General features: G+C 32.8%; 1 protein-coding gene across 2 annotated transcripts; it reads right to left on the bottom strand.

Annotated features, from left to right (window-relative positions):
• Window positions 1-28,469: 28,469 nt before the first annotated feature.
• Window positions 28,470-64,776, bottom strand: LOC118182061 (uncharacterized). 2 transcript variants are annotated; one of them, XM_035351341.2, is made up of 3 exons: window positions 64,631-64,751; window positions 63,430-63,531; window positions 28,470-31,480 (listed from the first exon to the last, which is right to left on the bottom strand). In XM_035351341.2, the coding sequence occupies exon 3, from the start codon at window positions 31,457-31,459 to the stop codon at window positions 30,257-30,259; it is 1,203 nt and encodes a 400-aa protein (XP_035207232.1). In that variant the 5' UTR covers window positions 31,460-31,480; window positions 63,430-63,531; window positions 64,631-64,751; the 3' UTR covers window positions 28,470-30,256. The 2 variants fall into 2 exon arrangements, with proteins under 2 accessions (XP_035207232.1, XP_035207231.1); XM_035351340.2 differs by lacking the exon at window positions 63,430-63,531 and having other exon boundaries at window positions 28,471-31,480; window positions 64,631-64,776.
• Between the last annotated feature and the right edge of the window lie 7,313 nt (window positions 64,777-72,089).

Genomic DNA, 72,089 nt, shown 5'->3' with positions numbered 1-72,089 from the left:
CAGAAGTTAGAAATATATAGGTATAGTATATGTAAATAGATAACATTCAGAGTAATCCAGTATTTTCAGTTAATTTAATTTAATTTCAGTTACTCAGAAGTTAGAAACATATATAGATATAGTATATGTAAATAGAGAACATTCAGAGTAATCCAGTATTTTCAGTTAATTTAATTTAATTTCAGTTATTCAGAGGTTAAAAACATATATAGATATAATATAGATATTAAAGTTAGAAACATATATAGATGTAATATAGAAATTAAAGCTTATTTAAATACATATGAAATTCTGCTGCAATATATATAGAGGCTGTTCGCACATTTTTAGACGATTTTGCTTTGTTATAAGAACTAAGCGTCTGCTTGGAAATTCTTTTTTTCACTGAAATGCTACTTCGCAGTTTTCTTTTCACGCAAAATGGCACTTTTAAAGAAACAATGAATGGAAGGCGTTTTTTTTTTTTTTTTTTTGTGTGTGTGTTCTTCCCGAAGAACATTATTCTTATCTAGTTATTAAAAACACCGTGAAAGCCATGGTTTTTCGATATCTAAAACTACAACAGTCAGACAGATTGTTAATAAGAAAGGAAAAAAAAACATCAGATTTTGGTTTCAAGTGAATAATTATTCCAAATACATATCCAAGGAAAGAACAGAATGTTTCGAAAGTTACAAATGTAAGATCCTTAATGCTAAACGAAAATACCCGTAGTCAAAGAATAGTTGCAAAATCATTAAATTGCTGTGTCCACTGTAAGCAGAGTCATTAATACTTGTTTGAATAATTAAACAGCGAAAAAACAGAATGTGCATCATCGTTCTCCACGAGATATCTCCGAACGCAGAACGCGTTGCAAAATTCTTTATGAGAAATATTTATCCCAATAAAAATGGAAAAATGTTGTCATAATAGATTAATCTTGGGTGTATTTAAATGACTGCCATAAAAATAGTTCCATTTATTACCATCAAAGAGGAGGAAAAAAATCTTAGAATCTAGTTCAAAGGGTCTAAAAACATTTTTCAAACGCATTTATGATAGTTGCTGATTTTTCATATACCAGTAAATTAAAAAATAAAGAGTGTAGAACCTAATCAAGACAAGCAGCCACTTCTCAAAATCCAATCTTAATTTCCTAAAACAAAAATGGAACAAGAAACGCGTATCAAGACCATAATCTTCTCTCATATACCGTTGAAATCCAATGTATCCAATGATGTATCATCCATGGATGTTAACTCTTTTGGACGGATAAAGCGGATTGTCCAAACGTTGACTTACAACACTTCTTGTACTTCGGAAAGTTATTGAGGAGAAATGGGATTAAATGCCTCTTCCTGTGCTATAAAAGGCTTTATTGTCTTGGAAATTATGGTGTAAGAAGGTAGTGAAGAATAAAATTTAAAGTTGTCTAACAATTTCAAAATTGTTAGATAAAATAGTTCTGTAAATATAATGCAAAACGTCTAAAATGTACGGACTGCTTCTGTACCTATAAACTCCTACTGTCTATTTTGCCGTAATTGCTTTATTAGTATAAAAATCTAGGAAAACTGAATCAAACTGCAATTGCACGTAAGTCCTGGATTGGAGTTATATAATATCCGACAATGTAAACGTCTTTTATTGGGCATACTAGTTATCTGAACATAAATAATAGTATTATAACTTAATTAGGTTGCTTTTAAACAACTTATAATTTTCAAACAATTACTATTCTAATTTAAAAATAAATTGCATATCTTGTGGGAAGGTGAGACAGAATCTCTTAAAATTGCAGTTTACAAGCCAGTTTAGGAGAGGCGACTTGGTCAGATAAAGTAACACGGAAATTTAAAAAATGGTCTATGTCTGTTTTTGATACAAAAAAAAAAATGTTTTAAATATATCATATATGATTCATAATAGTTGGCAAAAATTTTCAGGGCCATTTAAACTTCGAAACGATAGAATGAACCTATACGTGCATTTTTGCACAATGCATCTGAAAAGAAATATTTGCGCGTAGCCCTATAGGAAAATTAAATGAAAGATTATTTTCACACAATGCTAAAATTTATTAAAGTTATTGTTTTTTTAAAGTAACTTACTAAACCTAAGAAATTGTTTATATATACTTTTAATTGTAACTATCTTTATATATTTCCTCCCTTTAATTTAGAAAATTTCATCTTCTATATTTCATCAAAATAAGTACCAAGAAAGGCACGGTAGTCGAATTGCAGGAATAACAGTAAGAGTTCAATCCCTTTAATGGAACTGACGGATGTTAAATGTTAATGATGGGAATAATGCTATTGATCGATCAATCAGTCATGAAGTTTCGGTGTTTATAGTCCTTTTTCACTTAGTCACAGACACTCATTTTGTGATTGAGTGACAAGCTGGTAGAGAAACACTATCATTAAACTCATGGCCATTAACATGGAAAGAGTTAAAACGGTATTATTAGGTAGAAAATTTTAAAATACATTAAGAGTGAAAATAAAATTTTCTGGAAAAGGTTTTGAAAGCTTGCTACTTGGTACATGTGTAATTTCTCTTGTTACCAGTAAGTGAAGTATCATAGATTCCTTATTTTAGAATTGTGAACAATTTATTTATTTGACATTCATAAATAAAAAAAATAGACAAAATGGATTAAAAAAACATTGATTAAAATATTGCATATACCAGTGAATTAAAATTATTATTAAATTTTTAAATTCTTTAAATTCGTAGAAAGTGAAAATTTTTTAAACTATTTCTCATAAAACTAGCACGTAGATTTTTAATTTCTTTGGATTGGAAGCTTTCTTTTTCTTTTCAAATTTGACGAAGGTCTATTAAACTTATTTCTCAATATTTTATAATAAAATGGTATATGACTTATAAATTAGTATTATGCACTATAATTAAAGAAAAACAATTTTAGAAGCGAATTAATTTATATGAAAGAAAATATAAAATTATGACAAAAGAGCTTCCGGATTTTGTTTTATTAGCTTTATGATATTTTCAGGCTTTATTCCGGCTATGAAAATCGAATTGGTTTCGATGATTGTTATCTATAGTTCCTCTTTTTGATGATTTTTTTCACAAGACTCTGATGTACATATTTCTTATTTTTGCGTCCGTCTGTGCGGCGCCCCCTATTGACGAAGATTTTCACTATTTTTTTTCCTTGACCAAAAAAATCCCCTTTCATGATAACAACTTTTTCGCAAACCGCGTTTAATTCTATCAATTCCATTAATTTGACGAATTTTTAAAGTACTTACAGACTTATGTGTCGCCTTGTATATTAACGTGCTAATTTAGAATTATTTATTTTCGTGCTTATATTATAATTTAAAGTTCTTTAAAGATTCCTAATCAGGATATAAGATATGAATGCACAGGATTATTACAAGACTTCTGTGCACTTTGTATATTTGCGTACATGTTTAGCATACACAAATAAAGCTTACTATACCCTTTATATTTCGTTCTTAGCTCTTTTACTTAATTTTTTTCCGACACTGCATAGTAACATTTTAGAAGATTTTTTTATCCACTTAAAATAACAGAATTTAACAGTCGGTACACAAAGTGCAAGACTGAATATTACGTAAGAAAAAGGTTTCTGAAATAAATTTCTGTTCTAAACCTAAAACCTAGGGCAATTATTCAGTTATATCGTGATATTGACATTTGGAAGCAATATTTAAGGATTCAAGATATTACAGTGTAATATTATAGTGCATTTATTCAAAGATTTTTTATTGTATAATTCAGTTATTTAGAATTTTGTATCAACATAAGGCATGCGCAAAGCAAGGTAAAAAAAAATTAGTTTTAAATGCTATATTTTTGCCAGTCTAGGATTCACATTATGTATGGGTGCGAATCTCGGTATCCCATCACGATTTGATTTTGTTTATTATGTCAAAGCAAACTAAGACTCTCTGGCTTATGGAAGGAATGCCTTCGTGAAGTATTTTCTAAGAGAAACTGGCTCGTGGTAACGTTATATATGGGGCAATTCGCAAAAACGCCCAGGCAGATAGCCCGTTCACCTGGATTCGAACCCATGTCGGAAGTACTAGTGTTCAGTTATTTTGCAGCCGCTGGTGATCATATATCATAATGTAAGTGTGGGTAATAATTTGGAGTTAATTCTGATGTAAATGCGACTATAGAGTAAACTTCCTGTGCTTAAAACTAACAACAATGTTATTAAAAGGTCAGGAATTTAGTGTTAAGTGTTTCATTATTTAATATTCAAATTATTGTTATGGTAAATTAAGCCGAACGTTCATAAAATCATGTTCTCAATATTCTATCACTGAAGCGGTTTTAGTATTTGGTGCTTATAACATAAACTTACATAAATGATTACATTTATTTCAGTGAATATTGTACATTTGAAAAAATTTTGCGTGTATGGATGCCTATATATATATTTAGAAATGTTTATATATATATACGCACATTATATATATGTACATAAATTTAACAAATATTCTCTATTCGTATAAAGTTAATATAAATTTAAAATTTAATTAAGAAATTTTAATTGCAAAAATAAAAAAATAAAAATAAAATTAATTATTGCTGCGAATTAATTTACATTATCATATAAGCTGAGAAATGTGTGATTTAACGGCTTTACTCTTTAGAAGACTTGCTGGCTCAATACGGTTTCTAGAATACGGGCTCAATAGGCTTTCATGTCCATTCCAAATAAAATTCGCCAATTTTTTATGATTTATTTTAAAAATTTGTAATTTTACATAATTTTCATAAATTTTTCAAAAAAAATTGAATTACAATCTATTAAAGTTTTACCATCGTCTTAAAGTAGATGTATTTCTAAGCATATCTGCAAAATATTAGAGTTTTTTATTCAAAATTTCCGAAGATATGCGCGCATTTATATATTGGAGCGGTTTGAAGTGTGGCATATTTGTTGAAAGTGGTAATAACATCAAATGTGATTTAGGCATTTTGCTAAAACTATTTGAACGTAGGAACAATATGAATTTTTTTTCGCTCATGCACAATGTAGAAAAGGAAAGGAAAATAATTTGTCATATATTTAGAAGCCAGCCGAGAGAGTTATTCTTGGAGCAAACTGAAAAAAAATTGCGCCAAGATAAACTTTTGAACTTCTCCGAAAATTTCGCACAAAATTTTACAAAATTTAATATTTGGGCATAATTTGAATCGTAGAATCGAAATATGGGAAAAAATATCATGTCATTTCAGAAAAAGTCCAATTTTTGAGTCAAAATACCTATATTAGAACAAGGCTATATATGAATCTAATATATATCATAAGTCGCGCTTTCGAGACATGAAAAGGCCCACCGGCGGCCGAGCGATAAAGTCCGCTGGTAGCTCGGTCCGAGGTTCGAATCCCGCGAACGGGCTGGCTGCATGGGCGTTTTCGTGGTTTTCCCCATGTGTAACGTGTATACGAGCCAGTTTCCCTTAGAACGTCCTCTATGAGGGCATCCCTCCCCTTAGGCAGATCGCCCTCGAGGCTTTGCCATAATCACACCCACACGAGACATGAAAAACGCAATTTGAATTTCGTCAATCGGGCCAGTAGATCGGGAAATATAGAATTGTCCTTTTTTTTTTCCGCAGTTACACTTCTTTGAGAAACTGATTAAGAGATAAATTACTTTTGAACTAAAAAGTCTATTTCATATGAGTATATTAATTACTTTTATTCTTAAATTGCAAAGTACATTATTTGGCTAAATTATAAAAATTAGGAATATTTTATTTGAATTTACTCTGTTTATAAACGAGTTATTTTAATTCTTTTGTGAATTAAGGTTTTGGGGAAACTGGCTGTTGGTTGGATCTAAAAACTTACTTCAAAGTCTAAAAAATATGCGCTACAGTGTGTAGTGAAGAATCACTTTTGTTAAATATTGTGCTCTGTAAATGAAAGTACAGATTTATGTTTGGGTTCATCGAATATTTTTTAAGTACAGGAAAATAAATGGGTACCTCTATACAAGACATCTGATTAAGATTTTTGATTAATTTCTAAATTGACTTTTATTCTTGGTCATAAATTAAACAGACTCTTCAGATATGTCTACATAAAAAATATATGTGAGTCTAACCAATTTCTACGGGATTTCTTTGCAAAGTATGTTTACATTTTCTCAGATTGTACTAATTTTCATATGTCGTATCTGGTACTAACAGCTTAAAAGCAAGACTAGAAACGTCGTTTGTAAGAACACCAAAACTGCCATGGTAATGCTATACCCTTAGGCACACCCATACGCCATCAATGAACCTCATAAAGTATTAACCATGTCAGTTCACTTGCCCTCCCTGTCATTAAAAAACATCTTTATTTTTTGTTTTCTGCCTGATGTAACAAAGTAACATTTAGGAATATTCATCAGTGTGATTAGTTTGATTATATTTACATATTACATGTATAGTCCATCATGCCGACAATGTTAGTATTTTTAGAATGTTTGTTCTCTGACGCTACGATGTCCCCAGAATATGCATTAATGGTAGTGCTAGTTAATAGAAAAACAACAATGAGTGTTTTTGTTAACAAACACGAATGTGATGGCCTTGGGTTTTAGGAAATCCTTTTCGCTTCTTCATTAAATGTTATAGGTTTTTCCTTCCGCACGTGACTTAGAAGCTAACGTGATACTAGAGCGCATTTCAGCGTTTTTTTTATTTCAATCATTACAACTGTACTTCTGAAATTTAATTTGATTAACTATCATTTTAATTAAATTTCATCAATAATTTATCAGTGACATTTTAGTAGTTTACAAATTTTAACAAAATAGTTTTTAAAATGAAATAAATCGCTATGTATTCAAATATACTGTGTTACTACAGGCAGTTTATGTAAGAACTAATAGTTTTAAATAAATAGCTTTCCGAGAAATGAACTGAGCTTTAAGCAGAGGTTACCTAAAAATTATATTTGTTAAATTAAATTGATGAGTTACCATATTTGGGATACACACCAAAAGTAATTTTGCAAACTTCGCATTGATTCAATATTTTCATGCAAAAAAAGAGTGGTCTTTGATGAATGCTTTGTCGGTCTATTTATATGAATGAAAGCACACTTAATCTGCTTATCTAGAACTCAAAAACGGTATTCCGTGTTAACATTTCCAAATTCAAGTTGAGATCCTTTGTTATTCTGTTTTTCTTAAAAATATATCTCTTTTGCATAAATTTAGACAGGCCATTCTTGCGATATATGTTTTTTCTTTATTCATTGGAAGGATAAATTTAATTAACTAGTAAAGCTATTCAAACTTTCTGTGGACAATTTCTGATTAGTCAGTAGATGAAACAGGAATGCAATTTGCGACAGGCTAGAGAAAATCCTGATCAATCAGATGAGCTGAAGACCATCAAATAGTAAACATAATCATCTTCATGGGGAGTTGAGATCTTAGAAAACATCGGGGAAGATCACTAACCATAGCACTGGTTTTCTCCTACCTCCATGCAAGGTCAGGATTTTTTCATACAACCATTACCTATTAAGAAAAATCCATTTTCTTCCGAAGAACTATCAAAAATCACATTTCAAAACATTAATTTGTTTCTGTGTTATATTTAGGAGATTCTTATCTTCAAGTCTTTAATCAAGTAATCAGAGAAAATGTTGCGGTTCCGAAACATTGTAGTACAAAACATTATCAATGAAAATAAAGCGATTCAAACACTACGCAATTTAATATCGCCATTGAAATTGTGGTAAAAATAAAGCATAAACAAATCATCGCATGATATTAACACTGAAGACATGCGTTTTCAGGCTTTAAAAGATGCAAATACGTATTCACATAATGATTTAAGAAAATAAGAAGGAAGGAGACTTTATTTTTATATTTCACATTTTTGAAGAAAGAAAGAAGGAATGAGACTTTACTTTTATATTTCACATTTTTGAATTATATGCTTTTCGATGAAAAAATAAGCAGCAAACTTCAGCATCAAAACCTGATGAAAATAGTAGAAATGTAAAATTACTTACAGCAGTTAATAGAATTTTGAACATACACAGTTAGACAATAGAAGATATTAATTAATTGATCTTTTCATAAAGTTTTTTTGGTTGTAGAAAGTAAAAATGATTAGAGAAAGGAAGATGAGAGATTACATGTTTTTTATCTCTACTAAAAATTAGTTTCTTTTACTTTCGTTGTTCTGATATTCTCTTAGTGAAAATAACGTTTTGTATTGTTTCATCTTATTCGTTTTCTTAAAGCGTTATTAACATTTTCATGTATAGTAAGTATGCAGTTCATCATGTGGATATAGATTTTTAAGTTGTGATGAAACATCTGAGCTACATTCCTCCTCAAACGCATTCCTTTCCTTAAGCAAATAGGCCAAGTATGCTTTGCCACAACCCAATAAATCCAAATCCTCATCTGAAGTATTATGTAGCTGAGTTGTTTCATCATAAATAACAAACTGACATCCTTGATTCAATTACATTATAAAATTTGCTCTTATGTGACGCTCACTGACTGCTAATATTGCTCAGAAGAAGCTACTCCTTTTGTAGTTTGAGCCCACCAGTAGCCTAGAGGTAAAGTCGTTGGATGCTCGTAGGGTTGGAATCCTGGAGAACGGTCTAGCTGCATGGGTTTTCTCGTGGTTTTTCCCAAGTGTAACGTTCATATCAGCCAGTTTATCTCAGAAAGTCTTTCAGGAAGGTAGCCTTCCCCTTAGGCAGATAGCCCTCGTGTGTTTTCCCGTAATTAGCTAGACCAAACTAAAATTTTTATGCTTTTTTTCTCCCACATGTGTAAGTATGTAATGTTAGTTATGGGAAGAGCCTAACCTTATTGGTCTACTGACCTTGAAATAACCAGAAAACAGGAATTTTCCCTCTCCTCCGTTCTTGGTCAATCTTCAGATAGATATAAAGGATTAAATCCATTACACTCTTAATATTCCAAACCTTCAGCTTGTTGGAATTGTGCTCAAATTCATATCGTCGGTCTGAAGTTCATAACAGCACGATACATCGAATTTAATCCGCAGATTTTTTTAAATTTTTATGATATAAAATAAGTGTGTGGCATAAATTCAAAGGTAATTTAGTAACATAACCTCCTTCTGCTGATATTCCAATCTCCAGTTATCAGGTCTTAAAAAATTAAAGTTTCAGAAGTAAAAAAAAAATACTTTAAAATAGGTATTTTTCAATACTTATTAAAAATTCATTTACAGTTTTAAAATTCTGACAGCGTTAAATTCAGGCAAAGCTATTTTTTATTATTCCCCCCTAATCTTCCACTTTTAAAATCCCACTACGCTTTATATTTGAAGCAATGCGGTGTATGCTTCAGTAGCAACATCATCAGAAATTTTTGGTAAATTTCGAGTTACCTTCGAGTTGCATCGACAACCTTAGTGCTCCGTTTATAAAGAATAAAGAATACCGTTTCACAGTTTGAAGAAACTGCGTTAATAGCAAGATAACGCGAAACTGAAAAGTCGCTGCTTGGGCAAAAAGATATTCATAGTACTCAAAAGTGAAGGCATTAAATATTCTTCTGGAAAGACTGCGTCATGACATAATGATACCTTAGAAAAATCACAAATGATGAGCCAGTGTAAAAATTGTCTTGCAAAAACTTCATTTTTATACTTGCACATTTAACTTACTTTAAATTTCTCTAAGCATCAAAATATGCCTGTTTGTTAAAAACTTGTTTATGGTTCACGATTAATGCTTAGAGTTGATTTAAATGTAGGATGAAACTGCTTATTTTAAAAAATTTATCTGTTTAGCTCGTTACATTGTTTTCAATTTATCATAATAATTTCATATTTCCTAAACTGATTTCTTTCCGTAAAATCCTAATTACTCCTTTTTTAGATACACTAATTATTTCTTGGATCATTAACCGAAATTATATGTTTGAATGTAACAGTTAACTATATTCTTAACTTCAAGTGTAAACAAAGAAAATCCATTAAACGTACACAATATTTTAAGTCTTTAGTTTCCGTTTTTTAATTTTCTTAATGCATACTGCATTAAAGAGACATTAATGACATTGTTTCTGCCAAATGAATAATTGCAATTATTGATTGATATGAACCTCATCTGCAAAATGAGCAATTTTAATACTTAAGTTATTGTAATCTATGTTCTACTAAACAATATTTTTAAAATGCAGTGAGTAACATTTTTTAATTTACAAAGTTGTCATGCAGTAATTTATTAAAACAAACTAAGTTTTTTTAAACTCATTTGATTCTCATAAATCCGCATTAGCTCTACTATAGACATTATTAGCTCGCGTTATTATTACCTCGCAGGACAATGACCTATAGGAAAATTCTGACCGATTTTTTTCATTATAATTTTCAATCAGAAACGTCTTCTTTTGTTGGTATCTAAAGAACGGAATAACGTGTTAATTAAATTCCATTACTTTGCCTGATCATTACTCTTTATTATAAATGCATGACTTTTCTCAATGCTTAACAAAAAAAAAAAAAAAAAAAAAAAAATATTTTCAGCAAAATAGATCTAGTCCAGGCTTATCATCAAATTCCAATACAACAGTCTGATATGGAAAAGACAGCGATAAATACTCCCATTGGATTATATGAGTACATAAACATGGCATTTGGGTACTCATATAATCCAATGCTCATTAATGCAGCTCAAACGTTTCAAATATTTATTGATCAAGTTTTACGAGGTTTAGATTGCTGTTATGCTTACCTCTATGATATACTCATAGCATCTAAAAATGAAAACACACACAAAGCGGATTTAGAAAGGGCGTTTGAACGTTTGTAGAACTATGGACTGTCTAAATGAGTTTTGGGGCAAAAAGAAATCTGATTCCTACGTTTTCTAGTTTCTTCGGATGGTATATCCCCATTACCAGAAAAAATAAAAGCTCTGTCCGAATACCCGCTACCTAAGACTATAAAGGATCTAAGGCTATATCTTGCAATGCTTAACTTCTGCCATCATTTTATACGCAAAGCAGCTGAGACGCAAGCTTGTCTTTATGATTTGGTTAAAGGAAAAATTAAGAAGCACACTCCAGAACTTACATGGGATGTTAAAACAAAAGATGCATTCAACTTATGCAAACAATTATTATCCAATGTTACTATGTTTGCGCATCCGCGAAATGCGAAACTTTCGTTAGTTACCGATACTTCAGAAATAGCTATTGGAGCCGTATTACAACAACATATTGGTAATAAGGTCCAACCCTTAGGATTTTACTCCAGAAAATTAACACCTTCTGAACGTAAGTACAGCACTTACGATAGAGAGCTTTTGGCAATATATTCAGCAGTTAAAATTTTTTCGGCACATGATCGAAGGTCAAGATTTCGTGGTATTCACTGATTACAAACCTTCGATTTATGGTCTACAATAAAAACAAGATAAAGCAACACATCGTCAAATTCGTCATTTAAAATTTATATCACAATTCACTACCGATTTCTGGAAGTAATAACACAATAGCAGATGCTTTTTGGAAAATTTCAGAAATTCAATTGCCTCAAGTTATTTATTATGATGAATTGGCTCGTGCTCAGGAATATGATAGTGAGTTGCAAACCCTTCTCAAATCTGATACTGGTCTTGTTTATAAGCAATTAATTTTTCCTTTAATAAATCTTCCAATTTATTGTGATATATCTTCAGAAAACATTCGAACGTATGTACCTAAAAAGTTCACAGATTTCAAGTCTTCGAAACGTTAAAAACCGTATCTCATCCAGGAACGAAAGCAACTACAAACCTAATAAAAACTTCTATTTGTATGGAAATCACTCAATAGTGATATAAAGAACTAGTGCAAAAACTGTTTAATGTGCCAATAAAATTCATCGGCATACTAAAAGTCGGCAGATAACGAAGATATACCAAGAGGTATATTTTCGTTATCTGATGTTAGGTTCAGCCACAAACATATAGATATAATTGGCCCACTTCCACCATCAAAAAAGACTACAGATATATTTTAACTTGTATTAGATAGATTCACTAGATGGCCGGAAGCTTTTCCAATGCCCAACTAAACTGCTGAAACTGTAGCTGAGACTGTTTACTTTGAATTCATTGCTAGATTTTGAGTACCTGATGCCATAACGACTGATCGGGGTAACAACTTCGAAAGTGAATTGTTTAGATCACTCACAAAATTCCTAGGAACTCACAATAAAGTACTACTGCCCTTCATTCAGTTTGTAACGGTATTGTAGAACGTATGCATCAACTACTAAAAGCATCCATTAAATGTCATGCAACAGTTACATGGAGTGACGTGTTACTACGGTTTTGCATGGAATGAGGTCGTGAATTAAAGAAGATCCAGGAGAATTCTTTCGCAATTCGTTTTCAAATGTGGTTTCTGCCAAAGACTTTGTTGGCAATCTTCGTCAACGGATGCGACTTATTCGACCATCTCCTGCTTCATGGCACTCTTCGAGCAACGCATTCATTCATGATGATTTACTTACAAGCTCGCATGTCTTCTTTAGACGAGACACTGTGCGAAAACCTTTAGAGCAACCATGCCAGGGACCATTCAAAGTATTGGCTAGGACTGAAAAATTTTCTACAATCGGTATAAATGTCAATAAATCTACAGTATACGTAGATCGCTTAAAACTTGCATACTAGTAGACTCTCGAGTAGAAACTCATGTTAACAAGAAAGAGTCTGAATCTGATTCTAGGGTAAATCAAACGTTCCCAACTTTCACTAAGTCTGGCAGACACGTAAAAATTTTTCAACCATACCAAGCTTCTTAGATCGTCCTCTGGACTGGAAGCGGACTACTGTGGCAACAATTAAATTTATCGCATAGTAATGATTTGCTATAGTGACGATAAGCTCATAAGCTTGAAACAACAATTATTATATTTTTGACTTTTGAGTTTGTATAATCACGATAAGTTTTTTTTCCCTGTACTAGATAGATTTAACTGTTAAATAAATATTTAAATAACAGTAGAGTCCAAATTTTGAATGCTTATTTCTACCTCCCAAACCGGGAAACTTTTATCGTCATACGCCTTTTAGGCTTCATTCTCACTGAGACGGCAAAATTACACTTTTGTGCAACAATTCCGACGATATAAGTTGAAGTTATAAAATGAATGAAATGTAACGCTGTTAAGTGAACCTAGTGCCTAGAGTGTCGCTATGGTAAAGGAATATAGTGAAATTTAAAGAGTGCATTTATTCTGTTGTGGCTTATGCGTTATCGACGAAGTAATTTTAATTCAATCCAAAGAGTTTGAATGAAATGCAAGTAAATATGCTTATAAGTTAATATTCCGTACAAGGAAATCATGTGGTGTACACATAAAGAAACTGAGGACATAAACTCTGCCATAATTTGGCACCCATAAGAATGCATTTTGATTTTCCTTAGGTAAATGTTACCGTTTATTATTAATTTCTTTGGCATTAATTTATTTGGCATATTCTGTTGTTAATGACAACTATTTGACATTTTATATTGGTGTCAAATATCCTGTATTCATGTTGTTAGAGCCTCTTTAGCTGTAGTATATTCTAAAAGATTATGCATCGATTAGAAATTATTATTACCTGCTAGGAGGAATTTACATTTCCATTTTGATGCAAGCTCAAATTAGTTTATTGAAAGTGATAGCATTATTTTTCTTCTTTGATAAGTGATTAAAACGGTAATTTAAACTCCTCCAACATGGTAGTTGAATCTTCATTAGGTTTCAGAAGAAAAAAAAATAGTTCATAACTTTGCTAAGAACTATCTCAAATCGCACGGAAAATGTTTTTACTTTGAGTGGAAAGTGTCAGAAAAATTAGATCAGTATCGGGTTTTAAAAATTTTCCCAGTTAAGTTTTTATTGCAGTTTATAGTCAGTCAATGCCACTAAGAAATCAATTAAAAACCTGCCTAAACAAATATTGATTTGGCGTTATTTATGACTCCTTCTATAGTTCCTGGAAACTACATGCGACATAAAAAAAAAAGGTTTATTTTTAGCTCTTTTTTTGACATGCAGCTGAAAAAGAGTAAAAGCAAATGAAAAATGTAAAGCTTGGAGCTGTAATCACTAGTTTTCTTTTCTTATTTTATGTTTATTACAAAATGCATCATATTACCTTTCAGCGGATGCTAAAAGAATTTATGAATTTTTTGTTTAAACAGTCGAATATTATTTTTAAAATTATATAAGAGTGTAAATGATATAAGCCCCTATTGATATAAACCAAAGTTGAATATCTAGTGTTCAATAGTCGATATATGTTAGTAAAAGTATAAACAGTGCAACAATATCTAGTAAACTTTTATTCAAGGCATTCATAATCATTTAAGAGAGTAAAGTTAAAAAAAATACAGTTTCAGTCCAAAAAAACATGTGCACTCTAACTTGGGACAGGAAGGGAGTGTTACTTGTGGATTTTGCCCTCAGTACAGTCCCGATCTAAAGCTAACGACAAACACGCTGAAACAATCAGCAACATCGCCTTCAAGTCATACCGGTGAAGGCAGCTTCACGGCCAAGCACTAAAGTACAGGTACAGACTTGATCGATCGTTGTTAAGCTGATCTCTGACCTCAAGACACACTCAGGCAGGGTATATATAGCTTTAACCTATCTTTGATAATATTCCCGAGAAAACTGCTAAAAATGCGTTTCAGAATGTTCTTTTACCGTCTGTGACAAATCGCCAATTTTGTCGCGAAATATCGCTAAATGGGCGATTTCGGGCTAAATCTGGAAGCTCTGTCTGCCTTTATCAACTCCGCCTTACCCTGTCAACCTAAGTTCGCCATTGACTCACGCTGCTCAGCCGGCAGATTTCTTTCTCCGCTCCATTGAAGTAGCTTCGTTTTCGACCCGCTTTTCGAAGAAGTTATCTCACCGCACAGCCCCTCGTCATTTTGTAACAGTATTAAATACTTTAACAATAATATCGTAGTAGGAGCAGTAATTGCCTGTGCTTGCGATTATGTAGCTTGATGGCACACCGGAAGCTTTGCGGTACTCACCAGAAGGTGAATATTTAAATAATATGAATTTTACTAACAACTATATTTTTCTTATTTTTCACTTATTTTTGAGAGGTACACATTCTCTCTTTGTATATAAATTGTTTGAAGGTCATTTATAATTAGGCGTAATTTTGAAGAAATTGGAGTGATAGCATCTGTACTTTGCCTATCATAAACTAAACTTATTTTTCAGGAATTGCTCATTTTAAGTTATGAATTGTTTTTAAGAATTTATGTTGAAAACAAAACAGCACTTTAAGCTTTGATTTTAACAAGGAAATCAACTTTATAAAGTAAGGTGGTTAATGAAAGGTAATTGCTAGGCCAAAACCAGCAGTGTAGATTTGATTACCGTGAGGATGTAGGGTTTTCCTTATTTTGCATAACAAATTTATATTAAGTTTGATTTCCTCTTCTAAACTTCTCAACTTCCTTTCACATTCTCTCGCCAGGATGTAAATTTAAAGTTAAATGAAGCGCTATTGAAACGTGTGAATATCTCAGCTCATTCAAAGCGTGTTTCGCTAGCCAAGCGCACGTTTCGTTTGTTATTTCGCGGTCCCGCTAGTAAGCCTCTTGACCTTATCGGAATAGTATCACACCGGTTAGATTTCTGTGACTCCACCTCTTAGGCGTAAACTTAAGTGTTCTCTATTTATTTCAGATTTGACTTGTATCATATTCTACGTTTTAGTTCCCACCGCAAGTGGATGGTGTTTTTGTAACGCACTAAGTCCGTGACTTACTGTTAAATTATTTTGAATTAATAAAGGATTATTTTCCCCCCTTCTTTAGTGCAGGTAATTTAGTCACGCCTGTGCGAGAATTCCTCAGGTACACTGTAGGATCTAATTTAGTTTATGTGGAATAATAGAGATAGGTCTTACAAGTGGCGCCTGAACTAAAAGAGTGTTGGATGAGGATTTTCCACACCCAGAATCGGCGATTAAGTCCCTTAAAAACCACAGTCGCCTTTTAAAAACGGGTGTATAGTATATAAGGTATTTATCTCCCTTTCCTAGCGTGCCTTCGTGGTGTAGTGGTTTCTGCGCGCTGGGACGGTATTCCAGAGGTCTGTGGTTTGATTCCCAGCGAAGGCGATTGCTCATATTTCATCTTGCTTGCTTCAAAAAAAATATCTGATGTCTCTACAGTGGCGCCCGAACTAAAAGGGTGTTGGAAGATGATTCTCCACAGCCAGGACTCCCTTTAAAAGGAGGAGTATATGAGGTGTTTCTCCCGCCTTCCTGGCGTGCCTTCGTGGTGTAGTGGTTCTGCACACTGGGGCGGTATTCCAGAGGTCAGTGGTTCGATTCCCGACGAAGGCGTTGCTAATTTTTCATTTTGCCTGCTTCCAAAATACCTAATGTCTCTACAAGTCGCGCCTCAATTTTTCCGAACTCATGGCTAACAACGAAGGTGCAGCTGAGTTAGCTCCATCGACATCGCAAATTCCACTGGCTCCTGGCAATATGATGGAAGGCTTTGGTTACCTCGTGGACACTATGAGGGCTTCCATGAAACCCTCAGTGACATTTGGCGGAAGAACTTAGGTCACTAGCTTCCTAGAAAATTTAGATAATCACTTTTTACGTTATCCTGTTCTTGATGTACAAAAGATCACGATAGCAACTACTGCCTTACGAGAACAGGTATCAATTTGGTTCAAAGAAATTGGAAAATTTCGATTGTGTGAAATTGGAAGCCCAACTTATACTTCGACAATTTTAAAACCGCGCTGATAAAATCGTTTCCCGTGGTGAAGGATAGAGCTAGGCTTGAAGCCGAATAGTACGGTAAGTAGCAATTTAAAATTGAAGAGTTGTCTAACTTCATCTTACGCAAGGTCCAAGTGGCTAATTTATTATATGGTAAAAAGCCCGACGAAGAACTAATCCAAATTAATTTGACTCGACAATTATCGCAAGTTCAGGATTATATTGAAGTAAGAAATCCCAGCACTCTAGAACAATTGTTCGAGCTGGCGTTAAAATTCGAGAGTCGGAGGGTAGCAGAAAATACGCGTACGAGAAGTTTTGGCCAAAGACCAAACGGACCGTTTTCGAGGCCATATGCGAAACAAGCAAAAAAATCTTATAGCGGGAATAATTTCAAGATAAAAAGAAAGGCGATAGCCAAAATAGGCCGCAATATTCAAAAAAGGGGGCAGTTAAGAAGGATTAAACTTGGACGGGTGGCTGCTGAAAAGGGGTTACTTTCACCCCATTCGAATAAAAATCCCTCAAAATTTCAATTGAATACAGTGATAATAAAAATTTTGTCCTTATAAGGTGTCTAAATAAGGTGCCACCAGAGGCCTAAATAAGGTGCCACCAGAGGCCCTGGTCGATACAGGTGCGCAAGAAAATTTTCTGTCCGAATATTTCTTTCGAAATAATTTTAAGAATTATAGGTTATTTAAAACGCAAAATACCAAAGTTATTGCAGCGAAGGGCAAACATTGTTCATGTATAGGTAAAGCGACGTTTAATGTGGGGATCAAGAATGAAGTTTAAAAATCTACATTTTTTGTAGCGCGAAATCTACAAGCTTCGGTAATTTTGGGCACCGACTTTTTAAAAACAGTGGGAGCCCAAATTAATTTTCAGAATGAAACTTTCCAACTACACATGAAGCCCGGGAATTAGAAGCTGTGGAACCTCCGGACCTCAACATGGAACATGTGAAATCTGAAGAGAAGAAAACTACAAGAACTGGTAAGACATTTTACTTATTTACTTTCTGAAACACCTGGCCTACACCTAGATTTTGACAATTTTTCGAGTGGGGCGCAAGACAATGCATGTTTTCTTTTCAGTACTTTTTCCTCAGGTCTAAAGTTAAAGTCTCTTGTTTTATTATGATACAGTGACTGTTTTTCTCTGGCTACATCTGAATTTTTGATTGTATCATTAATTAACTTTTGGATGTAATTTTGTTTAAATTCTGCCTCCCTTTTCTGGGCAAAAAAATAATTTATCTAAAGGGGTAATTATCTTCCTCCCAGAAAGAGTTCACAAGGAGCCTTTCCCGTGGTATCATGCTTGGCCGTTCTGAGAGCATATGCCAATTTATTTACATAGTCATCAAAGCGTCGGTGATACGTTTTTACATAGCTCCGAATGATTTTAACTATGTTCCTCTGGAAAAAATAGAATGCGCATTTTTTCTTAATTTAAACGCGCATTAGATTCTAGGGAAACAATTATTTCCGAGATAAAAAATGATCCAGAGTATATACTCATAGTTGATCATGAAATCAAGTTAAAAAGTGAGGAGCCCGTGAAGGCCAGGCCATACAGATATGATAAAGAAAAAGAATTGAGGAGCACATTAAGCAGATGCTCGAAAATAAGCCAATAAGCAGCCCTTATGCGAATCCTGTCGTGCTGTGTAGAAAGAAACATTATCTGCCTCCTTCAAATTTTAAAATCTGGAGACTAGCTATCGACTACGGGAAGCTAAATAGCTTAACCAAATACCCCGTTTATTCTCTACCTATAGAGGAAGTGATCAGAAACATTAGGTACACCAAGTACATGAACACCATAGACCTTACCTCAGAGTATTTTCAAATAGCAATGAAACCAGAGGATGTGCCGAAAACAACTTTCATCACGAAATTAGAAACTTATGCTTTCCTGAGATTGCCTTTTGGCTTATGAGGAGACTCGACGACTTTCCAATGTACCATTCGCATTATATTAAGACCTGTCCTCGGGAAATCAACGTTTATTTATCTCGACGATAAAATTGTTTCAAGCGAAAATATTGAAGAACAAGTAAAAGATTTAAACGAAGTTTTCACATTATTAAGAGACGCAAGCCTAAAAATAAATGCGAGTAAGTGTAAGTTCGCAGCAGAAGAACTAAAGTACTTACGATATAAAATTTCAAAACGCGAATTAAAACTCAAGACTCGAAAGTAACTGCGATAAAAAATTATCCACAATACTTCAAAAAAGCTGTCGTCTTTCTTAGACATGTGTAGCTGACTATTCTTAGACATGTGTAGCTATTGTAGACTTCTCAGAAAAAACAGCGGAACCCCTCTTACAATTGAGAAGAAAAAAAGCCAGATTTTCGTGGTCAGCTATGGCGTTTGAAAGACTAAAAACTGCGCTAATTCAAGCTGCGGTCTTAAAATTCGCGGAGGGTGATGAAAATCTTGAAATTTAGGCTGATGCTTCGGATTTCTCTATAGGTGCAGTTTTGGCGCAGAATAAGCAGCCCGTAGCGTATTTTTCAAAAACACTGACTCAAGCAAAACGTAATTATACTGCAACAGAAAGAGAAACTTTGGCCGTACTTATAGCGGTGCAGAAGTTCAGAGTTTATTTTGGTAAGGCACCGATAGTCGTGTATTCAGATCACGCCGCCGTGGGACGATTATACTCCGGCAAAAACTTAAGTCTGCGACTCATAAGATGGGCATTAAAAATGAAAGAATTCAACTTAATAGTTAAACACACACCGGGGAAGGAAAATATCGTGGCAGAGGCATTATCTCGAATAAAATTGGACGATGAAGGAAAAAATAGAATGCGCATTTTTTCTTAATTTAAACGCGCATTAGATTCTAGGGAAACAATTATTTCCGAGATAAAAAATGATCCAGAGTATATGCATATTTATGCATACTTGCAAGACCCGGATAACATCCGGATATAGTGGCTATAAGGAATAGAGCTGTAAACTATGAAATAGTGGATAAACTATTATTTTATACTAAAACAACAAATGAGAATAGTGAAATAAGGTCAGTCATTCCAGCCGGGCTGCGACTCAGTATTTTACACGAATTGCTGAACATGGTTACAGCTGGTCACCAAGGTATTCGGAAAACAGTACAAAGAGTGGGTTGCCATACATGCCAGTTAGTTCACGATGTAAATTATAGCCCGGCCAATTATCTAAATAGTATAAGAGCTACTTTTCCTAATGAGTTAATTGGAATTGATCTACTGGGCCCATTTCCAAAAAGTGAAAGTAATAGAAATAGATATTTACTAGTGATAGTAGACCATTTCTCAAAGTGGTTAGAAATAGTTCCCCTTAAAAGAGCCTCAGCGAAAATTGAAGCCGATTCTTTTCTAAATAAATTTTAAAATATGGTGCACCACTTAGGGTAATATCTGATAATGGTCGCCAATTCGTTAGTCAAATTTTTGAGGAGCTATGTGCAGGGCTTGGCATCCGCCACCTTAAGATGATCCCGTACAGACCACAATAAAATTTTGCCGAGGGCGTAAACAGAAACATAGTTAAAATCATTTGGAGCTATGTAAAAACGTATCACCGACACTTTGATGACTATGTAAATAAATTGGCATATGCTCTCAGAACGGCCAAGCATGATACCACGGGAAAGGCTCCTTGTGAACTCTTTCTGGGAGGAAGATAATTACCCCTTTAGATAAATTATTTTTTTGCCCAGAAAAGGGAGGCAGAATTTAAACAAAATTACATCCAAAAGTTAATTAATGATACAATCAAAAATTCAGATGTAGCCAGAGAAAAACAGTCACTGTATCATAATAAAACAAGAGACTTTAACTTTAGACCTGAGGAAAAAGTACTGAAAAGAAAACATGCATTGTCTTGCGCCCCACTCGAAAAATTGTCAAAATCTTTCCCCAGATTTGAAGACTCCTACGTGATTGAACGTATTTGTGGATCAGTTTTATATTTAAAAGGAAGCAAAGAAGGCAATACCATTGCCTTCTTTGCTTCTTTGCGATGTGTATCAAGTGAAAAAATACTATGATCGTAACGAAATGCCTATTTTAAAGATCTTTTTCAGGAAACTTCAAACTTAGGAGAAGGGCTCTCAGCAGCACAAATTGTTCTTCTAGGAACCAAAAGGAAAGAAGACAGAGTCTCGGAACCAGATAGAAAGAAGCTTCGACTTCAAGAGCCTAAATGTATTAACAAGCGGAAAATAGAAACACCCCATAAGAGAAATAAGGTCCTGAGATAAGAAGGGGAAACTAGACGCCGCACAAGATCGACAAGCAGACAAATGGAGAAGAAGAAAACAACTGAGACATCAGAATTCACGATGCCAAACTACTGAAGAAGGAAGGCAAGAATAAGTTAGCAATTCAAGTTCCACATGGGAAACGCCCATTAGACGAAGAGCCGTGGAACAGAAGAAAATATCTAAGAAACTCAGGAGATCTCACGAAGGTCCAACCAAAAATTTCCCGGCCAATCCAAAGAGGTTCTTAGGCCAGTCCAGTGCACGCAAAAGTAGTCCGAGTTAGACACCTGAATCAAGTTATATCGTGGGAAGACTTCGTCAAAAAGAGAATAACAGAGTACGCCAAAAAAAAAAAAAAAAAAGTCAAATACCAAATAGTCAAATAGTCAACCAAATAGTCAAAATTATTCTATTTAAATTTATTTTAAAATATAGTGCGAAGTTGGTTGAAAATATTTACTTCAGTTTTAGGGTAAGAGGACAATATTTGCTTAATTTAGCAAGAAGCTTACAATTTTGTGTTTGGAAAAAAGTTTAGAAGAGTTGTTTTTGCATTATGCAAGTAATTTAAAATTTTTGTATTAAGCAAGTAGCTTTAAATGATTATAAGAAGAAAGACAGTTTAGCAAATAATCTTCGCCTTGTTAGAATTAAATATTAACTTTGGTCGTAGAGACTGTGGTAGGAAAATGTTTGTATGATATCAAGAAAACGAACTTAGTTACTCAAAGTGTTAGAAATTCGTGTATGTAATTAATCTATGCTTATTTTTCAGCGGAGTAAAGTAAGAAATAAATTATGTAAAAATGTTTGAATTCTTAAACTCAAAGATAATTTGATTTAGCAACTGAGAAGGTGTTTTATATTTTAAAATTTAGCACAGCATTTTTTGATATTATTTTATCACAAATTTTAATCAAACAATTTTAATCAAACTCTAGAAAATAGCTTCAAAGCAAGACATCTGTCTCCGAATGTTAGGATTATTATTATTTTTTATGAGGTGCCCAATATTTAATTTTTCAGCTATACGCTTTTATTTTTTTCGCACTATTTGGAATAGGTAGGAGGAAAAGGTTCTAGAATTTCACTTTCAATTTATCAATGTATGTAAAATTATAATGTTTTTTAGAATATGAGTATTATCGTATGGGTTTATAAGTATTAGAGATTTCTAAGCAGCATTTTATAAAATTATAGCAATATTAACCAAATCCCCCCCCAAAAAAAAACAGAAGGAAAACATCCGAAAGTGAAATATGAAATTAGCAAAGCAACAATCTTGTGATTTAATCAAGAACTCAATCGATTCCGAGGGCAAATAGGTATAGCTCTCTGTTTATCAGGAGCAAAGAAGTCTGCAAGACAGTTTTCGCTAATTTTATGATTAAAAAAATGTTCAGTGCTTTTAATTGATTTAACTATCACATTTCTTAATTTAACTAATTGGTTTCGTAGTAATTATGTAACTATTTTAATAACAACGAATTAATTTTAAATTGTATGGTTTCATAGGTGTGTGAATTTCATTTTAAACCAGAGAAACTGAAATGAGAAAATGGAATATATGCTGGTAAAACAGAAAATTCAGTAAAGGTCGTAAAAGTCAGAAAAGTCATCTCCTCTCATTTAACTTCTTCCGTCCACCTATGAATTTCACTCGTGTAGTAAACTCTCCACTAAAATTTCATGTATTTTTATTTAATATCGTGTCTATTTATTTTTATATTAAACTGAACCCATTTGTATCCATTGGGCTACGAAGCTGTACACAAAGTACTGTTGCAAAGGTTAAATAAACAGCCTTATGTAGTTTAAAGACGAATTTAATTCATTTTGCATGAATTCCTAAGAACATTGGTTTCGACTATCAAACTTTAACTGACAAACTCAGCTATTTAATAGCAATAGATGTAGGTCTGAAGAACATTCTTTATTTTTCCATCTGACTGATCGAAATAAAAATGCATTTAATTCATGATATATCTAATTAAAAATATTAAACAATTTCATAGAATTACGCTACATATTGTTGCGTGCGTACGGGTTCGTTATGAATTGAATGCACAAGTCGGATGAAAAATGAACAAAAATTTATTAATAGCTCAACAAATAAAACTAAATGCTTAAATTTCCCTCAGATATTCATACAGTATGTAATATCTTGTGGCCCCAACTTGTCAGTAACTATGGTAGTGACTGTTACTAAGTGTGAATTTACACAGACACGTAAGAAGGGTTTAAAGCCCTTTTTATTCAACTTTTAAAATAACAGCTGCGTCCACTTGACGCTCACAAACTACGCCGACCCGGCAGTTTAACTGAAACAGAATGTAGAAATGAAAAATAATGATCGGATGACTCATGATGATGACCGGATGATCATCATCATGAGATCACTATCCACGAGACTCTGAGATCTTAAACTAACCTAACCGCGTTCTAGCATTACCGCTGAGATTCAGCGGGCTTACTGATTAAGCAGTTGAAAGATCCAGTAAAATCTACCGAGATAGGCACACAGGCCGACACGCGCGGTTCTACCGAGCGACATTCACGTTCGCGATTCAAGAAGCACAGCTACAATCTCGTTTCCTTTCTATTTAAACTCAACTTACGTCCGCTAAATTTGAATAAACTGCGCGCTCTACTACAATTTACATACTCTAGCATTGGCAATTCTAGGAGAAAGTAAAGGCTAGACAGTAAAGATAACTTAAAATAAATGTTAGTTAAAATAAATATAAACCCTACAAGTATTACAATATCTCACAGTAGTTATCTTTTATCTACTTAAACATTCAACGGAACTTAATTGAAAACGGCTAGAGAAAACTAATCCATGAATTCGCTACAGTCAACAAGAGAAATTTTCTTAAAAACATCTCAAAACAACAACTCACTGAATTGAGATGTTTTCCTCCTTCTTATAAGCTTTTTAAATCCCGCTCGAGATTGTTCTAGCATTTTCTCGAAATCAAAAAGAGATATTTATTTATTAAATTTTAAATGCACGTGCTTTTGTATTTTTAATTTTGCGGATTTGCTTTTAATATTCGTCACGCGCCTGCTCTGCAGGGGGAATAAAACAATTTTATTTATAATTCTACTAAATTTAACTATTTAAATACCAAATCCGTATATATATTGTGATGTCAAGAATATGGACATTCACAACATCTTTGCTCAAATCCTGAGCGATGCTGCAAGTGTGGACAGCACTATAGAAGTAAAGAATGCCCTCTAAAGCCAGAAGAAAAACTTAAGTGCATCTTCTAAGTGCGTCAGAGAAAAAAATGTAAGTACATATTTTTCTTTTATTTTATAATTGTATACTTCAGTTTTTGTTAAAAAAATTAATACACTATTTTCAAAAATTGCTGAGATAATTATTGTCACATATGTTTTAATGTTAATTATATTTTATGTAACGTATTTTAAAGTATTTGAATTTAATAATATTCTAATTCTTTTAAATGTTGGTAGGATGGTTTTTAATTCGATATTCAATTTCAGTAATATTTTAATCTAATTAAACGTTGGCATAATGTTTTTATAGCGGTGTTTTTATTCTCTTTTTTTCTATATGAAAATAATAATTGCCTTACTTTAGTACTTTATACTCATAGTAAATGTATTTATTTACACTTGCCTGCCATCTTAAAAAACGACATTTTCAACAAAAAATTAATCCATTACTTTTAACGATATTTATTTATTTATTTATTTATTTATTTTAAGTTTCGAATACTTTACTATGCGTAAAAACAGCGTTTTTCAAGATGGCTGACGATTGTAAAAATCGCGCCAACAATTGCGCCAACGTAAATCACCAAGAATCCGTGCAACCGTCTACCAAAGTAGCACCTCTCAATTTGTAATTTAGCTAAATTATCATTAAAATAGTACAAGTATCGTTAAGCCGTTTATCATTGAAAGCTTAATCATTATTTTATATGAAATCTAGTTTGTAAATAACATTCGGATTTTCATTTAAGGGTTATTCAGCCACTGCTACTGATCATATGCCACGCTCATGTTATAAAGATGACCAACTACATCTGAATTATTACTATTATACATCAATTTCTTTTTGATATTTTACAAGTAGCCAGATGTGGATATGATTCCATTTGCTGCTGCAGTTTTGTATATTACATTTGGTCAGTGTTTCCAGTCTCGTGTATTCTTTGCTGTTACGTATTCTCTAACTGAAATCTTTCATCACTACGTTTCATTGGCTACAAGCATATATAGTTAAAATGAGAAGGCCTGAAATGCTAAGCTTACATTCCTACATTATTACGAGTCATTTTATACAGATTACACACTTTTTTAACTCGATGTCTTAGCTTGAAAATGGTTTCAAACTCATACTGCATGCAGGTCGAATGCTCGACGTGAAAGCAGTTGACGTTACAAAATATTTTTTCTCAAATTTTAGAATATTTTTAACGAAACAAAAATCTACCATAATAATAATGGCAAATTTTAAATTTTTCTGCAGTTGTTGGCATTTATCAAAATATACATAAGAAAAATGAATGAAAAAAATCAAATTTACATTTATTTTCTGCTTGAAGTCTGAATTTTGGTACTTGTGTAATATTTCTATTCGTTATACTTTGTACTTCAAACTCCTTGACAGCTAAATATTAAATCTTAGACTGATATTTGTTTCATAAAATCAGAATATGTTGAATTAACTGCTAAATAACTTACTTTTAATCTTAACCGCAAACTCGGAAAATTCAGAATATTGAAACACCACTAGCTGTCGGGTAGCAAACTAAATTTACTGACTATACCTCATTCTCTCATATTACCCATTCCTGACATACAAGTATACAATGACAAAGCCCCAATTTATTCATTCTATCGTACCCACGAGCGGCCGAGCGGTTAAGTCGCTGAACAGTAGTATCTCAATCGGGAGCTCGAACCCGACGAAAGGGCGTTTTCGCAGTTTTCCCCATGTGTGTGAGAATCATATTGAATAGAACCAACATATCGAAAGTTTTATAATTAAAGTAAATGCTTTTATAAAACAGCATATTAATCTTTATATATGTTTGATACATATTACGAATTTTTTAATTCCTTGTAAAGGAAGTATTGAAGTAATCGCGAAAATTTTCAGATATCATATTTTAAAGAAAATGTCCATTTTGACTGCTATTGAAGACAATTTAAAGATGTTTTTGCGTAACATCTGTATGTATGGACAGAATAAAGGACGCATTTTTCCTAAAACCGATTGTGAAATGGATTTAAAATGGATTCAGAAGATATTTTTTTCGTGGAGTCTGTAGGTACATACCTACGTACATATGTACGTATCTCGCTTAACTCAGAGCGTAGAAATTTTGCATATGGGACTACTATACCATGTAGTTGGTTGCAAACCGGCCGCACCAAAAGTATATATACATATATACACCCATTTTATTCTTATATTTTGGTAAATCGTGCATTTTTTGCTTTATAAAGTGATTGAATTCTGTTGTTCTTAAGTTCTGATTAAGGTTTTTATGCCCTTAGTTAATCTACATGCAATAGTGTAGAATTATCAACAATTTAAAAGCTGTTTAATGGGGACTAAGCCTAACAGAGTAGTTTAGTTCACCGAATTTTGTGTACCGAAAGGTCGGCCTTCTTGCTCGCTGACTAAATTGCCTATTTTTGAGTTGAAACTCTAATTTTAATTGTAAAAACTGTTTTTTAAACCTTTTTAACTGTTTTTGGTGTTTTATGCTTTTCTATATTTTCAATTTATTGAACAAAGACATTTTTTGTTTTTATGTATTTTTGCTTTTCCGCGAAGTGAGAACTGAATGAATTGAATGAGAAATATATTTCTAATGGAATTCGAGGAAATAAGTTTAAATAAAATGCAGCAAAAAATGTGTATAATTTAATAGGCCGTACAAGGAAGTCATGTGGTGTCCACATCAGAAATTTTTAAAATAAAAATATAACTTCGGTTATTTTAAAGAGTAAAGCTTACGAAAAAAACAACTGGGACACTAAATACTAAGACTAAAAGCCATTCATAGTTCGTTTGTTACTCGGTAAGTCTTAATAGTTGCAGAAGAAATTATGTTTTTACTACAAACTTTTACAATAACTGCCCTAAAGATGTCTGGCTATGTTCGGTAATTTTTTTTTTTTTTTTTTTTTGCTATCTACATATTAACTCTAACATTTTTTATAATAGTGAAAAGTAATTTTCTTCTTCATAAAATATAATTTTAAATCTCTTTTTTAACGAAAATTACAGTATATAAATTGATTTAAATCATTCAGTCCAGCGTTTGTATTGTGAATATAGATAATGTCTTTTCATTCTTTCTTACTCATGATTAATACTTTCAACTAAACGCAAAAAACATACTTTATGAAAAATTGTCAACCATTGCATGAGAAACCCAGTTTCGTGTTTTGTGAAAAAGGTCTACTGCGCATGGAGTGTCTTTAATCACTGAAGCATGGACTTGAAGAAACTACACTTTTGTTCATTTTTACGTCACGACAGCTTTTTTATTTATATATTTATTTGTTAGATAGTTCAAGCATTAACTTGGGTTCTGCTCGTGCTGCCATCTTTTTATTTTTATTTAAAACATTCAGTGTTAAATATGTGAGATAATTTCAGGTAAGTTAAATATTAGCAACTGTCAGTAATGAAACTGTGATTGGTGCATGTGCCAAATGAAAAGCCTTAATATATATTAATCATGAAATATTTATGTCAACAAAAATGCTGAGGTTTTGTTACCTAGTAATTTAAAAATGCACTTTGTCCAAAGACCGAACCTCAGCGACCAAATATTTTTTCCTTAAAACTGTGTCTGTTTAGACACAATATTTTTCAAGACATAATACATAATATTTATAAATAATATACATCTATTAGTTTCGAAACAGCATTTTGCGTTGAATCACTCTAAAAGTATGAATCATTTTTCAAAATGTTGCCATCAAATATTATCGCATTGTATTATGTTTGAAGAAATAAAATAATGAGGAGTATGCATGAATGTAATGTATGTTTTACTCATTGTGAAAAAGCGACGGTATCTAGAGCCATCGAATTTTGAATTGCATAATCTTCCACCCGAACATGAGGACCTGTCAGCCCGAATTTTGAATTTCGAAGTTGTTTTATTATGTATTTCATATTTTGTAAAACTTTAACGAATTTTTGATTAACAAACTCAACGATTTAAAAGCGAGCAATGGCTGTACTGTACGGAAAAAAAAAAAAAAAAAAAAAAAAAAAAAAAAACATTTTTATCTCTAACGCGCGAGTCTGTCTATCAGAAATGCTAAGGATATGTTGTTTTTAAATATTGTGTGATATTGCTGTTGAATTGAATTTTATGTGGTTTAAGTACGAAGAACATGATAGTTAATAAGTAAAGGTAACACACAAAAAGTTAAACAAACGCCCCTTTGGGCATAATGCAAAATCTGAAATCTTGCAGTTTTTTATTGACATTGTTATTGTTTTTATTTTGTATTTATAAAAACAATAAAAGCAAAAATATCTCTTTCACCAAAATTAGCTATTTCAAGTTATTCGAATACCTCGACTCACGTAGCCTGCGCCCAAACTAGAAATACATTTTCAAATAGGTTTAATAATGAAAACGCGTAATGATAGGCCGAATAATGAAAATTCAGTGTTTGTAACTTAGAGTATGCAATAGATTTTGTTACCAAAAGGAAAGACCGAAGGCCTAGAATTTCACGTATAACAATATATCAATAACGTAATTAAAATAACTGTAAAAAATGCTAAATCCCATCATAAAGTTTCATAGTTAAAATATAACCTCTCTTTATTCCTTTCTTTTAATTTAGTATAACCCATATTTCATGATGTGAAGCTGCAAAATATTTCAGTCATTTATGCATATTCGCATCAGATTTTAGACGAAATTAATGGTAAGAAATTTCACCTCAGACATATTTAAACTACAAAAAACTGTGAATAATGTCTTAATATCTTCCACGTTTGGAAGGTGTTTCATTCGAAAATTACATTAGAGTAGGTACGCACTTTTTATTTGAAACATTATCTACAGTTACAAATAATTCAGCGTTTATTAAATTATACGTATCGCATAATAAATTTCTCTGAGCTCCTGTATTTTATGTATTGGTTTTAATCATTTATTCGAATTTTAAAATGAATCTGTGCTTGTGTTTTTGAATTTTAAGTTTCATTGCTGATTAATTTTAACCGAATTACGCTTCGTATTTCCATATAACGATTTATTTATTTGGGTTTCGAATACCTCAATACAGCGTCATGAGGAATTACTAATGCCATTCAACTGTCCTTGGTATACAAAACTTAAATAAACATTCGATACATTTTTGGAATATTACTGGCTTAGTTTAATCGTAATAACTAAATGAGCTTTACTTTAGTTCTGAGTAATATTATCTGGGTATAGTTTGTAAGATATTACCTAGTTCCTCATTGCGTACTCTTTTGTAACAAATCAGATCATATCCAGCTGACATTTGAGAAGATCCGTGACTCCAACCTTTGACACAAAACAGCTGTATTTTCCTTGTTTCCTAATTTAAAGTACCTAATAAATTATACCCACTGTTTTGTGGCCTCCGAACTACTTTGCTGTGAATTATAACTCATCACCATTCGGATCTGATCGATTGCATCTCATGACTTTTCAAGTGGGTAAGAATATAAAGGATAATCGCATTTCTCCATATTTACTCGTTATGGATAAATGTCATTTGTGGTCTAAATGGTTAGCATATCTTATTATCTGACAGATAAGTGGAAGAAACGAAGTTCAATTCTGGGCAAGGTCACACTTTAGGTTTCATCTTGTTCCAGAAGCATAATAATTTCGACAAGCTTTCGGTTTTATTATCTACATGCCATGATAGTTTCATGTCTAATTAAAACATTATATCCCTTCCAGATTTTACTAGGCGATGGTTCTAAAACATTATGATATTTCTGAAACATTTTAAAGATTTCAAACCAGAAGCATTACAATAATAGCATGAGTTTTATTACCAAATAATAACAAGCTTCATTCTTTGCGTTTCTTTACTCACATTTTATAAATTAATGATGTAATTCGTCTGACATCCAAGTATGTACCAACCAGATTTTTCAGTTGGATGGAAATTTAAATATTAAATAGTGTGATGAAAGATGAAAAAAATAAAATAAATCTGATTATTCAAAATGTCATGAATATTGGTAGAAATTCCGATTCGTTTTCTTCCTGTATGCATATCTTTTGTCCCTGTATACTCTTCTGTCGTCATCATCATAGTTACTTCCTTCACTCAAATTGTGACCATATCCTCTTCCAGGTTGCCACATATTCTGTTGCACAGTGTCATTCTCTTCAGTTTCTTCTTCGTCACTAACTTCTTCTTCGTCCTCCTCATTTTCGTACGTGTTATTATCTTCAGCTCCTTCCGCGACACCATCCTCTTCAGATGTGTACATTTCTCTCTGATCCGATGGAGCTCTAGATCGAACACGAACTCTTCTTCCACGTGGTCTAGTTCTAGGTCGGCGTAATCTGCGTCCTCGTCCTCTTATTCTTCTTCCTTCATCAGGCGGATATACGACCCTTCTCCAGTAAAACCGTACTAGCCCTTTATGATGCTGATGACATTCTGGTCCGTGGCAAGGTTGTCTCTGTCCCGGTTGAGATATTTTATTCATAACTGGTCTTGGTGGAAATCCTTCTTGTGGACCCATGTTAAGGAATGATGCACTATTCTCATCGTAATCTCCAGGATCAAGTCTTCGTAGTCCAGCACTTGAAGCAGCTGCATATAGATCCCCACCTATTGGTGCTGGAGGTGGTACATATACTGCACGTGATTTAACCCTGCGCACCACATATTTTTTTGCAGAGGGTATGACATATGTTGCCACCTTTGGTGTTCCAGCATACACTGCGCTTATTGACGAATCTGTTTCAGAAGGGTTCAGATATATTGCCTTTGGCGACGAAGCTGTGGCTCTGATAATATAAGGTGAGGAGGATGATGGTGGTGGTGGTGGGGGATTAGAATAAGCTGAGTTGGGAGAATCGTAATCGTAATCAAAATCGGGAAAGGCGAACTTTGCTCTTTCTCTGTAATAGTTGTCTCTGTAGTAAAGAGGCTCACTGGGATCAGTCGTTCGGCGTTTAGAGCTTTCAGAACTTTTACGCCTTTTCTTCTTTTTTATGGTGGTAGGTTTCTTCGCACTCACAGGAGCAGATGTTGGTGCAGCAGTGGAAGACGTTGGAGGACTCATAGTAGCTGTGAAGTGAGTATAAGGTGATTTTGGTAATCCAATCCAGTGATCAGTTATATCTTTCATGGTAAGCATTGTGTTTCTGTGGTTTGGATGATTTCTGCTATCCTCAGCTCGTGTCAAGCAAAACATTCCATACAAAATAGAAAGAGCCTGAAAAAATAAAATAAATTTAAATCATAACTTAAGTTAGTCACTGAATAATATATATAATGTTTTTAACAAGCAAAGATAAGATTGATTTCCCAAGACGTATATTTAATGCAATTTCTTACATTTCAACTGCTTAAATAATTAATTCCTATAAATGATTTGTGTTTAAGTTTTCTTTAAAAAAATTTCTTTGAAAATTTTGTCATTGTGTTGTTCAAGACACCCAGTTTGTCTGACTTAGATACTATTAGTAAGTTGGTGGTCTTTGATATATGTTTACAACAGCAAAATTATTTTGTTATAACGCCAGTTATCTTTCATATGTGAAATTGCAACTCAAAGTAAATAAAAACGGTTTTTCAATCACTTGGAATTTTCGTAATTGTTACTTTTTAGTGGAGGTTAGTTACTTTTTAGCAAAGGAGTGGATTAAAAAGGAGTGGATTAACTAATCCACTCCTTTTGCTCAAAAATATTTAGGAATTTTTAGCAAATCCTCCAGCTTCAGGAATACACAAATATTTATTTTCTTTCTATCTAGTGACTCTGTTTTAAGTAGCATTAGACACCTATAGTTAATACGCCCACTTTTGCATAAGATAAGATCTTATCTACATTTACTTAAACGATTTTCATTCTTTCTGTGATGCTCATATTATCGATTTTTACATTCATTTTGTCAATTCTATCATATTATTAATTTTTATATCCATTTTTCAATTCCATCATATTCTCAATGTGTATTTTAGACAAAGGAACTAAAAATAATTGCTCTCAATTTCAATCCAGTCTTTCCGTGGACACGACAGCAGAGAGAAAAAAAGTACCTATAATGTGAACGCTTTGCTTTGAAAAGAACCTTAATCCATGTAAATTTGAAAATGTATTGTTCATCATTGAATTACGGTAGTTAGCAATTATGGAAAATTTCAATAAACCTCTAAGCAATGATTTGCGTTCATTATTGCGAGAATATTTAATAAAAAATCTGAAAGGTTCCAAGTTTATATTAGGCTTAAATGGATGTTTTTTCATTTACAGCCACATACACGTTTCGAAAGCATTTGGGCTAACTCCACTTTGGACTAAAAGTATTTAAAAACAGTATATCTTTAGAATTTCAGATAGATAGTCTCGCGCACTTGAGATAAAACTGCTTCATTCCCAGCAGTGTTCTCTCTGCTTGCTTTGAAATGGTCGAGTTTTTCAAACAAAAATTCGTTACAGTTTTACAAAGTATGAAATAGAGAATAAAACAAATTCGGGCTTCCAGGTGCCCCTGTTCTAGCGGAGGTCTATGATATTCAAAATTTGATGAATCTAGGTACCGTTGATTCTTCACAATTCGAGAAAAATACGTACATTCATGTAGATTCTTCATTATTTAGTTCTTTAAATATTTGATGGCAACGATTTGACAAGTGATGCAGCCGTTTATAGTAATTCGACACAAAATGCCGTTTTGAGACTAATAACCCATCTAGGCTAACGCCGATTCGGGTTATTAAGTTTCAGAAACAAATAAAATTTACGTACATTAAATACTTCTAGATTTTTATTGAATTATTCTTTGTTGATAGTCAATATATTTCTCTAGCTCTCTGCTTAGTTCTTAAATAGACAGAATTTTAGCAATGGTACGCAGTTATAATTTAGCTCATAATCAACTAAACAATAACGCTAATAATCCATAATAGCTCAGAATGATAATCATGAATCCGTTGAAAGTATTAGCCAATAATAAACAGCTTCCGATAGTAATAGCCGGTCTAATTTAATTATGTTGATGTTGAATAACAGAAAAGGGTGATTTTATATACATGAATGAAAATGTCATTTCCTATCAAGAGGGCTCATATCTCATGCATAATTTTTGAGTATATATTTTGTGAACTTATGCACAAAGCCTTGATATTTATTATTTGAAAAGTTATCGTAGATAAGAATTAATATTTCAGTATTAGTATTTCAGTAGATTTTAATTAAAAAGCCATCGCAAATACCGCATTGAGTGCAAAATGCGTGAAATGCTATTTCCCCCGTCCTTTAAGAAAGTAGAGTAACACGTCTAAATCATTTTCCTCGGCATATAAAAAAGGGTTATTTTTTAAGCTCCGAACTGAAAATTGCTTTTTATATTGATCGTTTGGCACAACATAAAACGACAGTCTCCATGCTATCTAATCTTAGCTAAATCTTCTCTAAAAGTTTAACTATATGCTTATTCAATTCCATTCTTAAAACTGCAGTTCTTTATAACCAGTTATAAGTTATTTTTAGCAAATTCATTTCGAGTGCCTTTCACAAATGAAAATTTGAATTTTGCCCTTTAATTTCCGTTTCCCCAAAAAGAATTAAATTGTTGCATATCTTGCACTAAAAAACTTTCATCTGCAAATACAAAAATTCACATGTGATACACTTGTGAAAATTTACTACCTTTACCTTTCTGATTATTTTAAACTTGCAGTCCCTTTCCCATTTGGATAATTTACTTAACATGTAAAGAACATAAACTACGTATATATTTATCTATCATATATTTTTTAAATGCTGTTTCTAGAGCAATATAATAAGAAATTTAAAATATGAGCTTCTAAAAGAGTTTATGGAGATAAGATGTTAGCAGCTATTCACTTTCGTATGTGAAGTGCTCGTAATGAAATACGTACATGCTACTAATACTCGCGATCAGTGCACTCTGAATTTTATGAGTAAGTACCCATTACTAGAATGTTATTAAGGTAATAATTAAAGTGAATATCCTTTTTTCCGTCTATGCGAGTAAGCCTTAGATTATTTCAAAGCTTTTAATAAGAATCAGGAAAAGTTAATGGACTGAAAGTGATTCAAAATTCAATTACATACGCTTTCTGCGTTAATGGTCCAAGCACTTTCCTCTCAAAATTAATATCTACCGAGTAAATTTTGCTGGAATTGGTTTACGTATGCTGTAAAGTATATCCAGTGCACGACTTCAAATAAAATTCCTTCGCAGCATGCAAAATAGTGTTAAGTGCGTACGAGTTCGTAATAGATTGAGTGCACACAGGCTCGATGATAAGTTGATAAAATAAATTTTATCAAAAGAAACAATTGAGAGTTCTGGAACTTTTCACAGAAATACTCATACAAGTGTTCACAGTATCACCGAGTACAATTAGTAGTTACACTGCAAACTACTAGGAATGTTAAACACAACGCAAAGCAAAGCACATCTAAAAGGTAATGTTTTCTCGGATATCTCAATAATCTGAAGTCGCTCGGACCTAAAAACTCACAACTACAACTGAGAAACTAATGCTCTCCCCTGTCATATATAGTTTTTACCGAGATATTTCTATTATTTTCTGCTTCTCGAAATTACTTGAAGATATTTGAAGGCCGAATACAGTTACACAAAGAATCAGTTACAGTTATTCAATTATATGCATTACAGTTATACAGGGACAAGACCTCGCCAAATATGGCGACTAAAAGTAATTGCCAAAACTGTTGCCAGCTTGGCAATAGCTCGCCGATTTCGCGAGATAGCCATTTACTGAATGTAAATATAGTTGCACCTGTATTCTTATTTTTCTGGCAGAAAATATTTCTCTGTAGATTTTCTTTCTATTATACAGAAAAAGACATCCATTACACATACAACTGCAATAAAATCATTTATCTATACATGCAATTCGTGAGTGTACTTTAAGATAGATTCACTATCAATTTACCTCCTACATCTAAAAATATAATAATATCAATAATACAGTCAAAAGGGTAACATAACATAACATAATTATGGACTTCCTCTTTCCGTCAGCTTAATGACACTAAAGAGTTCCCTCGCCTCGCCGAACAAGGCACAGGGGTTCAACTCCAGCCCTCGCACCTTGGAAAGAGCGACGCATTGCTTTTGTCTACGATTTGCTACCTGACAGTCGCTCGGGCTGCCCGTTGCAGAGGGACATCACCCCAAGAACAACCTGGAACGCCACCCCGGGCTACTATAGCCCTTTGTTGTAGGACCTACCAAACCCACGGGCCGACCGATAAGTTATCTTTCCGGGGTCTCCAGAACCACAACGTTCGTGATTTGTATACCCGCGTGGCCAAATACAGGTACAGATCCTAGGCAGTAGGTTCTCTACGTCGACCCCCGAAGGGGAGTCAATAGGGTAAATAAAATAACTCTCTAACTTTAGCTGAAATATTTATTTTTAGCCCAAAGGAGCCCAGAAGGGTTATTAGTCAAAAAAACGGCATTTTGCGTCGTTTCACTATAGACAGCGTATCACATTTTAAATTGTTGCCACCAAATATTATCGCCCAGTGTTATATTTAAAAAAATAAAATGATGAAGAATCTGCATGAATGTAGGTATGGTTCTTGTACTGTGATAAAGCTACGGTACCTAGAGCCATCAATTTTTAATAACGTAATCCTCCGCCCGAACATGGACACCTGTAAGCCCGCATTTGAATTTAGAATTTGTTTTATTACCTATTTCACATTTTGTAAAACTTTGACGAATTTTTGATTAACAAACTCAAAGATTTCTCTGCGAGCTATGACAGCATTGTACAGATAAAATTATCCCCAACGCGCGTGACTGTCTGTCGGAAATTGTAAAGATATGTTGTTTTTAAATAATTTGTGATATTGCTGTTGAATTGAATTTTATGTGGTTTAAGTGCGAAGAACATCATATTTAAGCAATAAAGGGAGCACATAACACGTTAAAAAAACGCCTCTTTGGGGGCGTATAAAATCTGAAAGCTTTCAATTTGTTTTCTTTTCATTTTTAATCTTTATTATTTTGTATCGCATAATTCTTTTTACAGCTTCGATACATAAATCTTCTTATAACTCTCGGTTAGCCAAGTTTGTAAGATAGCTGAATATTGATAATTCGTCACGAGTTCCGTTCCCTGCGAATGGACTGGCTGTGTGGAGATTTGATGGTGTTCCTCTCGTGTGATACCCTTTATGAAAATTTCTTTTCTGTAACAAGATAGCTCTTTCTGATTTGTTAAAAACCGCCTTCCAGGAAATCTAAATAAATATGTCGGAGCTGGAGCCTGTTCAAGAAAAGTAATTTAGCTATTTAAAAGTAAGTAGTAAATGCGACAAAGCATCATATAATGACAATTTTCTGTTTGTACCCTCATCAGCATCACAACCTATAATAATTTACGTAATCCTCAAGTCTTAGATAATAATGATTCATTTTAAGGATTTTAAGGTTTAAATGTTGCCGCTGTAATATCTGAACTTTAAATATTCGCAGAACCAATAAACTATGAGCAAGGGATCTGGGTATCTGCTTCTGCGTTAAATCAAAGATTAATAATTTGGTCACTGCAAAGCAGACAAATGTTTTGTATTAATCATAAAGAAGCCTGACTAGCTAACAGTTACACTGCGAAGAAGGAGGAATTTGATACAAATATTGTAATATATAATAAGTATCAGTTGAAATGAGAAAGATGACAGAATATATCACGGTTGCACTTAACGCAGCCGGATTTCGAAGATTTTTAGGAAACTCTAATATTTTATGATAGCACACGATTCTGAGGTAAATAATTAAGCTTTGAAACAATGCGTGAAGAAATAAAAATAACAACACTGTCTGTCTTCAGGGATGAGCTTCAGGGATGAGGTAGCAACATCATAGCTGAAGCTTACTGTGCCATCCTTTACACATGAAGCCCACACGCGGCCGAGCGGTAAATTAGATTCCAGGAGAAAGGGCCGGCTACAGTGGAGTTTTCGTGGTTTTCCCGAAGTGTAACATGTATACGAGACAGTTTCCAATAGAAAGTCCTCTACGAAGACATCTCTCAGGCAGATAGGCCTAGTGTGCTTTGCCATAATCAACTAAATTAAACCTTTAACCCCCACTTTTTCATTCTTTCCTCTAAAACCCTAAAACAACAATAAAATCTCACATATTCAAAAACAGCCGCGTATTCTTTTGTTACTCCCTTTTTGTTCGGAAAAATTATATGGAGAACACGGGATGCCATATTACGCGAAAAAATTCAAAATAATAAGCCAATTCCTTCGGCTTCATATCTATAATTCCTTCGGCTCATCTTCAGTCCGTGTCCAAAATAATTTGTTCATATTTAATCGCTAAATTCGAAAACAAGCCATGTACCTGACCGAAAACGATGTGATGAGTTGTGACGAAGAATCTTGAAACTCTCTCGTAAAATATAGAATTATATGTGACGTGTTGTCAAACGATATTGCATAACCCTGTTTAACCAGGATCACAGCGCTATTTTATGATTACAGCTGAATATGTTGCTATACTCCTCTCATTCTAAAACCATCTCCGCTCCAAAATAATCTCCTCTAACGCTTCTCCCTAATTACTACGTAAAAGACTGACATCTATACTAGATCTAGCTAGATCTAATGAGAAACTTAGCTGCAACAGAAATGCTACACTAAAATGATGCTATTCCCAAGGTCTGCTGAATAATTTTTAGCGTAGGAATATTTACAAGGAATATTTACTGCGGTTGAAAGGTGCTCGAGAGCTTTGAATAATCAGGTTGAGCCTATCTTACCTCTATCACTGACCTGATGTAATATGTCCTTAATAACAAAATGAACATATCTAACTTTTCTTGTTTTTTGTCTGCAAATTTTGGGTTTTGCACTGGAAGTTTCAGTGTTATGACTAGGTGCATCGTAAATATGATACGTATTCTATCCTCATTTCCTATTTCTGTATATCGCGAAAGCATATTATCCAATATGTAATTTTCACAGGTTGTAATCGATTTCTCGTATTCTGCGCTTTTGATGTGACTTTTCAGATTATTTTACTTATTATTTACTTTACTATTATATCGAGCGTTTCAAGAAACCGTGTTTCGGGAGGAATGTCTATATACCCGGTGTATACATATGCATACAATCATCTCTCCCTTAACACAATTTCTTTTACACAAAATTTCAAGTTAATGTGGGTTATAAAATGCAACCTGTCTTTTTTGAGGCAGTATGTATTTCATTTAACACATTCAAGAAAAACTAAAAAATACTTTTATGGATGAGAATTAGCGCTCAGATAAAAGGGGTAGTATAAACATAATTTTATTCAAGACACAATAACACGCCGAATAAATACAAATTCAGAAGTCAAACAACAAAAATCAGCGTTAATTTACAAAATTTTCACAGGACTAGTTTCGATGGTTTTACCGAACCATCATCTTCAGCTGCAAAACCGCAAATGAACAAGATAGGAAATAATGTTTAGATAAGATAAGAAAGCCTGGACAAGAATAAGCAAGTGGCGCCATCTGTTGGCGAAACCAGAACTAAAACATAATTTCTCTAAAAGCCGAAGGCAAATTTGGATTGAATTAGGATCGTTAACTAGAACAGAAAGATTTTTATGAATGTGAAATGCCTCTAGAAAATCCAGTTCTCCAATGGAAGATGTTTTTTGAATAATTTTGGCAGCAGAAAAATTGAAAGTGTGATTTTCGGACCAACAATGTTGAGCAACAGACGACTTCTGTGTTTCCTTTTTTCTAACATATGCCCCATGTTCTTTGACGCAAAATTTTAAGGCTCTCTTAGTTTGGCCAATGTAAATTAAACCGCACTGGCAAGGAATCCTATAAATACCCCAGGAATTCATATCCGGAATGGGGTCCTTGAGTATAGAAGTTGGAATTTTATTGATGGGAGAGTAAACAACCCGAAAGTTAAATTTCTGCAAAATATGTGCAACTTTATAGCTAATTGATGGAAAGAAGGGAATGACAACAGAATTTTTATAATCTCCTAAAATAAGAGTGTGGCTTTTAGTGTGTTGAGATGAGAATTTTTTAACTGCTTGATTAATAATGTTGGGTGAAAAGCCCCTGTCAATAGCTATTGCTTTTAAATAATTTACTTCTTCATCAAGGGCTAGTTTGGAGGAGCAAACTTGAAGAGCACGGAAAACATAGGAATAAAATGAAGCTAACTTTTGTTTAGTCGGATGACATGATTTAAAGTGTGGTGGAAGGCAAACCGATGAAGGTTTACGGTAAACTGTAGTACTGAAGTTGGATGTGTTACGTGTGACCAGAATGTCGAGAAACGGAAGAGAATTGCAAGTCTCAAGTTCAAAAGTGAACTGAATAGCAGGATCAATAGAATTCATTGTTGAAAGAACTCTATTTAAATCATCTTTATTACCTTCAAACAGGGTAAAAGTAACGTCTACGTAGCGGAACCATGCCGGGAAGTTTAAAGTTTCAAACAATTTTGATTCATAATAATGCATGTAGATATCAGCCAGGATGGGACTGAGGGGGCTTCCCATGGCTAATCCCTCAGTTTGCTTGTAATATTTATTTTGGAAAACAAAATGTGTTTGTTTCAAACAGAGTTGAGTGAGAGAAATTAGCTCATCAATTTCGATGCAAGAGAAATGAAATTCGCGAAGTCTGGTTTCTAGACATCTTAATGCACCCTCCACTGGGACATTGGTGAATAATGATTTTTCATCAAAAGAAACCATGAGTAAATTACGAGGAGAAATGTTTTTAACCTTTTTTACAAACTCTATTGAATTTTTTATGGTATAAATGTTATTGTCTAATAGAGTGGAAAATCTAGAAACTAAATATTTAGCTAATGGATACGAGGCAGTACCTAAATTTGATACAATAGGGCGGAAAGGAATACCACTTTTATGAATTTTGGGAAGAGCATATAATCTGGCACAATTCGCAACAGATGGGATAAGCGAATGTTTTAAGTTGCTTGAAATGATTTGCGAAGATTTGATCGCAGTTTTTATTTTGGATAAGTCAGAAGGTGAAGGATCTTTAGGGATCGGATTATATGGTCCTTCGTTTAAGAGTTTAGTGACACCATCGATGTAAGTGTTCTTATCCATGACGACTATCTGGCCACCTTTGTCGGCCTTTGAAATGACAATATCCGGGTTAGAATGAATCTCGCGCATTGTAGCTCTTTCTCTCGCAGTTAGATTTGGTTTCAAAGGTTTATTATTGAATTTCACATTATGAGCGATAAGATGCCTAATCATTTCTTTCTGTGAATCTGAAACTTTACTGAACTTGACAATAACATTTACACCATAAAAACATTTACACCATAAAAAACATTTACACCATAAAAAATTCAATAGAGTTTGTAAAAAAGGTTAAAAACATTTCTCCTCGTAATTTACTCATGGTTTCTTTTGATGTAAAATCATTATTCACCAATGTTCCAGTGGAGGGTGCATTAAGATGTCTAGAAACCAAACTTCGCGAATTTCATTTCTCTTGCATCAAAATTGATGAGCTAATTTCTCTCACTCAACTCTGTTTGAAACAAACACATTTTGTTTTCCAAAATAAATATTACAAGCAAACTGAGGGATTAGCCATGCGAAGCCCCCTCAGTCCCATCCTGGCTGATATCTACATTCATTATTATGAATCAAAATTGTTTGAAACTTTAAACTTCCCGGCATGGTTCCGCTACGTAGACGATACTTTTACCCTGTTTGAAGGTAATAAAGATGATTTAAATAGAGTTCTTTCAACAATGAATTCTATTGATCCTGCAATTCAGTTCACTTTTGAACTTGAGACTTGCAATTCTCTTCCGTTTCTCGACATTCTGGTCACACGTAACACATCCAACTTCAGTACTACAGTTTACCGTAAACCTTCATCGGTTTGCCTTCCACCACACTTTAAATCATGTCATCCGACTAAACAAAAGTTAGCTTCATTTTATTCCTATGTTTTCCGTGCTCTTCAAGTTTGCTCCTCCAAACTAGCCCTTGATGAAGAAGTAAATTATTTAAAAGCAATAGCTATTGACAGGGGCTTTTCACCCAACATTATTAATCAAGCAGTTAAAAAATTCTCATCTCAACACACTGAAAGCCACACTCTTATTTTAGGAGATTATAAAAATTCTGTTGTCATTCCCTTCTTTCCATCAATTAGCTATAAAGTTGCACATATTTTGCAGAAATTTAACTTTCGGGTTGTTTACTCTCCCATCAATAAAATTCCAACTTCTATACTCAAGGACCCCATTCCGGATATGAATTCCTGGGGTATTTATAGGATTCCTTGCCAGTGCGGTTTAATTTACATTGGCCAAACTAAGAGAGCCTTAAAATTTCGCGTCAAAGAACATGAGGCATATGTTAGAAAAAAGGAAACATAGAAGTCGTCTGTTGCTCAACATTGTTGGTCCGAAAATCACACTTTCAATTTTTCTGCTGCCAAAATTATTCAAAAAACATCTTCCATTGGAGAACTGGATTTTCTAGAGGCATTTCACATTCATAAAAATCTTTCTGTTCTAGTTAACGATCCTAATTCCAATCCAAATTTGCCTTCGGCTTTTAGAGAAATTATGTTTTAGTTCTGGTTTCACCAACAGATGGCACCACTTGCTTATTCTTGTCCAGGCTTTCTTATCTTATCTAAACATTATTTCCTATCTTGTTCATTTGCGGTTTTGCAGCTGAAGATGATGCTTCGGTAAAACCATCGAAACTAGTCCTGAAAAAAAAAAATTTTGTAAATTAACGCTCATTTTTGTTGTTTGACTTCTGAATTAATAATTTTATTCATTAAGTAAGAAGAATTAAATTGAGAATATACGTATTAAGTTAAGTAAACGCAAATGTTTATTACGTTCGAGTAAAATTTTGAATTAATTAAAAGACACAAACTGTAGAGTTCACGATTAAGTTTTAACCGGCTATTTTTTTGCTAATTAACTTTCCTGTTGCTCTTATTTCCCCGTTCTTGCCAGAATGTAAATTTTTAACTCGCGCAATTTTTAAATAAAGTAGAAAGAACAGACTATTTAAAGGAAGGGTTTAGAGGATAGCATTAGAACGTGTTCTGACTGCTTGAAGGCCACGTTGCTAATTTAATTCCCATACAAACAGTATTCTGCGGCGTTGCGTTAATCTCACCATTAGGCTTGTTTATACAACACGAGGCTTACAGAGGTAAGTTAACTAAAACATTAAAAGCTACATGCATAAATAAAACGAACAAAAGCAGAGAAATGCAGTCTGGACTTCACGAAAACAGATAAGTTCACAGGCCAAGTCACTCCAAACATTTTCAAATCGTTCTGCAAGCACAGTCTAGGACCATCAAATGTAGGGTATGAGAAAATCAAATGTTCCACATCCGGAGGCACTCTTTTTGAACATTCACATAAATTGTTTGATCTTAGATTAAAACGAAACAGGTAACTTGCAAATTTACCGTGACCAAATAAAAATTGACAAACTTAAAAATTTATAGAGAGGAAAAACTTGGAATGAAGTCTATGGTAAATAGAAGGAAAGAACTTTTTGGAGACCTCAGCATTACAAGATAAAATATATTCCTCATTTCACTTAACTAAAAGTTTCTTATAATGACAGGACTTCCAATAGCTCTTTGGAATGGTAGCGCGTTATTCTAAGTCGGCAGCCGATCGGCTAACTTACTTTTCTTAGTTTTAGTTTTTCCATTATATTTGATTTAAGCCGTAGGTGTTGGCTTGTCTAAGCACAAGTTGATGTTGTCTGTAAACTTTATTTGAGTTTTCACTTAAGTCTTTTAGAGATTTTGTCCAGTTTACGCTATCAAAGAAGACTAAACAAAACTGAAGACCCGATACGACACAACAGCTGCTGGCTGTCCACGAAGGAGGCAATGTGCGGTTGTGGAAGACGATTGGACGAAAAGGACTCAGTCCGAAACTACGGTCACCTTGGGATGGTCCTTATACAGTCCTAAACAGACTAACCGACGTCGTAGTTCGAATCCGTAAGTCATTGAACTCTAAACCTAAAGTCATTCATTACGACAGTTTAGCACCTTACTATGGCCATAGTTCGTAGTGTAAATAATTGTAAATTGTGTAAGACCATGGTCCTTTTTGTTTCTAAATGCATATTTGATTTGACTTGTATTTAGTATTTGATCTGTTTTAGATATTGCATTTATTGTTCATTTTGTTAGTTATTGTAATGTAATGTTTATTATATTGCCTTTATGCCTTAGTTGTAAGTTTGGCTTCCTGTCCAGGGATTGTACTGTTCGGGACGTGCAGTCCTTGGAAAGGGGGCAGTGTTACGGTTTTTCTATTGACTTATTGAGTTTGCTATTTTTAATAGAATTGTTATTAAATTGTTTCATTTTCCCGTGCAATGCCACACGCGACGTATTTGAAAATAGCTACCCCGGAAAAATTAAAAATACAGGAGAACGCGTATTTAATAAATGATATCTCGTAATTTTACGCTTTTGCGTTTCGGGAAAGATCGAGAAAATACCGGACTATGCTCGTGCTGATTAAAAAGCTTATAAAAGCCAGAGAAAGAACATCTCCGCTCAGTTGTTTTATGAGTTTTGTTTAGAAATCTGTTGTTGTTTACTGTAGCGAATTCGCGGTGAAGTCGGATTAGCTTTCTATATTTTGAATTAGTTCTGTTGGACATTTTGGTAGATTAAAAGGTAACTACTGTGAGATATTGCAATATTGTACGAATATCTGAGGAAATTTAAGCATTTTGTTTCATTGGTTGTGATAATAATAAGATTTATTCACTTTTCATCGTACTTGTGCATTCAATTTAATACGGAACCGTATGCACGCAACAACATGAACAATTAAACTGATGTTAGGTGCATGCTAATTATAATACAAAAGTAAAAATGGTCATTATAAAACAGAAGTAAAGTTGGGCATTATATGACATAAATCCGTGAACATAAAAAAAAATAAATATTGCATACGTCGCTGATTTAAAAGATATTTTTAAGATATTCTTAAATTCTATTTACATGATAATTTCATTAATACACAGTTTACTAGTATTCAAATGGCAAAAATGAATTAATTTTTTTTCCTCTTTAACGTTTTAAATATAAATACCCCATTTTGGAATTCGTGTTTATATTGCTTTAAAACTCTCATAATTGTAAATACGATGTTGTTCTTAGTTACTATTTCGTTTTTCATCGATTATTCATTATGTGCTCTGAATATAATATAAAAAAATCTGATGTGTACAGCACATGAATTGTACGGAATATTAAATTATACGCATTCTTTCTTGCAGTTCGTTTAAACTTATTGGATTTAATTAAATCTACTTCGCCGACAGAGCATAAACTATAGTAGAATAAATGCATTCTTTAAAATTCACTCTATTTGTTTACCATAGCGACACTACTCTTGCGCTTGGTTCACTTAACAGCATTATATTTCGTTCATATTATAACTCAGAAGGCACAAAATTTATATCATTTAAAGAATTATCTAATAGTTGCCACATGTTCTTTTCAAATACTATAATAAAGCTAGAACTACGTATAAAAGAAATTAAGCAAACAAAACAAAAAAGGAACAGTTTTTCACAGACGATTGAGTACTTCTCATTCAATTAATTCAGTTCTCACTTCGCGGCAAGGCAAAAATACATAAAAACTCAAAATATCTGTATTAAAAATTACTAATTATGAAAAATTAAATTACTATTTTTAATTGCAAAAATTGCTTTTTTTAACTGACCGATTGCACTAAAGAGGTGCACGTGTAGATGTTATACCAGTTCCATATACAAAATTTCAAATTTCTACAGCTAATCTTTTTTGAGTTATAAAAAGTGCATACTTTCGTACGTTCATAGAGACGTCACAAAAAATTCCTTTTTTTAAATCCATTTTACAATCCGTTTTGGCAAAAGTAGGAGTTGTTTATTCTGTCCATACGCACAGATGTCACGATTCAAATCGTCTAAATCGATTCCGAAGCGGTCAAAATGGAACCTTTCGTTGACATATGATGTCCAAAATTTTTCGCTATTACAGTACTTCCTTCACATCATACGACGAAATAGAAAGATGCCAAATATTAAAACGTTTCGACGCTAGAGGGCCTCCTACGTGCCTACTCGTCTTAAAAATTAGGATTAAGCTTAAACTCCTACAACACCTTCCTAATGACTGTAGAAGGAGTCAATCAATATTTTTCTAATAAACAACACATTTGGGTTCATTTGAAATAACCCAAATATGTTGTTAAACAAGGGGAGCACACATCGTATGTTTATAACGTTAAAACTATAATTTTAAAGACTTTTTTCCTATTTCGTATAAATTATTCCTCATTATTTTATAATATTTTATAAGGCATTTTTTCCCTCCTTTCCGCATGCCTTCGTGGTTAATTGGAAACACATTTGACCCCTATTCGAGAGGTCACAGTTCGAGTCATGGCAAGAGTATTGAACATTTTTCAAGTCTACAGCATCAAAATTCATAATGTCGTACTCTACAAGTGGCACCCGAACTATACAGGTGACGGACGATGATTCGGCACCGCCAGGATTTGGCGACTGGGACTCCTAAGTTTTCAAGACTACAGCATCAAAATTCATAATGTCGTACTCTACAAGTGGCACCCGAACTATACAGATGACGGACGATGATTCGGCACCACCAGGATTTGGCGACTGGGTCTCCTAAGACAATGTTCGAATTCCGGTTCTTTATGAGTTGAAATAGGCAGTTGCACAAGAATTGGGAGAGAAACGAATAAAAACACGGAACATATAAAAACATGGAAACGTATAAAAACACGTTAATGGGAATCTCGTTAATAAAAGCGGAGATTAAAGTCTAGCAGTCATTATGCTTTCTTGATAATTCTATAAAACGCTTTATTACTTTTTATGTAAATCGAAAAATATTTTAAGGATAATCAATGACCTCTGAGTCAACTTACCAATATTTTAAGTTAGACTACTAAAATTAAAAGCCTGCAATCAACCACGACTTCTTTTTCATGAAATATTATTTATTTTGCTAGTGAGAATTAACAAAACCATCTTTAAATTAATAACTTTTATTCATTAAAAAAGAATTTCATGTAATTTTTATGCTTTATATTCCAGAAAAGAGGTGATTGGAAAACTAATTTAAACACAGTTAAGCATTCTGTTCATAACTTAAGTATAGATGTTCTTCTGATAATTTGCATTAACTTCGAAAAAATGGTGTTACAGAAACAAAGCATCAACATAAGTTAAGTTAAAATTCAAAGAAGGAATAAAGCTTTAGTAAACAGATTAAAATATTATTGGCTTTTCACGAAGAAAAATAAAAATCAAGCTGTATGCTTGACTGTCTGCAAAGCAGCTGCAGAAAAATTTAAAAATAAACATGTTCAAAGTGTCAGTGAAAGCATCGGACGCTAATTTTTAAATGTTAACATAAATCATAATCTTATGCATTAAGGAAACATTTTTGAGAGAAAATGTTTCAAATTTCATTATTGATAACGTGGAAAAAAGCGGTAATTTATACCTTTTAGAAGTCTAGATATTTTACTATTTTATTCCCATTTTCGTAATTAGAATAGTTTGAGATATATCAAGGGAAAAAACCTTGAATTTACTATTTTTATTTCTTTACTGGCAGGAGAGTAAAAATATTTTCTCTAAAACACACTAGCTGGGCGTGATTTTCAATTAGGCAAATCTTGCACTAGGAAAAGAATTCTGGTGACTTATCTCAAATCCTATTACATGGAAACGGATTTGGTAGCGTGGAGTTATTTTTTTCTGTGCATTGTGACTGTAAACTTAGAAATGTCATTGTTAAAAATAAGACTTTGGTAAAAGTTCTCACTCTTTCTATTTTTACTTATATTGTTTGTATTTCTAAGACTACAGGGAAATCGTGAAATAAATAAATTTTTGATACTTTGTTTTTCTTACTTTGCTCATAGTTATAAAGAATGGAACTGATCAGGAACTAAATGTATCATGTACTGAATGTGTTATTATTTTAAATTTAAAATTGTCCTGTTTTAATTTTCATATTTAAATAATTTCTCATTACAAAAAATTAAACCTAAAAAATCATTTTACGGTTTTTGTAAATGTTTCTGCATTTTTGTCCCCATATTTAACCCAGGTTTGATCGCGCTGGGTATGTCGTACCTATCCCCTCAGTTTTTACGCTGTTTCTCTCCAACCTTTTTTAAAAATGGATGATTTTTCTTGTAGCTACCCTCAAGGTCATAACCTTGGAAAAAATAACGGAAAGAGTTCTAAAAATAGATATCTTGTAATCGCCACTCTAGGGTATGTCACACCCAGCGCGAGCATTACTGTTACAATTCTGAGCACTGGTAGACGCATTGAAATCGCTCTCATTATGGCGCATTTTCGAAATTATGATGAAAAATGCGACACTTAAGAAATTTACTTGATACTGTTTCTTCGGGTAAAGAAAGTCTTGAGGAAGGTAACGCGTTTCCCAATAATGAAGAAATTTACAGTGAACACGAATCTTCGCCTGAAATAGAATCTGATTTAGAGAGCGATCTTTCTCATTCAAATGAAAGTGACTATTTTATAGGAAATGATATAAAAAAATGAAGTAAAATGAAATTCCGTGGAAATGTTAGCATGTCTACTAAAAATATAATTTGCGGATGTTGTGGATGAAATGGCTGCAACGTATTTAACGGCTAAAAAACAAGTCGTTGGCCTACGGCTTTTTTTATTCCATGTTGAATGTTGCTGCAATAAATGCACGCATAGTTTTTGTTATCAACAAAGGGTCTACAGAGCATCGAGCCCGACGCTCATTTCTAAAAACACTGGCATTTCAAGTGATAGAAAATTATAAGAAGATAAGAAGTCAACAAGGGCCTACAACAAAGGGTCTACTAGGCATCGAGCTCGATGTTCATTTAAAAAAATACTGGCATTTCAAGTGATAGAAGATTATAAGAAGTTAACAACGGCCTACAACAAAGAGCCTACTAGGCATCGAGCCCGACGCTCATTTCTAAAAACACAGGCATTTCAAGTGATAGAAGATTATAAGAAGATAAAAAGTCAACAAGAAATGCTCCTACAAAGCCTAAAAGTAAAACTGGGCAACAATGAGGCCGATGGCTCCTCTTGCTATGAAATTAAAGATGACATATAAAAGATGTGCTGAATGCGAGGCCAAAAAAAGATAGAAAAGCTAAATTTGTGAAAAACATGTATACATGGAACATATGGCATGCATTTTCGGAAACGTGCAAATTAAAGGTAAAATTTTTAATATATGCTTAAAACTATATTTTGTCTTCCACGTTTTTGTTCTTTTATATTTTGTGTATGTCATACCCAACGCGAGTAATGCCGGGTTAAATCCTAGAAATTATCAGTAATTCCCGTTACAGTACCATAATGCACAGCTGATGAAACCATAGCTGGAAACAGTCAAGGCTCAAAAATCGTGTATTAGTCATTTAAAATTCAAACTGTACTATTTGTAAATCTGTAAGATAATTAAAGAATTTAATATGTTTCTTTTATATACCGTCCGATTTATTAAAATAGATTCCCATACCTGTCACATTTTCAGCCATATGTCTACTCAAGAAACGGATAACGAATGAGATTTTCCCATAACGAATATGTTACTTTCAAAAATTTCATATCTTTTAAGTTAAAAAATAACAAATAATGGGATATAGAGATGACAGAAAGAGAGAAAAATGTATTATACATACAATCTCAGAAGATAACATAAAGCGCATTTTTCCCTTCATAAAATAATAGAAACAAATTTGAACATATCCATAGAACACCAGAAACAGATTTCATATCATCAATGAAGTTTTGATGTTTTTAATCGGAAGATATTTAAAGACACCTTGTTTTTTAAATCAGTATCTTTAGATAATAACCCAGAATACTGTCTGTTGCTTAGATAAACAGCTCAGCACAAACCGTCGTCATTATTTTATTTTAAATGATAATACTAAATATGCAGCTAATAATAAAAATAAATGCAATTAATACCAAAAAATAGTTCTTTTGATGGTATCACAAAAATATGACCTACAGATGAATAAATTTAACGCAAAATCACGCCTAAACGTGGACTTATAATAATAAATTATTGCATTGTGAATGAAATCTTAGTGACATTAATCCGTACCTTTCTGTAAATGATTTGAATTTCTACTTGACGTAAAATAGGCAACTACCGTAGATCACAAAATCATCAGGTAAAGGTAAACAGATACTGCAAAATAAATAATGCACAAAATAACGCAGATACCTGACATTTTGAAAGGCAAACAGCTTGAGATTCTTTTATAGAAGGTAAAAAGCAGCGTTTTTTTCATTTAAAGGTAGAAAGTGTAGAAATTGTTTTCCAAACACATGGTTTTCCTAGATACTGGAATTCTGGATTAGGGCATAATGCTTTAAAACTCTAGATGTTATTTTAAGTTGCTTATGTTCACCAGGCCTCTCAACTTCTGGTGATTTCGAGAAGCTATTTGTACGGCGATATGTCACTAAGTATTGCTATATTTGTAGGTTAGGCTAGCAAATTGCAGGAATAATTTTTATTTGTTTCATCAGAATGATCTGCATACTGCAATCGGCAATATAAATTAAATATTCTATATTACAACGTACTGTAACAAGTAAAATTTCAAACAATCAAAGCAAGCTTAAACCAATTCATTACAGGTATTTATAACTCTTCCGTGGATAAGCTTTTTCGATCTTTCCAGGATAGTATAATAATGAGGATAATAATTTACGCTGCTGACAAAACAATTGACCCAATGAATACGAATATATTGGGTACAAGTAGAAGTTGACAAGATACTAGAATTCCACAATAGGTTGTACAGTCATAGTCTCCCGCGCTGAATGTGCATCTCTATCCCAATTTTAAACAAGAACAACACGGAAAACTGTCCGAAGGTATCTTACGCGACTCTCTCTACTATCAAACGAGTCGAGAATACTTTTAAGTTCACCAATAATTTAGGTGCTCTATGTACTATATATTTACAAACATCCATGCCTTAGGGATTTGAACCCGGGCCGATTAGCCCGGCAGTCATCGTCTCTAACCTTCATACCTTTTAGGGCGGCATTACAGGAGCAATAACTGCAGCAGTCACAACGAAAATAAAAATATGGAATAACAATAATAATAAAAGTTACTATTCATCTCTCTCCCTGAATCTCCTTTTGTTATTTAGCCTTTTGAAGTTAAAATGCATAAAATCAATGTGTCTTAAGTGATTTTAATTAATATCCTTCCTCTTAAGAAATCGCAAACAACTGAAGTCTAATATTGATTAGTCAACTGAAGATTTTAATATTCCAAGTAGTCATTGTAAGACTGATGATAAGTAAATTAAATTGGTTGGACTTTTACTCGCAGACAGAGAGCTTAAGTGAACAAAGCTGATGGATTTCGCTTGAAGAAACAGAGCAAATTGATTAAATGCATTTTGTCTGAAGAATTCCACCTCTAGTAAGGAGAGAGAAGTATAAACTAGCTTATCTTTGTCGGCATATGCACATTCACACTATTTAACCTTCGAACATAAAACAACTCCGTCTTTCCCTTTTTCCGTGCAGGATTCAAGATATCCTCATGAATGCAATTCTGATAATTTTAGGCTTCATTAACTAAAACAAAATCTGGTCTTGGCTGATATGGGGAGTGAAACAAATGCTATAATTTCCTCTTTGTGTGTAAGATTTTTTGACTTTCTACTCCACAACTCCACTTAACACACCAATGTTTTCTTTCCGATTATTGATATTTTATAATAAAACTTTTCCTCAGTAAAATATGGCTTATTAATAGCAGAATTAAAATTTTCTCTAAGTTTTATTTACAAAGGCGAAATTTTTTTCTTCAGCTCTAATGAAGACTTTAAATGTTATTATGCAGTTTAATCTTAAATAAAAAAAGGGATTTCTTTAAACTGTACTCTTCTCTCGAAGCAGATGTATGGCGTATCATATAAATCCGTATTATGTGATTGTATTATTTTTTAATTTACAAAACAAATTTTCATAACTCGATAGTGGGAGAGTGAACAAGATCTTTAAACAGTAGTAGATTACTCCGATATTTTTTCTCGCCGAGTGAAAGGGCTGGCAAATCAAAGTTTTTATCACGTGTTAGTGCTTCAGAGCCAGTTTCTCTTAAAACTATCAAGAAGACATTCATTCATAAAACAGATGGCACTCAGTTTCTTTAGATTAAAAAATAACGTAATCTAACTTTGAGTTTCATTTCTCTGTTTTTAACACTTCCATATAAACTTGATATACCATTTTATTTATTCATTCTATTGCGTTTTTCACTAGTTTCTTAGTTGTTTTTGTTAATTCCAAGTCAGCCTACTTTCATCTAAAATACTTTGTTTTATTCAGAACATGTACCGCATGGCTCATGCTCACATAATTCGCCCAAATGCGGATCTGGTAGAAATAAGTCAATTCGTGCGTTCCAAAGCGACCGCTTAACCAATATAGATAGAAAGCAATTACGTAGTCAGTGGTTGTTATTATTATTTTCCCTCACACTATTGGTAAAATTTGGGATAACCCATAACTGAAAGTTTTGGAAATCTATCATAAGATACAAGGTTTAAATTGATGAATTGCCCACATTTGCTAAAGAATGGCTTATGCTCAACGCTTCAAATTTGACACCATGAGATATTATTCTGTACGGTATGTATCAGAGAAGATATATACTAAAAACATAAACGCAAAAAATAAAATATGTATTGGATAGATTGAGAATAACGGTCCCCAATATAGGATCGGATGCAAAATAAGCATAAAAGCTTTTAATTACTCATAGTTTCAGTAAACGTTATTTTCCTTTCGTTTATTACATTTCATAGTAGTGAATGATGTTCAATAAAGCGTGTTACAGTCGACAGCAGTAAATGTATCACTCTGTTTAGAAAATGCATCCAAAATGCCAAAATATATGTTGATATTTAAAATTATGTAAAAAACGAAAACCCTCAAGAAAATCAATATTTTTCTAATTTTTAGTGTATCTCTAGTTAAGAAAAGTTGGCTTAATAGCTTAAGTAGAAGACAGTGATGAATTATCAGCCACAGATACTCAACAAGTAGTGTTTTCTGTACAGTTTACATAAGAGCTCTATCTCGATTTGCTCCGAAGAATTTTACCCCTGCAGCTTCGAAGACAGTCATTTCTTGAATACTTTTCCAGTAAAACCTGATATAATTCTCTTACAATTGTTACGCATTTAACGGAAAATTATTAAGAAGAAAATCATGTCTGTAATAGCATAGGAGTTTTCAGGGCTCGTGAACAAGAACAATAAAGTGCAATATTTATGTGGTCAAATTTTTCTTTTGCGTGAGCATAGTTTATTTTCCACGGTAACCAAGGCCGAAGTCTCTCGACTTGCGAGCAATAGGAGTGTATTATCTAAATCAGGGTTCTCAACCGGCGGTACGCTTACCACTCGTGGTACGCAAGAGAAAAATAGGTGGTACGCAAAGAAGCAATGTATTTTTAACTATTAAATTCAAAAATTAAAATTCCAACATCCTGACTGAGTATTTTCTCTAACATTCGTAAATTTATGCGATCTGAGCTTTGCTCAAGAGTGGTGATTGGTAGTACCACTTTGTAGTTGTGGTACTAAAGGTTTTCAATTTTTGTTTAGATGGTACGCTTTAGTCAAAAGGTTGAGAACCGCTAATCTAAATATTGTTGATATTTAATTTTTAGATTGTTTTTAAATGCAATGCATAGGCTTATCTAGAAATCTCCCGAATTTTCAATCGTTCGAGTCAAGTTCATATACCTATCTGGCAGATTTAGAAATTCTAAAATTATCAATTTGACTTTATTTTTACAAATTAATGTTATAATGATTTTGGATAGATCATTGATCTCTATCAATGATTTTGGATAGATCTTGTTTAATAAAACTTTTTCATCTTATAAAACAGCTGTAAATTTAAAACAGAAATTCAGAAAGCATAAAAGAAAATATTTTAGCGTGAGTTTGCTTGATTTCATCAATAATTTATTCACAAAATTCTATTATTTTACTTTTACATTTTAGCTCATTTTATGTAATAAAAATAAAAAAGAAAAATGGAATTGTTTAGACAGAATTGTTATACTTTTGTTTTTGCATGTAAACTTTTAAAATTAGTTCTAGTTCCTACTTAAGCACATGTTATTAATTCGTAGCTTGCGTGTATTTTTCATGCACTTGTTCATATATTTTTCCATTGATGGATTTATTTTTAGAAATTTCAGATTTGAAAGGGGACCATTCCTGTTAAAATTCCAATACAGTAAAAAATTAAGAATGTCAACAAACGAAAATAAAGAATGCCAATAAAGAAAACTAAGAATTACAGTTTGAAGATTACATAAATTCCAATCTACAAAATAATAATAGGAAAGGTAGAGAAAAATTGATTTTATAAAAACCATTAAAATTATTTTGAAAATAATTTGAAGTATGAAAAAGGAAAAGTGACAGATGGAAAAATTGCAATGCCTTGCAAGCCCTAGCTAATTACAGTGGGTGGTGTGGTGGTGTATTTAATTATGGCAAAGCACACTAGGGCTATCTGCCTAAGAGGAGGGATGCCTTTCGTGGAGGACTTTCTAAGGGAAACTGGCTCGTATACACGTTACACATGGGGAAAACCACGAAAACGCCCATGCAGCCAGCCCGTTCGCGGGATTCGAACCTCGGACCGAACTACCAGTGTTCAGCGACTTTACCGCTCGGCCGCTCTAATTACAGTGGGAAAGCATAATTTGAGATGCAAAATGTATAAGAGTTATTATTTAAAATTTTAAAGATAACAATATCATTTTCGTAAGTATTTTGATTTGATAATTATGAAGTATAAACAGTTATTTCCGCACATTAAATAGAATATTGTAACACCTCATCCTTGCAATTACCAAAAATTTTACTATATTTACATTTACAAAATAAATTTGGAAGCGAATTTGTATAGTAGTATAAAAAAGTTTTTTTTTTGTCTTCTCGTATCTTACTCTCGTATCTTACTTATTACATTCCGATTTCTCAACTTAAGTTCTTCAGCAGCGCTTTCATTGAAGGAGGTCGTTAAATTGCAATTAATCGATTTACTAAGAGATATTTTTTCTTGTTCCACTCTTTTCTTTAATGCTTGATTAGTTAATTAATCCATTACAGCAAAGCTTGCGAGGACGGTCTGCTTTAGTGGGCTTTCTGCCACGAGGTGGTTCTTAATTAGATTACATATGATCTCTAAAAGAAAAACTATATACGCAGTAATACTGATAAACAACAAATCAAAAATTCGGTTCACTCCCGTGTTATACTGATTTTTATATCTCGAAAGTATATTGTCTATCGGTTTTTTCAGAATTTACTGAATTTAAGTTGATAATTAAAAAAGCAACATATGCTAATTTAATTTATTTGGACATTCTAATTTGTTTGATCATAAATATATGGATAAAAGAAAACGTAATACAACTATATTGTAGAAATACAGAAGTTAAAATCTAAGAATAACACATAATCTTTCATTAAAGCAGAAAGAAAATTTGTCTAAGTTATATTCTCATTTTTAATCGACAGTGGTATATTCAGTTTCTTTTATTTAAATCTCTGTATAAGCCTTATATTTCTTTGAAGATAAATTTAATAACTTGCTGTTTGACATCCTATAAAATATTTATTACACAGCTGTGGCTGTAAAATTGTGACTGTGCTTCCGTTTATGATAATGCAAGTTTAAACCTTTTCGGACTTTTATGGTTATGATCGGATGCAAAATAAGCATAAAAGGCTTTTAATTACTTAAGCTTCTTAAACATTATTTCCCTTTTCTCTGTAAAATACTATTTTAAATTATGTTTCATTGTAGCAGACACATTATCTTGCTTCTTGTACCTGAATATTATTTGGAGCGTTAAAACTATTTTATTGCAATTTGAATGTGTATATAAAGGAAGGATGCTTATTTTATTGTAATGTATTTCCCTTGTTTGCTACGAATCCCCTACTTTGTATGCAGGCTATAATATTTTACATTCGATATTTGTTATAGGATGATAAGCAGCAACCATCCTAGCTCTAGCTTATAAGCAACCGCAAAGGAAAATATTTATGATTTTAATCAAATAAAGATTGACAAAAGAACCGTAATTTTTAAAGCTGTCCCTCGACTGTAGGCTTGAATTTCAGTTATAATTAATTCTTTCCATAGGAATATATGTAAAATTAGATATGGAGTCAAATAATTTAGCAATAACATTTAAAGAACACTGCGAAGTTATTCAAAGCTCTCAACAATACTAAAATAATAATAATTAAAATGAACCTTCGTCATTAATTGTTTTATTACTTTCTACAGAAAGACAAATGTGATAGATTTGTTAGCACTTGTAAATTCATAAAGAACCATAAAACCCCATTTATTGGAACTAATTTGGGATAGCCATTCAAATTATTATTATTATTATTGAACTGATCTTCCTTAAACATTTTCGACAGCTAAAGTTTGAAAGAAATTTAATAACATTTCTGAGCGACATAAGATATTGCATTACATTTAAACCTCTGTATTAAAATACATTAACATTTATGTATTGCATAATCAAGGAGGGGCAACTACGGCCCGCCTGAAGGCTCTATCTGGTCCACTGTAAATTTTAAAACACATTATATTTGTATAATGTATTTACGATGTTATACAATGTATAATATTGCAATGTATTTATTTAAACTAACTAGTTATTTATGTTACGTTTCTTTACTGTCACTTTTCCCTTTCCGCTTTCCTGACAGAATGAAATTTTAGCTCTCGCATATGCAAATGACGTAACAAGAGATACTATTCAAAGGAAAGTTTTAGATTGCTTAAGCAGAGCATCTTTCGCTTGCTGAAGGCCACATTACTAGTCGAATCTCTACGATAGCAATCTGTTTTTGGCTTTGTGCTATTCTTGCCAATATTACCTGTCACGTCGGTGTAGATTTGAGCCAACTTTTCTGTTTGTGTAGACCTTTACGACATTAATTTAACTTTAATTTGAAATTCTATCTTTTGAGATACACCATAAACGGTGGATGGATTTATAAACGTAAAAAGTACTTTTTGTTCAACTATATTGAGTTTTTAAAAAAAGTGTTTTACACCCTTCTGACGTCTCTTGTGATTAATCAATAATAGCGATAAATCGCTTACCGCTGTACAAGATTCTTGACTTAGTGCATGCTACTTAAAGGAGTGAGAACCTACAGTATTATATGTTAAATCGCTATATTACAATACACTATATGCTATATTTTGTTTAAGATTATTGTATATGGGGAGCTCGTAAAACAGTGTATGCTCCAAATTTATGATGTTTAATGTCGGGACAAGAAAAATGATTTTGAAGCTGTAAGCTTACTTTGAGAAACGATAACTTCTAGAGTGGAAGCCAACAATAAATACTTGACATCACAGTTAGAGTCAAACATTGCCCAGTTTAAATTTTGTTCCATAGCTACGGATGAAAATACCGATATAAATTATACTGCTCAACTATTATAATTTATAAGAGGTGTTGATGAGAGCTTTGAAACTAAATTGACTAAAATTATTAATACGACTTTCTATTATTTCTTAGGTATCTACTCAAGAAACCTTAAACACGGTCTACAGAACATATATCAGACCTGTTCTTGACTACGGTGGTGAGCTCCCAGCTACTGCCCCAAAGAGTTGTGCAGAAATTTTGGAAAAAACTCAATGCAAAACTTTCAAAAAATCATCACTTGAGCTGCACGCTCTACACCGATTCCTGCCATAGAAGTTCAAACTGATCTATAGCCCTTAATTTTTAGAAGAGATAAGCAGCTCTTGAAACTGTCTGAAAGATGCTCGAGACTATTCTTGGCCCATTGGACAACCCAGATTAAAATCACACAAAACTTTTACCATTGCCGCAGTAGAACATTAATATCCTTGCTCGCGAACCCTTTTATAAGTTTTATTTTATATAAAACAAACTGTTTGCCTTCTGAATTTGCTGTTCCTTTTCATAGCGTCTCTATTAGCCCAATTGAGAAAAATTATGAAGTGCTACCCTAATGCTTTAAAAGCGCATTCCTTGGAGACTATACATACTCTCTACTCCAGCGACGACTGGACCCATATCTATTTGGACGCCTCATTTACCCCTGATGGTGCCTCTGGCTCAGGGTTTTATTGTGATGGGGTTTTTGAGGACTCTGTAGTAGTTTGTTTATGATGAAAGAATTTTGAAGCTGAGATAGAGGTTATTTCTCAAGCCCTCTCTAGACGCTTTCTATCGCAAATTATAAGAAGGCTATCTTTTTTATTGATTCTGAGGCAGCGATCCGCACCTTTTGGTCCTACTAAAATGCACGACTCTCTATTACACGACTCCTCTGCACTACTTTCTATTACACTCTCCTTAGCAATATTCTGAATTCAAAAATTGGTATATTATGTATCATTGAATCCCTAGCCATTGCGGTATCCTGGTCAACGAATGTGTTGATCGGCTTGGTAAGGAGACTTGGGAACTACATCAATCGTCTTATTCTTATCCTTTTGCAACAGCTTCTGTCGTGACATAAAATAAAGGAGATAGTCAAAAATGTGTATAATACCCAAACTACTGGAAAGGCCTAACAAAAATCTTCTATTTAGACCTATTCCTCAAGACGTTCCGAGATACATTGCAAACTTTAGAGTGAACACTGCTCACAACTTTTATATGGACACTTACACCGCATTGTTGTTTCTTCTGCAGGGGATTAAATGGATTTTAATCATACCTTGTTGTGTTCTCCTCTTCATGACAAACACTTCTTTGTTGCTAAACTCTACTGTGGAGTTATGGTCCTTAGACTCTTCCCTGGCATAAGACTAAAAAAAAGAGCTTTGAAATTACAGAGGAATTAGTATGCATGCGGTTGTTAAAGGGGATTACAACGAGTTCTTGTATATATATATATATATATGTATGTGAGTGTGTGCGTGTGTGTGTGTATGTTTAATATCTGGGAGAGATTTCAACATTGATACTTATAATAAATTTATGTAATATTTCGATCGATGGAGCTTCAAATATAACATAGAAGATATGTGGATTTCTTGGACTCTTTAATACCACTTCTTTAACCCAAGCAATGGATTAAAGAGTCATAAAAACATTCAAAACCTATTACGTTCACATTTTGTTTTCAAATAGCCACTACGTGAAGGAAAAAAATAACGCATTAATGGTATTTAAAATCAATTCAACGTAAGGCACGGTGCAGAAATGATTAAACTTGCATGAGAACAAGTGAATTTATCAAAATGAATAGTTGCTGGCATTCTCTGGCGAGAAACTTGTTAGAGTTTCAAAGGATTTCCATCGGTTGAAAGTAAAGCCAAGAAAATTGGTAAGAAATTTTTGAGACATAGGCAAATTATAATTCAGTAAAAGCCCTTTTTTGCGATACCTTAATTTTTATCCCAGATTCTAATTCAGAAATTCAGTTTACACAATCAACGAAAATGAAAAAGCCAAAATTTATATGGCAAGTCTATCAATTTTGTGGTTCATTATTCCCAATAAATTTTGTGTATATTGTATGAGAGCAGATGAATTCATTATTTAGTATTATGTTGCCACACAATAATACTGAAGTTCCTGCACAAGCAATTATTCGATAGGTTTGTGGCAGGGAAAGAAAGTAATGAGATCCTCTAATTTGATCTTGAGGTATCTAAGTTCAGCTGAGTTCTAACTTAGAACTCAGCTGAAGTTCAGACAAGCTAGTCCTGTGTATTTATCCTAAATCAAATAATCTAGAATTTAATCATTTTTCATTGAACTGATATTTTTCAATTAAGACAATTTTTTGTTCAAGAGAGTAACACAAAAACTGAATTTTCTTACCAAGGAATGAAATTATGATTAATTTACTATAATACAACCATTATACATATAAATACAAACATTATATATGTAAGTTCATTTGTCTTTTCTACTAGCAAACAAATACACTGTCTCTATCCAAAGCCGGCACGATTCATTGCTTGCTTTGATGATATTGGGGAAGTAGTTTTCTTTTTTGGCTAATTCATATAATCTAAGAATAAAGAAGTTCCAGTTTCTCTATTTTTAGATGATATTACTTTAAACCCTATGTTTAGAGAATTTCTTCATACTGCTGTGAAATTAAAAGAGGAAATTTATATGAAGAAATTTCTCAAATAATAGTTTCTGTAATTAAAAATAATCAAGTCATTAAGTGGAAAAAATTAATTTGCGTCAGTACTGGTCTGCAAATATGAAATATCAAAGTTGCTTTTCAAGCATTTTAAAAATGTCGAGAAATGCAATATCAAAGTTTCATTTTGATTTGTAGCTTAAGTAAGATTACAATGTCATGGGAAGAATATACTTTAGCTTGAAAAACTTTCACTCTGCTCTTAGCGTTCTAATTGTAACTTGTGGCAAATTCTGCAGCGGTGTTATTTACTTTAAAAAATGTTATATAAATTAGCATGTTCTGTTTTTTAAGCTATGTAAAACAGTTTATGCTTCAAAATAACTAAAATAAAAGAGCAATGTGGCATTTTGAATCACATCAAATCTACATGCAGTACAATTGATGATATAATTGACATGCAGTAGAAAGAAGATTGCATAATTGTTTTCTGTTAAATTGTTAGTCATAGGTCTGCGGTTTCATTGTAGGAAATGCCCCCCCCCCCAGCGGCCGAACGGTAAAGTCGCTGAACACTGGTAGTTCGGTCCGAGGTTCGAATCCCGCGAACCGGCTGGCTGCATGGGCGTTTTCGTGGTTTTCCCCATGTGTAACGTGTATACGAGTCAGTTTCCATTAGAAAGTCCTCCACGAAGGCATCCCCCTTTAGCCCTAGTGTGCTTTGCCATAATTAAATACACCACACCACATTGTAGGAAATGAATGAAATAAAGAAACCTTTCGGCTGACGCCATATATAATCACATCAGACATTTTAGTAAAATTTTAAAAACTAAAATTTTAATACCAGCTTCTTCAAAGGAAATTCCAATTAAGAAGTTGTTTATCATCTATCAAAAATCTTTACACAAAGAAAGAATAAAGTTCTTTGAAGACTAACAAATTTATCTGCTGGGGATATGTCTTTCAGTAACAACTGTAAAACAATTTAATTTCATCTTGAGCAAAATATCGAATTTTATGACTACCACTGAGAAACTGTGTATATATATTTATATAATGTAGAAACTGTTTTTAAGAATTTCGTGTTCAAGAGTTTAAACTACTTAGTCTCCTTAGCAATATGTATACTTGAACCACAAAATCAATATATTCGATTTCTAATGTACTTTTCATTCTATCAGAGGACAGAAATTTTCTTTTGGTTTGAATATCTGTGTTACTAAATTAATTTTTCTTACTACCTGTATGGATTTCCTACAAAAATTTTAGTTTTGTACATTTTTTATTAATAGATAACCCATGCATTTTATCCTAATACGGAAATCCACCTTATTTGATTTGTATTTAAAATTAATAATCCAAAATACAATCCAAAACTTTTCAATTTTAGTATTAAAGACAGTTATGTTAATAGGAACAATATATTAGATTTGTGCGAAAAGTGATGTATCAAAAGTGATTAAAAAGTATAGTAAATTATAAAGCAAACTTTTCAAATTTGGAATTGAAATTTCGTAGTTGATTGAAAGCAATGTATGCCAACAAACTAACAGTTCGATTATTTTAGCTTTCGACTGTAACATAATAAATCAGAAGAGATATTTTACTTGGAACTCTTAACAGATTTTCTTGGAAAAATATAGAATCACTAAAATAAGAATTTAACAGCCATGCTTGTCAAACTGACCTTCCAAATAGGAGTAAGAGATTGAATTCCTCTTTACAAAACTCATCTATCGTTTTATATCTTGAATAATAAAAGAATGGGCGGAAAATAAATAAATAAAAACTAATAATCGAATTGCACTGTGAAAAGTAAACGCCATTATTTTCACCAGTTTATCAAGGAGCATCATTTCCAAGATATATTAATCAATTTCTCAGCTTAAATTAAAAAACAAAAGCACGAAATATTTAAAACCTTTTAGTAGAATCACTTGACGAGTCTAAAAATTCATTTTATCACAAAAGAGTTTAGTTTAGTGATTTCATTTTACTTGGTTACTAGCTAAAGTAATATGTTCTTTTTGTTTTTCTTGTCTTGGTAATGAGTCCAATTTATCAAGAATTACGGTAAGATTTTCCGGAAAATATAGAACTCGATTTTGCATAATTTCCTTTCTGCATATTTGAATTTAAAATAGGCAAAAAAGCAATTTTTCTTTAGTGTAGATATTGAATATAAATCTATTCGTTTTCAAGGATGACAAAACATAGGTCTGTTTTTTTCAGGAGCAAAACTTTTTCGTAAAACTAGAAGAAGCAACAACCATTTTACATCAAATTCATTGAGCAAAGCAAAGCGATAACAAACATAGCAGTAAAAGAACGTCTAAAGAAGGTAAATACTTTTGAATGTAGCAGCTTCAAACGGAAACGAAATCCAACTCATTTCATAAACATTTTCATAAAACAAAAGTAACAGTTGTGATTAAGTGCCCATTTATGGTTAGATATGGGAGATCCTTTAATATAGACATGGGAGATCCTTTCAGTTATCCTTTCGTATTCCTTGAATAAAAATTTTAATCCTCTGTTGGTTTCGTCGATATACGTCAAATCACTCTAAATAATATATGGTAAAAATTTCACAAGAAATTAAATTAAATCCACAAATGAGATTTTTTAAGTACACAGCAACGAAGTTTCAAAAATCCAAAAGACCTCTACATGTTCGATTTTCAGATCGTTTATTTCCCCTATGAATAAAAGTTTCTGCCTTATTCTTATAGAATCAATTTCTATGGATCTTACAGGAGTTTATCTTCCAGGTCATTTAATCACATAACTGTAAATATCATTGTTCGACTTTTAACAATCTCATTTCTTATTTTAACTTCGGGAGGTGAAAGGGATCATAGTATATCTTGTTAATGTAGTTTGACATATTCCGGAAAATAAAATGAGCCCTAAAGTTTTTTGTCAGAGAGCACAATCTAGGGTTTGAAAAGGAGAAGTAAACAACTCTTCGATAGCTAATAATAGCTGGACACTCAATTATAATTTTGACCAAGTCCTGGGAAAATTATTTATAAAGCTGAATTACTTGATTTTTTCCCCACGATCACAAAATTGTATGTTCTATTATTTCATGACATTAATTGCATATTAATTCTTTCTAATATTTTCAGAATTCTTCTGTCTTGTTTTCTACATTTTATGACTATTTTCCTTGAAAGACGGTGCTAGATTCGTTTTCATTTTGCTCCACTCATTGAGAAAATTTGAGAGGAAAGGGTTATCGCGCCTTAGATAATAGAAAAAAAATAATTTTCCATAAGAAGAGAAATTTGCATCTGATCGCTTTCAAACTTCACAAAGGTTTGTTCAAAATCTTTGCCAAATTAAGGCTGTTTTTTGGATACCTGAATTTGAAAATTTATGATATATCAGTGTATGGTAGTATACCTGTTGGGAAACGCTACGTATGAGAATGATCTAACAATGACGTAAATCCTGATGACAGTAAACGCAAACGAAACTTAAGTGAATTATAAGATGAAAAATAATTTTTAATCTTGCATAGGTCTTCCTACGTATAGTATTGTTGATTGTTGATATAATAATATAAATTATGAATGAAATTGAATCTAGGAATAAAAAAGAAATATTATAAGTATTACGTTTGAAAAATGTATTCTACATAGTGCAAACTTTAATTGTGCTCTGAAGGATTTTCATTTTGAGCCGTCTAATATAATACTGAAATTATATTATATTCTCTGAATTTCTGGAGATCTGATATCACAAATTCAAAACCATCTTTTGGAAGTAATTTTTTTAAAACTGAGTTACTTAAATGAGATGTAAAATAATGATACAAGAAGTGAGATTAATTTTTGAGGGTAGAAAAAATAACGAACCGTTTTCCGCTTCGTGTCAAGGAAGTTTATGAGAATATTTATCCAGTATTTCAGCCGGAGAATTCATGCACTTTTCCTTGTAAAATTATATATGTCTTTAAACTGAAAAAGATATATTTTATTGGTCAAGTACATGAAATGCTTAGACAAAAATCTTCTCAAATGCTTAGAAAGCACAAAATATTTCAGCGTTTACCCAAATTGGTGTTTAATAGTAACACTAAATAATTAAGTTCATAATTATGATCTTATGCCAAATTAAAATTTGAACTTTTTTTGAAGAAATTTATGACGTAAATTAGCTTATATTCATATAAAAATGTGTAAATAATATAATCAAGGCAGCTCGTCCCAGAGTCGAAATTTTAAACAAGACGAAGTACCGATAGTCAGTAAATTTTCCAACTCAGATTTTGAGGGTATTCTAATTATTGAGCTGGACATTGAACATTTGAACAGAACCAAAACTTATTATTCCATATACTGACTAAATATAACAATTATGATTTGATAATTATTATTGCATCTTACAAAAATACAGGAAAAAATTCATTTCTTCCTAAATTTATCAAAGCAAAGATCGAAATATAAAGCGATTATTAAAATGTGGCTAGCGAGTATTCTTCGTCGTTAACAATATGAGAATGCATAAATATTGGGGCTAGCAAAAAACAGTTGTTTTCAAGCTAATTTATTTAAATTTAAATTAGTACATTAAATAATGTTATTACTGCATAAAACGCGAAGTAGATGTTAAAAGAAATACATTTTATAGTTGTACATTCCCTGACAATATGACATTATTAATTTTAGTCATACTGTCTGTTGACGTAAACTGTAAATTTATGTTATAGCACCTAATTATGACATCAAGTATGCTATATACATTAAACATAGCTATTCTTATTTCAATTTTTACCGTACACATGAATTTTGTTTTACATTGCTCATCAAAGCACTTTTATACATTACATTTTAAACTAACAGTAGCATAATAACTAAAATTTACTTAATCTGTTTGGGTGCTAAAAATTAACAGAAATTTTTATAAATACCTTTTATGTACTTAATTTTTTTTTAATTTCTGAAGAATGAAATTTAACTGGAAAATGATATAAATATCTAAGGAACATTATAGTTAGGAGTTTAAAAGGTGAGTTTTCACTAGATAGAATGATAACTGAATAAAATGTGACATTACCAGCAATACTGCACTTTGTTTCATCTTCAGTATGTGAGAATCCATTGTTACGACTAGGAATCAGCACCTATCTCTTCAGAATTTACTTAAATGAAATAAACCCAAACCAGGTCTGAAAGTGCATTTTAATAGTTTCTGCTATGACCCTCCCCACCCTTTCATGCTCCACTGATCCAAACAGACCGACAAAAGTAACAGAAATGGCTGAGAAAATATGAGTTTCTGCAGTAATATTTTCCTTTATGATATTTGCCGTGCCTTTGCTTTTTGGCGCACACGCGATTTTTACAAGGTCAATGTTTTCTGAAGACCGCCGGATACGCTCTGTTTTTTTCTTATTTAAACATTTCCTTTTTTGTTCTTGTTCACTTCAACTTTTTGACACGAGAACTTGTGCTTCAAGGTGTGCATTACAGATGGACGTTTATGTGCCTTTACTTTACCACAGTTCGTCACATAAAAACAACCCATACGATCACTTAGTGTTATTTCGGGCATTTCTACAACGCTTTATTGCACAACTGTGAAAAAGAGAAGATTTTATTATACATAACAAAATTGTAAATAGTAAAATATGCATTTAGATTGGTTCCGGTAAAATTGCTTATGTTTTGAGAAATGATTATTCCATTTTTCCCATCCTATATACGGAAATAGCCTAAGTATTACTTGAAATAAATACAGGAAATACATTTTGGAGACTAAAAATAAAAAAGGTCAAAGCCAACTTGCCGGCTTCCAATGCATTTGTAAAATTGTAAAACTATATACAATTACGTTTTCATTAATTTGAGTCTTACATGATCATTTGAATGCGTTTGCTGTGGAAACACACTTTTTTCTCCTAATTTGTCTAAGCTTGATTTATGCAAATTTGAGTGCTTGCACTTTAATAGTAAAAATTAAGTTTATTAATGAATTGCAAGGAACGAAGAAGCAGTCATTGATTTGTGAGATTATAAATAAGGAGCGAGGATTATGAAATCAAACCATGAAAATTGATTGGGAAAAAAGTTAATATTTTGATATAAATCAATGGCATTACATCAATCCAGAGAACATTTTGTTTAGAAAGGCACGCACGCCCAGATTTGGCGGATAATTGCACATATATACCACATAAACATAGGAAGGAAGATAAAAATGATAAAATGTTTTTGAAAAATCGGACAGATATTTACACCGGGAAACCAGAAGAATCACCTCCTACACCACAACAAAAGCACCTTTAACATGAATACTTCTTTTCAGACAGCAAAGATCCATAGATTAATAACGTTGTATATATGTCGGCTAAGATCCAGAGTTAGCCGACATATATACAACTCTATTAATCTATGGATCTTTGCTGTCTGAAAAGAAGTATTCATGTTAAAGGTGCTTTTGTTGTGGTGTAGGAGGTGATTCTTCTAGTTTCCCGGTGTAAATATCTGTCCGATTTTTCAAAAACATTTTATCATTTTTATCTTCCTTCCTATGTTTATGTGGTATATATGTGCAATTATCCGCCAAATCTGGGCGTGCGTGCCTTTCTAAACAAAATGTTCTCTGGATTGATGTAATGCCATTGATTTATATCAAAATATTAACTTTTTTTCCCAATCAATTTTCATGGTTTGATCCATAGAGTTACTTATATTTTACATCCTAAAATTCATGCTAGACATGATGCTAGACGTGGCGAAAGCTTTCGACAGCGTCTGGAGTAAGGAGTTATTTTACAAACGCCTGTCCCTGAATTTTAGCAGACAAATGATTGTAATTCTTAATTCCTTTCTCGAATGACTCACCTTCTTTAAAGGCAAAAGCGTAACATACTCTCCTTCCAAGAACTGCTGTGTAAGAGTTCCGTAAGGTTCAGGTCTCACTTTGGCGCTCTACCTGTTCTTCGCAGCTGATTTTTTTTTTCTAAATCTGGAAATATCTGCGATCAAATGCCATGCAGACGATACCTCAATTGCGGTAAAATCATTTTCACCGAACCAAGCAACTAAAAAATTACACAAGAGAAGATTTGTGCTGAAACTGGAGAGTATCTATGAATGAAAGCGAATCTCCGCTGCTTGTAATAAGATGGCATAAAACCAAGCGGGAAATACAAGTAAAAGCTTATTTCTGTAATGAAGAAGTTGTATAGTCTTTAAGGTTTCTTGAAGCAGGAGACGTGGAAAATGTGCAGTGCCCTCGCCGGGACTTGAACCTGGACCTCTCAAATACGCATCCAATTTTTTTCCAGTTACACCATGAAAGCATGCGGAAAGGAGGTAGAAATTACCTTATATCGACCCCTTTTTAAAGGGCAATTGGGGTTAGAGGACTAAATCGCTAAATCCATTTGACGACGATTTATGGTTCACCAGCTATTAATTCGGGCGCCACTTGTAGTGTCATTAGGTTTTTCATGCTGGAATGTGGAAAGTATGCAGTGCCCTCACCGAAACCTGAAACATAGACCTGTCGAATACGCATCGAGTATGCTTCAAAGTACACCACCAAAGCATGCGGAAAGGATAGAGAATATAGCTTATAAAGTACTTGGAGTAACTAAAGTTGAGGGCTAACCTTATTTGCAATCTTTAAATGGTATCACACCAAGTATGCAATCAGTAGAGCCAACATGGTGATTTACCAGTTCCTACCCTTACATAGTTACAGATTAAATCTGGCTCTTAGGAGCAAAATAACTTTCTGGATAACTAATATACACTAAGCCTCCCTTGCCTGAGCTTCTGATACCTCGGGAAATGTAAATAAACTGCAAAATATTCAAACTAAGGAGTTTCGCGTTACCACTAATGCTTGCATTTTTATCAGAAATTCAATGATTCATAAGGACTTAAATGTCCCTCTAACCAGCAAGCAATTTGGAAGTACCAACGAAACGTTATTTACAAGATATTGCATAATTAGCTATGTAGTGTTGGAAGATGATAAATTTATTAGATCAATCACTGCGCACCTGTTAGGCGACGATCACTTTGTTGCATAGTTGGAGGAATTTGATGTTGCATGTGCACTTAAAAGTCCCTGTAATCAGTAAGAACCTCAGAAGTATCAACGAAACGTTCTTTGCCAAGGCAATTAACAGCTCTACTCTAGATTGCTCACAACTTTATTCTAAATGGCTCACAGCTTTATTCTAAATTTCTCACAGCTTTATTCTAAATTGCTCAACGATATTAACTATGCAGTGTTGACAGAAGTTAGGTTTACTAGACCATTCGCTGCACACCTGCTAGATGACCATAACTTTGTTTCATAACCGGAAGTCTTGATTGTACATACTTTTAAATATTTCCCTTCTTTCCCATGCTTTGATTTGTAATTTGTAATAATTAGTACATCTTTGATTAATTCATAGATTTGTGCTTTGCTTTTGATTAATACATAGATTTGTCCTTACCTTACATTTGTGTTATTTATTATCTGCATTGTACTTTTAATATTTGAGAATTTAGAACTCTGCGCAGGATTACATATTTTGAATTTTTCAGAAGCATACTAGCGTTGCATAATTTGATTTTACTTATTGACTGCGCCTGTCATTAGTGGAGCGTTTTTCGCATCAGTCATCCTATTGTGTCATGGTTACATATTTGAAATACCTCTGGAACTACCTCTCAGAGTAATCACTGCATCGTGACAAAGATCTTCAGTCTTCTTTCATCTCCTGTTTATTGGAGCATTCATCTCATCAAACTTCAAAGTCATGGCATTTTAGACAAATGTTTATTGTGCGAATGATGGCCCAATCCAGCCATAAGCTTGCACATCTATATTATATCGGTATCCATATGTACATTAACAAGGAAAAACACAGTACTTGATTTAAGTCACGCCCTCTATCCACCTAGTCTACTAAATTTACTCTTATACAGTACTACTTTTTCATTGCACTACTTATTTCATAATTTGTTTTAGATTGCACTACTTACTTATTGTATTACTTTTATGCTTTATATTCCCTGTTGTATATTCTGGCTTTGCAATGTTTCTTGCACCCTCTATTCTCAAATGTGCAGCCATTGCACAGCCACTTAACCCATGTAAGGCCATGTGCCTCACCTAAATCCTTGAATTTTTCAATAATCGCTAGATAGTGAAGGACGATTGAGACGTCTTCGTGGATCATTTTCTAAGCAAAAAGGGCTCGTATTTACATTACGCGTGGAAAACCGTCCAGGAGTAGCCCATTCGCCTGTGCTTAAATTAAGATTGAACTGCTAACTGAGCTGTCTTAATCATTCCTGGCATCACCGTCCAATCGGGGTATATGCAAGCCCACATGTAAGTAATGAAGTATGCAGTTGCCTTTACTTACCATATTCGAAGAAAGACAGGTAGATATTGGTAATAATTTCAAAAGAATTTTGCAGTGATTTCATGGTATATCGCACTTTTTTTTAACATAAGCTTTCATTAAGATGATAGCATTCAGTTCTTTACTTACCTATGCCAGCCAACTACGCCTTCATTTACGTAAAATGAAATGGCTTTCAATTCAATGTTCAAGAGAATAATTTTAAGCCTTAGCAAATTTAAGAATTTAGGAGTTTGGGAAATTCTTCATGATGATTCTTAAATGATCTATGATCCATTATTGTGGCAATAACTACCATGCAACGTAAAAGGCTGATACTGAACACTTGCAATCATTCCGAGTAGTCAACTATACCGAAATAAAGTTGGATTTGAATACTCATGCTTTTAAATACGCCTTCGACTGATATATATAGCTTACCCATTAGGATTAAAATGTGCGAGTTCTACAACAGCGAAATAAATTACATCAAAAATAAAATTACTATTTCTTTCATAAAAAAGAGTTGAAAGAAATGTTCATAAAGGAACAAATATATATATTCAACACTCAAAATTAAAAAGAAAATGGAAAAAAAAATTAATTAATTAAAAATGAATTTTTTTGCAGTTATGAAGACAATTTCACATCATCGAATAGAAAGTATCTGCTGACTTCTGAACTTTGATACATTTATATAAAATACTGTAATCAAAAATTATCATCCTATTAGGCCTTTCAAATTGAAATATGCAAACAAATTAACACGTTTAATGAAAACACGTTTATACGTAATTGAGAGATATGCCGCCCAAACGGGATAGTGGTTAGTGACTCTGACTGCCGTACCGAAGGGCCTGGGTTCGAATCCCGAAGAAGGCATGGATGTTTGTAAACGTATAATGTCTGTGAGTCATGGGGGAACTCGAACTGTGTGCCGAGCCGAAAGCTCTGTCAGAGTTTGGTGGTAGGGGAAGAGAGGGGGGAGACTCTCAAACACGTCCCCCTGGGCTGCACTCCTTCAAAACTGGAGTCGGAGCTGTGCAAAGTCATAATCTCATCTGTACGGTGCCCAATGCCAACGATATACGCATTATTGCCTCCTTGCCACAACGAATTTCGTAGACTTCAGACAAGAGATATTAGTCAAAACAATAAATGACAGCTATATAAATTAATTAAGTTTAAAGATTCAAAAATGTTTGAAATTTACAGATTATGTATTACTATATACTTTTGAATAATATAGTATTTGCTCATCTTTAAATAGTCAGGTCATTGAACGTTCTGTACGCCCAAGTTAAATTGTTCTTCAGACCCAACAGTACATAGCCAGGAAATCTTAAACATTCTCCGAATGCTTAATCCTTAGACGTAGAATTAGGTGCTTAGTAAAATGGCATTAACTCGCGGAATCGCGAACTGAACTATAAAAGTTATTACTGAAAGTGAACTATAAACAGCCGTAATGACATCGATTATGTATTAGAAAAAGGGAAAGAGGTATTTTTCCGCTGCATAAACTGCAAGCAAAATTTTGTTTACAGAGACATAAATTACATCAAAAATCAAATTGCTACCGCTTTCATAAAAGAAGAGCTGAAAGAATTGCTTATAATGGATTATTCATCGTTTAACTAGCATTATTCATCTTAATTTTATGAAAAATGCATATACTAAGCTTTTTTCCTCTTCTTTACAATATGTGCAAAAATAAATAAAATAAACTCTTTAATACGATTTCCATATGAAAGCTTTTCTTTTGTGAACTGAACATACATCTTTAATGAAAAGAAGAAAAATTTGTTATTGGTATTTCCTTTTATTATATTTTTTAATTATTTTTCTGTTATCTGTGCTCGTTCATTGTGTATTCATTAAAAGTAGAGGGATCTTTTATATCTTTTCATTAACATACAATTTCTAGAACCTACATTCAGGCTTAAGTTTTATTTGTTAGGTTTTATTAAATGAAGTGTAAAAATCAGAGAAGATATAGACAATTGCAAAGGAATACATATTTCTATTCAACAGTAAAAATGGAGAGGGTAATCAAGCTAAAAAAATGCTGAATTTTCTTACGCTTATGTGGCCAGTTTTGCATAGTCGGATAGAAGGTATATGGTACTTCAGGAATTCTGGCACTAATTAAATACAGATTACTGTTCCGCGAGAAGGTTTGAGAGAAGTAGACAACAAATACTTATTTATAATGTTATTCATTAGTGTGTGTATTGAGAATATGGCAAAGCACGCTAGGGCTATCTGCCTAAGGAGAGGGATGCCTTCGTGGAGGACTTTCTAAGGGAAACTGGCTCGTATGCACGTTACGCATGGGGAAAACCACGAAAAACGCCCATGCAGCCAGCCCGTTCGCGGGATACGAACCTCGGACCGAACTACCAGTGTTCAGCGATTTTACCGCTCGGCCGCTGGTGGGCGGTATTCATTAGTAAAATATTCCTAAGAATAATTATGCTAACATAAATTATAACTTTTCTCAGATATACGGGTTTATTTTGTTAATATTTTCTTCCAATTCTATTCTATTATTATCAATAGTCAATAAATGCCCAAGTTAGGACACCTTGAGGGTAACAAAAAGGAAATGCAATTTTTTTCTAATAAGAAAGCTAATAAAAGAAATAAGGAATTAAAACCAATTCTACTAATTTTCAAAATTAGCAATCCTAAGAATTTTCTAAATATTCATTTATTTACAGGCTCATATATACAATTGGAGATCCCTGAGATAGGATATCCAAATTTTTTAATAAAAAATTCTTCAAGCATAAAATAAATGATTTAAGCTTTTCTTAAAACATCTTTAATTTAAAAAAAAATTAAATATGTTAAACAAAAAAATTAAAATGTTAAAATTTAGATCATTAGAAGGATAATATTACATTTTTTTAAACGAAGAAGTTAAAAATATAAGTGCTTAAGATAATAAAAATTAAATTTTGAACAAATACTTACATAAAAAAAGAAATGAAATTTTTATGAAGCACTGTAATGATAAAAAAGCCACAAAGTTAAGTCCCACTAGGAAAAACATAATTTTTAAAATTTTTTAAGAAGCCATCTGAAATTCAACTTTCTGTGTCTCTTGTAGAACTCTTGCCCTTCACAACAGCCAATATTTAGTTCTAGCAGTCT

Source organism: Stegodyphus dumicola, chromosome 6 (assembly GCF_044657685.1).
Source record: "Stegodyphus dumicola isolate Sdum_Otavi_A_Nest chromosome 6, ASM4465768v1".
In the NCBI taxonomy this organism is placed as follows: Eukaryota; Metazoa; Arthropoda; class Arachnida; order Araneae; family Eresidae; genus Stegodyphus; species Stegodyphus dumicola.
This window is presented reverse-complemented; position numbering and strand designations above follow the sequence as displayed.

Excerpts from the sequence above, each read along its gene's own strand:
- LOC118182061 (XM_035351340.2), bottom strand. The coding sequence starts at position 64,675 with ATGGATTCTCACATACTGAAGATGAAACAAAGTGCAGTATTGCTG. Across the intron at positions 31,481-64,630 it reads AACAAAGTGCAGTATTGCTG|GCTCTTTCTATTTTGTATGG; the intron begins GTAATGTCACAT and ends TTATTTTTTCAG.